The sequence below is a fragment of the Muntiacus reevesi genome, chromosome 5 (genome assembly GCF_963930625.1).
Source record: "Muntiacus reevesi chromosome 5, mMunRee1.1, whole genome shotgun sequence".
In the NCBI taxonomy this organism is placed as follows: Eukaryota; Metazoa; Chordata; class Mammalia; order Artiodactyla; family Cervidae; genus Muntiacus; species Muntiacus reevesi.
The window spans coordinates 25,677,080-25,744,024 of NC_089253.1; the positions used below are offsets into that span (position 1 = coordinate 25,677,080).

At 38.0% G+C, this 66,945-nt stretch overlaps 4 protein-coding genes across 4 annotated transcripts; 2 read left to right on the forward strand and 2 right to left on the reverse strand.

Moving 5' to 3' along the window:
* Window positions 1-9,509: 9,509 nt before the first annotated feature.
* Window positions 9,510-10,478, reverse strand: OR10S1 (olfactory receptor family 10 subfamily S member 1). Its single transcript, XM_065937029.1, has one exon. It carries the CDS (start codon window positions 10,476-10,478, stop codon window positions 9,510-9,512), a length of 969 nt encoding a protein of 322 aa, XP_065793101.1.
* Window positions 10,479-23,273: 12,795 nt separating this feature from the next.
* On the reverse strand, window positions 23,274-24,242 carry OR10G6 (olfactory receptor family 10 subfamily G member 6). Its single transcript, XM_065937030.1, has one exon. It carries the CDS (start codon window positions 24,207-24,209, stop codon window positions 23,274-23,276), a length of 936 nt encoding a protein of 311 aa, XP_065793102.1. The 5' UTR covers window positions 24,210-24,242.
* A 13,603-nt stretch (window positions 24,243-37,845) lies between these two features.
* LOC136169448 (olfactory receptor 10G9-like) lies at window positions 37,846-38,781 on the forward strand. Its single transcript, XM_065937204.1, has one exon. It carries the CDS (start codon window positions 37,846-37,848, stop codon window positions 38,779-38,781), a length of 936 nt encoding a protein of 311 aa, XP_065793276.1.
* Window positions 38,782-59,632: 20,851 nt separating this feature from the next.
* LOC136169454 (olfactory receptor 10G9-like) lies at window positions 59,633-60,568 on the forward strand. The gene has a single exon (XM_065937220.1). The coding sequence runs from the start codon at window positions 59,633-59,635 to the stop codon at window positions 60,566-60,568; it is 936 nt and encodes a 311-aa protein (XP_065793292.1).
* The last annotated feature ends 6,377 nt before the right edge of the window (window positions 60,569-66,945 follow it).

Below are 66,945 nucleotides of genomic sequence, written 5' to 3' on the forward strand. Positions count from 1 at the left end.
CCTGGGATTGAACCTCCGCCCTCTGCAGTGGAAATGCAGAGTCCTAACCACTGGACCACCAGAGAATTCCCTTCTCTTTATTTTTCCTATTGTTATTATTGACTTTTTTTTTTACTTGGAAAAAGACAAATGTTTCTGCTAATGATCAATAAAGTAACACTAGTGTGACTTTAAAAGCTACTTTCATGTTTATCTCCAATATTTCATATTTATTTTCTATATTCAAAGTAGCACATCAGATTTTCAATATATATTTATTTCATGAATACAGTACTGAATACTGAAACTCAGAGAAGTGTAATGATTTACTTAAAGTCACACAATCTCTTTCTGAAAAAATCTAGAATAAACTATTAGCCTTCTGATTTCAAATGTACTAGTCTTTCTAGTATACTTTCTGTTTACTTTATTTTATTTTTACTTTAGTAAACATAAGGTAAGGCTTCCCTGGTGGCTCAAACAGTAAAGAATCCACCTGCAATGCAGGAGACTTGGGGTCGATCCCTGGGTTGGGAAGATTCCCTCGAGGAGGACATGGCAACCCACTCCAGTATTCTTGCCTGGAGAATCCCCATGAACAGAGGAGCCTGGTGGGCTACAGTCCATGGGGTCACAAAGAGTCAGACATGACTGAGTGACTAAGCCTAGCACAGCAAACATAAGATATGAGAAAACATTTGTTTTGAAAACTGACTTTTTCTGCCAAAAAAAATTTTTTTTCAGGATCTTATAATTCAGAGAACAGGCATGGGAGTAAAACATTTCCTAGAAATGTGTCATTAGTCCATGATCTAATAAAGAAGGCCAATAAATAAGAGGTACCTCACACGCCAAGGCCAATAAATAAGAGGTCCCTCAGTAGTGAATGGACAATGAGATTTAGAAGTCACACTTTGTCCTGAATTTGTTTCCTTATCTGTAGAGTACTTTAATTATCCTCCATATTCCATAAAGTTTTTTTTTTTTTTAAAAAGCAAAAGAGTTAATTTTGAATAAAAAAATTGCAATTTGGGGCAAAAAGATTCTGGTAGCAGCCCGAACAGTGTCCCAGCTCAGGAGTAAAATCAGAGGAACAAAAGGAAAGTTGGCACTGCAATGAATTTTAATTTAAGAGTTGGAGACAGAAGCTAGTCTTGGCTAAACAGGATTGAGTACTAGCTATCACTTGTTATTGTTTAGTGGTTAAGTCGTGTCTGACTCTTGTGCGACCCCTCGAACTGTGGCCTGCCAGGATCCTCTGTCCGCGGGATTTTCCAGGCAAGAATATTGGAGTGGGCTGCCATTTCCTTCTCCTCCATAAAGCTTTTATTAAAACTTATCATACACAGTGACCACACATTAATAGTGGCTTGGGGGATGAAGACCAATGGCTATGGCCACATCTGTTGGGAACCAGGGAGAGAGAAGACAGTATCTTGAGGAGATAACATAGTGATTGGTAATCAAAACTCAAGTTAGAAAGAAAGAATAGAGAATAAAATTATGAGAAAAGAAAACTCTTTCTATGATTTTCTTCTCCTTTCTAGAAATATTATGGAGGTCACAGGATTTCTCTGGATTAACTTTTAGCTTAAGTTATTTGATGCTTATAAAATGTTGAACACACATTCCTGTTTGTTGGCTTCCACATGCTATTCTCATGTGGATTTTAAAGTACAAAATCCTCAAATTTCCGCTGTGAGAACAATGTAAGAAATATTTGGGAAATAAACTAAATGTTGAACAAGATGTCTTTTTCTTTTGAGGTATTAGGAAAAAGAAAACCACTCAAAAATCTTTACTATGATGTGTTGGGGCAATTTAAACATGTTCTAAAATAACTGTAGTAACATTTACTACTTTATTGTTTTCCAGTCTCCATTCAATATTTAGAAATTTAGCATAGCCGGACTGTTGGCTTGTTTTTAGATGTTCAGCATTGCTAAATTCTTGACTTACAGTTTTACTGACCATTCATATCCCATCCCCTGATCCAATATTAGTATGTTTGATTTTCACTTAACTAGTTCTATGTATATGAAATAATTGATCTAGGCTGAATTTTTTCATTTTGCTTTTCTTTTAGTAACTGTTCTGATAAAATTACTTCCCATATTGAAGAAAAAATATCATCTCAATAGGCAAATAGTATCTTGCTCTTTGGGAGCCTTTGTAGACATCGAAGATTGTGTTCAATATGTTATATATTTTACTAGCATTTGAGGTGACTCAAAGAGTGGGCTAAAACTGGTGGTTGATCTTTCATTTGATGAGACTCAAAATACAAATGAAACCTGTTTCAATCTCAGAAAAAAATCTTTAAAATCAGGTTTCAATAATTCAAAAAGACACATGTACCTGAATGTTTGAACTCAGGTGGCACTAGTGGTAAAGAATCCACCTGTCAATGCAAGAGATGCAAGAGACACTGATTTGATCCCTGGGTTGGGAAGATCCTCTGGAGCAGGAAATGGAAACCCACTCCAGTGTTCTTGCTGGGAAATCCATGGAGAGAGGAGCCTCATAGGCTCTAGTCCATGGGTCTCCGAGTTGGACATGACTGCATATCTAAGCACCTCAGTGATCACAGCAACACTATTCACAATAGCCAGGACATGGAGGCAACCTGAATGTTCATCGACAGAGGAATGGATAAAGAAGATGTACATATATACAATGGAATATTACTCAGCCATAAAAAGAATGAAGTTGGGTCATTTGTAGAGATGTGGATGAACCTAGAGTCTGTCATACAGAGTAAAGTAAGTCAGAAAGAGAAAAACAACTATCATATATTAGCACATATATGTGGAATCTAGAAAAATGGTACAGATAAGCCTACTTGCCGGGCAGGACTAGAGATCCAAATGTAGAGTGAACATGTGGACACAGCGGGGGATGGGGAGGGTGGGACGAATTGGGAGAGTAGCACCGGCATATGTACACCATGTATAAAACAGACAGCTAGGGGAAGGCTGCTGTCTAGCACAGGGAGCTCAGCTTGGTGCTCTGTGATGCCCAGGAGGAGTGGGGTAGGGGTGGGGTGGGATGGGGTGGGGTGGGAGGGAGGCTGGAGAAGGAGGAGACATATTAATATGTATACATATCGCTGATTCACTTCATTGTATAGCAGAAATAAACACAATATTGTAGAGTAATTATACTTCAAAAAAATTGTCTCATCCCTTCAGATTATTTTGCAAATGGTTAATCAGAAAAACAGATATACCTAAAGATTGTAAAAGTTAAGGGTGGCTAAGTTTTAATAGAGGAAATTTAATTTTTTGTTTAATGCATTTAAGTACTATATAGCTAGGTGGACTTCTTTTAACAGGGAGGGATATGTCTGAGGGAGCACATCAGTTATTTTATATACACAGAGTAGAATTTTGAAATGGGATAAAAGGGGCTATGAGGGAAAGTGTGATTCTATTGAAGTTGGTACAGCTGAGAATCAAACAGGTAAGCCATGGGATTCTCCTGTGCCTGTGTACTAGGATGGAACTGTTTCTAGGTCAGCCCAAAAGCTTTGATACTGTAGGCTTAACAAAAGTGGTCTTCCTAGTTAGGGACCAGAAAGTTCCCTGACGACATCATGAATGGGTTTAATGTGAACTCTCTCTAAGTGGGCTACTGCTGTCAGGATCAGGTTTGGAATGAGCAAGACGTGGATGCACTGTGGTTAAGAGCTAAAGAAAACCAGAAGTGAAAGTGGTTCTGACAATTCCTGAACTCCCAACTTTACTGAACCCCATTATACACTTCTCCTTATACGGCCTCCCCCCCCCCCCAACACACACAATGTCTTCAAGTCTTGTATTTTATGAGATCACTGCCTAACATCAATTCATGATACACAACCCACTTCTAATCTTTGCAAGCTCATTCAGGTAAGTGGTTCTTATCTCCAGTGCCTGAGGGGCAAGGCTGAGCAGGAACTACTTGTTGCATCTAGCAAGAGGAAATGGCTGTTGATTCATTTACCCATTTGATTATGTGACTACAACAAACAAAACACGCATTTAATATCCATTATTGGTGATATGTACAGTGAGCTGTAGGTCAGAAGTGAGAGAAAGTTGTCGAGGCTGTTTTTCTCTGTAAAATGTAGTGGAGTTGCAGGCTACCCATGGGTTGAATGTGAGATCAGTTGTCTGTATTCAAAATTCTTACAGAAATTTGATTCTGGTAAATTGATGTACATATTGAGGATAGACACAGTGTTTTCTTTTTCTTTATTTTGTTTTATAATATAAATTTATTTATTTTAATTGTAATTTAATTACAATATTGTATTGTACATATTGAGGACAGACAGTGTTCTCCCAAAGCTGGCACAATTGGTTTTTCTCTCAAGCACTGGGACATTTCCCTGTGTAGTCAGCCTGGCACCAGATGAAGTTGTTGCTTTACATGCTGGGTCTGGTGAACAAAATAAGCACCTTTAAACATTAAAGCTCACTCAGTGGAGAAGTCTTACATCATGAAGCAGAGACATCCTCTTGCTCAGTGAGTAGGAGGCTGGTGGAATCACCTGGGCTGTTTGAAGTCTCCCTGTGACATGAAGCTCAGTAGACCCACTTCACACATTAAGAGAGAGAACTTGCTGGGTGTCACGATTGCTCTTAGAGGTCGTGTTGCAGTTTTCTCTGCACTGTTGCATCTGTCAGGCTGTGTGTTCCTCAGGGAAGAACAGTGAGGGAATTAGGGAAGGGGATCCTAGTTCCCATCTCATGGATGATGAACTAAGTCTCAGAGACGTTCATGCTTATTCCAAATTGCAATTTATAAGTGGTAGAGCTGAGACTAGGACTTGGGTGTTTTGTTTTGATTCTAGATGTATAAAGTTTAAAAAATATACAGAATTTACTATATACTTTCAAAAAGCAGTGACATCAGTGAACAAAGATTTTAGTGAGTAAAATGCATCTGAACACAGATAAAGGCAAAAGTCTAAATTAAGAAAAATGTAAAATATCTTGACATTTCATTCACAGTTTATTGCCTAATTTAGAATACATGAACATATTTTACACTTCCCTGCATCCATGCATGCTACGTTGCTTCAGTCATGTCCAACTCTTTGCGATCCTATGGACTGCAGCTCACTAGGCTCCTCTGTCCATGGGATTCTCCAGCATAGTGGAGTGGGTTGCCACGCCCTCCTCCAGGGCATCTTCCCGACCCAGGGATTGAAGCTGCATCTCCTGCGTTGGCAGGCAGATTCTCTACCACTGAGCCATCAAGGAAGCCCATATGTGCGTGACATTTATTTTATAACTGGAGATTTGTACCTCTTCATCCACTTCACCTATTTTGATCAACCCTCCCACTCTTTTTCCTTCTGGCAACCACATCTCTATTTACTAGTCTGCTTTCTGTTTTTCTGTTCATTTGTTCTGTTTTTTACATTCCCCGTATAAATGAGATCATACAGCATTTGTCCTTCTCTGTGTGACTTAATTCACTTAGCATATATCTTCTAGATCCATCCATGCTGTCATGATGGCAAGATTTCATTTTTTTATAAATGACTAATATTCCATTGAATGTATATGTATATACATATCTCCTTTACCCAGTCATCTGTCAGTAGACACTTAGGTTATTTTCATATATTGAGAACTGTAAATAGTAGTGCAATAAACACAGGGGTGTGTATATATATATATATATTATTTTCATTTATTTTTGTTAGTTGGAGGCTAATTACTTTACAATATTTTAGTGGTTTTTTTTAAATCAGTTTTTGTTTTCTTTGGAAAATCTAAAGAGCTTTAAAACAGGTGCATTGGGACTTTCTTCACCAAAAATTATGTTACCTGAAGTTAAGGATAGTATAAAAGTGATAAATGGATATCCTTGTGTTATTCCCAGTAATAATGGGAAAGCTTTCAATCTTTCATCATCAAGTATAATGTTCACCGGAGTTTTCTTTGTTGTAGATATTATTTTTCAAGTCGAGGAAATTTTCCTCTATTTCCAGTTTTTGATAATTTTAAAAAAATTACAAGTTGCTGTTGGATTTAGATATTTCTTGTCTCAACTGATATGATCATATATTTTTTCTTCTTTAGCCTATTTATGTGATAGAGTACCTTTATTGATATTTTTCAAATACAGAACATCTTTGACTCCCTAAAATAAACCTTACTTGGTTGTAGCATATAATTCTGTCTATATATATATATGTGCTTTTTAAAAAATATTGCAGTATAGTTTTGATTGAGCTTTCCTGGTGGCTCAGATGGTAAAGAATCTGTGTGCAACGTGGGAGACCCAGGTTCAATCCCTGGGTTGGGAAGATTCCCTGGAGAAGGGAATGGCAACCCACTCCAGTATTCCTGCCTGGAGAATTCCATGGACAGAGGAGCCTGGCGAATTCCTTTCACTTATTTTTCATTTATTTTTTCTTATATTGTTCACTTATTTTTGCTCTTATCTTTATTATTTCTTTTCTTCTGTTTTCATTAAGCTTCTGCAAAAGGAATTTGTTTTTCTTCCTTTCTTTCTTATTTAGTCATTCAATCATTTAGTTATACCACTATGGACTCATGGTTATTTTATATTTTAAATCATAATCCAATACCACTTCATTTAATGTATTGGTGAATTTATTCTGGTTTTGACCATTGAGAACTCTTTCAGCTGGCTCCTGTTTCTGTCATAATCCTATCTTTGTGTGTGTGTGTGTGTGTGTGTGTGTGTACTTTAGGGCTTCTTTGCTTTCTAGCAAAGATGCTCCAGTCTCTTCTTAAACCTTTCTTTCTCCAGTTCCTGTCCTGGTTTCTCTTATTGGAGAACATTATTAGAAACTTCATACCTGAGCACTAGATGTACTTCTTGCTTTCAGGTCCTCTAAACTGAGAGGACAAGGAAATGTATGTATATATACATGTCTATAAATATGTTTATATGTAATCATTTTAGCTATAATAAGTTAAACATGACTGCATACTGATGACTCCATCTATAATCCGTTACCATATCCTTTCTCCCCTAACTTGTTTATCCTGCCATTCTCATGGTAGGATATCTGACTCACCATCAGCCACTGATTTACCAATTTGTTCAGTCTCAGTATGCTTGTATAGTGGTTTCAGGATTGTTAACTTCTACCCCTGTGGGAAAACACCTTGTCAACCAGAGTACAGTGCTCATGAAACTTTAATTTTTGCTTTAAACCTTTGGCTTACATTTATTCCCAAAGTTACTTAGGTCAGCATGTTTTGTCACTGTCCCCTCCTGTGGAGCTGCCAGATATATCTGTAACAGAGGTTGTTTTGTCATGTTGGGCATTCCTTCCTAGAATCTCCAGTTTCCTAAATTAATTTGTATATTTGCACACATTAAGTTTCACTCTGTACTGAAAATCACTATGGGTTTTAACAAATACAGTATCATATAGCCACCAGATTTTAGCCGGAAAGCTCATTATTTTGCCAGTAATTATGACATGAGTTTTAGTTTTCCTGTGTCTGTTCTTTATCAAGTATAGAGAGGTAGACTCTCTTAATTCCTAGTTTTCTGAGTTTTTATCATGAATCTGTTTTTTTTTTTTTGTGAATCAGTTTTAAATGTTGTTAAGTGCCCTTTTAGTGTCACTTGATATAATTATATGATTTTTCTTCTGTATCCTGTTACATTGATTTTTGCCTGTTGAACTAGTCTTGCATATCTGGAATAAATCCCACTTGATCATGGTGTATATATATACATATGTTTTTATTATGTTGGATTTGACTTCCTATATTTTGTTCAGAAGTTTTCATGCTTATATTCATGAAAGTTATTGGTTTTGTGGTTTTTCTTTTTTTTTAAATGTCTTTATCTGACTTTAGTGATTAGGATAATCCTGATCTCATTGGATTATTTAAGAAGTGGTTCCTTTGCTTCCACTTTTCTGTAAGAGACTGAAGATAATTGATGTTATTTATTCCTTAACTGTTTTGATAGAATTAATAAATAGGCCATCCAGGTATGATTTTTTGGGAGGGTTATTAGTTATTAATTCAATTTTAAAAACAGATATTGAGCTCTTCAGGTTATCCATTTGTCCTACATGAGTTTTGGTACTTTGTGTCTTTATATGAAGCAGTCCATTTCATTTACATTATCAAATATGTGGGAAAAGAGTTGTATACAATCTTCTTTTAGTATCTGTATCATCAGTCGTGACTATATCTCCTTCATTTTTGATATTGATTATTTCTGTCTTCCTTTGGTTATCCTGGTTAAAGACTGATCAGTTTTACTGATTTTTACAAAGAATCAACTTTTGATTAAAATTTTTTTCTCTGCTGTTTATAACTTCATTCATTTCTGATCTAATTTTTATTGTTTATTTTCTTGTGCTTAATTTAGGTTTCAATTACTTTTCTTTCTCTAGTTTCTTAAGTTGGAAGCTTAGTAAGATATTTTTTACTATTAATACATATACATTTAATGCTGAATATTTCACTTTGATGTTTGTATTTGCAGCACCCCCAAAATTTTGATAAGTTGCATTTTTTGTTTAGTTTAAACCTTAGCTTGTATAATAAGCATTCTTTGAGTTATTTAGTTTGCTTTGTAAGAAATGGGACCATCCATTTTGCAGCAAGCATTTAACATAAATATATTATTTAGACCACATGAAATTCTACCAAGCAGTTAATTTTCATCTTACTACATTAGAAGAAAATAGTGAAACACCAAGTTATCATAAAATATGCACAATATTTTATATCAAATGACTAGTGGAATCCGGATTGGAGTACTGGTAGGTCCACTTGACATCACTATCCATTGTCTTTCTATCACTTAGTTATAAACCACCTGGAGTGGGAAAATAAAGATAATGACATTTTCTAAGTGACCTTGGGCAAGTTGACTTTCTCCTAATAGTTGTATTTTATCATCCTAAAAACTGTGGTTTCTTCTCTTAAACTGGAAGATACATAGACAAACATTAATTGGTTGCCTATACCTACACTTTTGTTATCAGTATTTTAAAATATGTATTATATTTAATACAACTATTTCACAGTTAAGAAAAGAGACATTTGCTAAAATAAATGAGGCTGTGAATAGCATTTCACATACCTCTGAGCCATAAAATCTAGGTGGTGGAGATTTTCTGGGGATCACCCAATCCAGCCCTTTAGTTTTCTGCATGCCACGAGGCCATGGCAAGATCTCCGTTCTCCGACCAGGGACTGAACCCACACCCTTTCAGTGGAAGTGGAGTCTTAACTGCTGGACCGCCAGGGAAATCTCCCAGTCCTTTGGTGGTTTTTTTTTATTTTTTTTTTTTACGACAGAGGATGAGATGGCTGGATGGCATCACCGACTCGAGTCCTTTGGTTTTAAAGATGAAAAGTTTGTGACAGACATTGACACAGGTCAGTTGGCTGAAGGGAGGGGAAAAACGTTCTTGGCTGAGCTGAAACTCAGTTTTTCTGATTTCCACTTGAATGATGCCCCTTTCCCATTGTGACAGGGGAATAGCCGCTTGCTTGGCGGGCAAATGAAGAGAATCGCAGCGTAGGTTAGCGGAGTGGGCTGCCTGCTGGACAGTCTCTGGCGCCTTGGCCCAGAAGTCTTCGCAGAGCCTGCTTCACCTCTGCGTTCCGCAGGGTGTAAATGAAAGGGTTGAGCATGGGAGTGACTATGGTGTAGAAGACAGCAGGGGCTCCGACGCCTGCCCCGCTGGAGCGAGGCTGCAGGTAGATGCAGACGGGAGGCAGGTAGTAGAGGAGCACCACCGTGAGGTGGGAGGTGCAGGTGGAGAAGGCGCGCTTCCTGCCCGCCGCTGTGCGGATGCGCAGCACCGCCGCGGCGATGAAGGCGTAGGAGATGACGATGAGGATCAGGCAGCCTGCAGCCACAATGTCAATGCTGGCAAGCATGACAAGCTCATTGATGGTGGTGTCTGCACAGGCCAGCTTCAGCACTGGCGGGATATCACAGAAGAAGTAGGCGATGCGATGAGGCCCACAGTAGAGCAGGCGGAAGGTGAGGCCGGTATGGAGGGCGGAGTGCACAGCACCTGCGGTCCAGGTCATCCCAGCCAGCCCGGCACACCTCCGCCTGTCCATGGCCAGCGGGTAGCGCAGGGGGCGGCAGATGGCCAGGTAGCGGTCGTAGGCCATGGCTGTGTACAGGAAGCACTCGGCGCTGGCCAGGAAGTGGAAGCAGTAAAGCTGGACAGCGCAGCCCTGCAAGGAGATCGCCTTTCCATCCAGAGTCAGGAGGCCTGCCATGGCCTTGGGCGCTGTCACCGTGGACAGACAGGCGTCCAGGAGGGAGAGGTGCCCCAGGAAGTGGTACATGGGGGAGCAGAGGTGAGGGTCAGAGCCCACGGTGATGAGAATGAGCAGATTCCCCGTCACGGTGATGCTATAGATGAGGAGGAAGAGCAGAAAGAACAGGCGAGGGTGTTCAGCTGTGTACAGCAGACCCTCCAGGAGGAAGTAGTCCACCACCGTCTGGTTGGGGGCTCCTGTCTCCCTGATCATCTGCTCAGGCAGGAGACGACTGACATCAGCAGGCAGAATAAGTAGCCATTTGCCTTCCCTGAAGTGTCACTAGCCAGTTGGTCCGTGTCATGGATATGCACGTTCAATTCACTCCTTTGGCCTGTTCTGGTGTTTTCTTGCTGCCCTTTCAAAATGAGGCTTTCAATATGGGAAACACTATCTTTCTGAGGCACATAAAGAACTGTAAGGAATACTTGGAAAAAGTACACTCCCTAACAATGGCAAGATAAATACAGATTATAAATCGTACTCTCATGGAACACACACACACACACACACACACACACACACACACACATATTTTTTTTTTTGCAGAGTTTGGAACTGTGGTGCCTCTGCTCCCTTGATTTACTCTGCCATACTGCGTATGTGGATGACCAGGTTCTTATTGCTTTGGGTCATCAGGGAGTTGCATCTCATCTTCTGGGAGACTTGTTCAGAGTTTTGGAGCTATTACATCAGCCAGGAACAGGGCGGTCCCATGCATTCTTCATCCAGAGGGAGTTCTTTAGCCACCCACAATCAACTCTCAAGTGTAGGACGGTGAAGCCTTAGAGAATTGAGTTAATAATTATCAGGACAAATTGTTCAGTTTCATTTCATGCTCTTCGTGTAAACCTTTATTTCAGCCTTTTGGGAAATGTTTTCCTATTCCTTTGTTTTTAAGCCTAAAATGAAATTTAAGCTTTCTTTATTTCCTTCAATCTGTTAACTCTTAAACCTAATTAGATGTTAAATTATATGAAAATTTTCTTTAAACTGCTTATTTCTGCTGTATCTTCAACTCTTATAGGTTTTACCTAAGGCTTCCTTTGCATATTTCATACCTAAATTTACACAAAGGTGCTTTATGTCCTAACTCTCAATTCTCTAATATATCAAATGTTCTGTATTCCACTTGTCAGTTTTCTTAAAACAATATGTTTAATTTCTCTCTCCCCTTTACTGTTCTTCTTTTTCTAAGGCATAAATTAACTCTCTTTTCAATATGCAAAATTATCTGCAAACTGATTCCATTATAAGCACACAATCTTTATCTTTTTCAGTCCCAGGAAGTAGCTTCTCTTATCTAGGGTTGCTGTCTACCTCTTCTCAATTTGCCATGATCTCCCCCTGATCTCATCACAGCATTCCATCTTAGAATGAGAATGGAATTCTTTTTGTCTCTGCCTTCACTAATCTACTGTCTATGGCTAATTTTGAACATTAATTCCTCTAGTAGCCCTTTATAAATAATATTTTATCTCACACTACTTTATTCATCCTTGAAATATATAGTATTTAGGATAATTATTAATAATAATTATACAAAAGTACATGCTTATGCATTATTAATAATTATCCTAAATACTATATGTTTCATGGATGAATAAGGTGATGTGAAATAAAATATTTATAAAGGGCTTCTAGAAGAATAAATGTTCAAACTTAGCCTTCTTTGGACTTAGTGTTCCATGTGCATATGTCATGTCTTTCAAAGAGGAACATAGAGAAAATATCTTATGTCTCATCTAGTTTCTTTTTTAAAAATTTATTTTTAATTGGAGTGTAATTGCTTTACAATGTTGAGTTTAGTTTCTGCTCTATGACAACATGAATCAGCCCTAAGTGTTATATATAACCCCTCCTTCTTGAGTCTCTTTCCCCCCACCCCTCATTCCACCCCTCTAGGTTGTCGCAGAGCACTGGGCTGAACTCCCTGTGTTATATAGCACCTTATCAAGTTTTTAGTTAATGTTTTTGGTATAGAAAAGTTGAAATAGCAAGGAGCCAAGTTTATTTGTATGCTTGTAAGCTTAAGTTTAGAAGGAAATGGCAACTCACTCCAGTCTTCTTGCCTGGGAAATCCCATGGATGTAGGAGCCTGGTGGGCTAGAGTCCATGGGATTGCGAAAGTCAGACACAACTTAGCAACTGAACAGCATTTAAGGGCTTCCCAGGTGACTCAGTGGTAAAGAACTCATCTGTTAGTGCAGAAGACTCAGGTTCAGTCTCTGGGTCGGGAAGATCCCCTGGAGAAGGAAATGGCTACCCACTCCAGTATTCTTGCCTGGAGAATCCCATGGACAGAGGAGCCTGTCGGGCTGTAGTCCATGGTGTCACAAAAGAGTCAGACACAACTGAGTGACTAAACAACAATGATGATGACAAACTTAAGTCTCTGGTCAATCACTTATTAGCTGAAAGAGAACCATAATTGTGCTAAATCTTGGTTCCTCCATTCATCAAATTTTATATGGGGATATTATTATTTGTGACAGATAATAGTTTATTTAGAATAGAGTAGGACATACAGCATATGATGTTAAATTTATTCATATTCATTAATTTATTCAGTTTCCCTATAAGGCTCCTGATGAAAAATTGCATAGATTCTGCTTGAACAAATTCAGCAGTGGAGTATTCCCTATTTCACAAGAGAGCTCATTCCAGTGTTGGATAGATTGATGTATTGTAATGTCCTTTACATCAGCTGTATATATGTATGCTGGATGTTTCAACCAGTTAGGTTTAGATTTGTCCTCTTCTCACTCACTGGAATGGATATGATTTTTAAAGTATATAAACAGTAACAAATATTATTGGTTGTGGAGAAACTGAAACCTCTACACAATGGCATTCGGAATGCAAAATGGTAGAGTCCACTTGGGAAAACAGCTTGTTTTGAGAAGTTTCTTAAACATGAATTTTACTATATGATCCAGAATTTCCATTTATAGGGATACACAAGAGAAATGAAAACATGTGTATATAAACATAAATGTTTATAATGGAATTAATCATAGTAGTCAACACCTGGAAACAATCACGTTTGTTGTTTATTAACTGGTGAATAGATTTTTTTTAAAGTGTATCTGTACACTGAAATACCACTCAGCAATACAGAGAAACAAAATGCTAATGCAGATTATAAAATGGATAGTACTCAAAAACATGATGCTAAGTGCAAGAAGCCAGACACAAAAGGTCACATGTTGTATGCTTTTAAGGAAACATTCTCTTAAATCTATAAAAAGAGAAAGGTTCGTGGATACATGAGACTGGAGTGAGACTAGGGAATGAATACAGACTGCCATGAGGAATCTTTCTGAAGTGAAGAAAGTGTTCTAAAGCTGGATTGTTGTTATATTGCACAAGTTTGTAAATTTACTAACAATTTTTGAATTGTATACTTAAACAGGTGAATTTTATGGTGTACAAAAATGAGTTATTAAAAAAGGAAGAAGTAAATCAAAAGGAAGAAAGTCTGCCAAGTGACACAAAACATGATTGAAATAAATGGACAGATACTGTTTGCTAAGGATAGTATAATAAAGTATTTAAATTCCTTTTAATTTTTAAAATGCTTTTGTTTTGAAGTGTTAGATTTATAGAACATTAGAAAATAGAAAAGATCACATATATTGAGCTAAATTCTCCTAAAGTTGACAGTTTATAAGCCACTGTAAAAGTATAAGAATCAGGGAATTAGCATTAGTACCATACCATAAACTGAACTATAGACCACATTGAAATTTCACCAGTGTTTCTCCAATATCACTTTTCTTTTCCAGGACCCAAAAGAGGATCTTTGTCTCCTTTAATCTGTGACAATCCCTCATTCTTTCCTTGTAATTAACAACTTTTACCCTTTTGATGAGTACCAATTAATTATTTCATATAACATATTTCAATTTGGGTATGTATGATGTCTTTTCTTGAGTAGATTGAGATTATGCAGTTATGGCACAAACCACAGAACTGATATTGTATTTTTTTTCAGGTATACATCATTTCAGGGTGTATGTGATGTCAGTATGTCTTACTATTGGTTATGCTAAATGTCTTGCAGGGGAGATACTTTGAGACTATGCTTATGTTTTGTATCTCCTGAAATTTTCACTCAACAATTTTAGAATCATTCATTTTGTCAGGGAACATTATTACCTTGTTGTTTGTCTAATGGTGATTTTTAAAAAATTCCATCAATCCTGTACATTATTATTAATGACTGGAATGCTTCTGTATGGAAGAACAGTTTCTTCTTCTGGTTTTTTAATTTATTCAATTATTTATATCAGTAGAGATTCATGAATATGTATTTTATTCTGTGATTAAACATAATGCAGTGTAATATTTATTTTGTTATTCAAGTTGTTCTATTTTGACCATTTGGGGCTCCTTCAGTCTGTCATCAGTATCTTATTGATATGCTTCATCTTTTTCATACATGTCCTTGTTTCCCGACACAACGGGATGTTCCAGCCTGCTCTTGTATTTTCCCTTCTCCAAACCTAGATGCCACAACTTCTCTAAAGAGCCTTTCTATTGGAGAATTGCATTAAAATTTAGAAACCAAATCTGATTTCTAAGTGCACTTCTTGCTACTGAGATGTCTTTACTCCTAGGGACCCTCAACAAACAGGAAATATATGTATGAATACTAACCCATCCAAAATATGCATCTATACTTATTTCTGTATCAATTTATCACCATAATTTTAAAAGCTATTTATTTATAATGATACTTCCAAATTCCAGTCCAACACTACTTTTGCTCTTTTTATTTGTTGTTTTTCTCTCCAACAGTGAGAAACCTACTTCTCATTACCTAAATGTGTCAGTTCCATATTAGATTGTTTTCTTTAATTGCTTTTGGCGATTGAGTCATAATACAAAATTATTACCTTATATCATGGTTGAAGAATAATTCACCCATGTTTTCTTCTATTATTTGTAAGTTTTTAAATTTATATTTAGATTCCAAATCTGTTTGTAGTTTATTCTTTTCTGTGGTAGAAGAGATATGGAGGTAATTTTGTTTGGCTTGTGTATATGAAGACTTTGATTTTTGCATATTAAATCCCTTTTTATTACTGGTCTTTTAAATTGAGTTAGTTTCATTATTGATTCTCTGGGATTTTCCAGATGTCTTATGTATTATTTGTATATGGAGATACTTCTTTTTTAATGCTTATGCAGTTTTCTTTTTTATTTATATTTAAAAATTTATTGGAGTATAGTTGATTTAAAATGTTGTGCTAGTTTCTACTGTACAGTAAAGTGAATTAGTTATACATATACATATATCCACTCTTTTAAATATTCTTTTCCCATAAAGATCATTACAGAGTATTGAGAAGAGTTTTCTGTTATACAGTAGGTCCTTATTAGTTATTTATTTCATATATAGTAGTGTGTATATGTTAATCTCAGTCTTGCATATGGAGATAGTTCTAGTTATTCTTTACCCATTCTTACTCCCCTAATAGTTCTGTAATTTATTTCTCTTGCTTAATTGTATTAGCTAATTGTAGGCAGATTCTTTACCGTCTGAGCCACTAGGGGAAGCCCAACACTTCTAATATAGCATCAAATATTAGAAAAGAGAATGTGTACCATTGCTTTGATCTTGTTTTAATTGGAAATGCCTCTAGTGTTGTCCAATTAAATAAGAAACTGCCTGCATTTCTTATTATATATATAAAATATTATTATATATTATCATATTAAGTATTTCTCATGTCAATTTTCTTGAGTATTTTGATCATAATGGGCATTGAATTTTGTCAAAGACTTTGTTAAATATCTGTTAATATAGTCATATGACCTTTCCCCTCACACTTATTAATATGGAATATGATATTAATTGATTAGCTAACATTAAAACAACCTCCTCTTCCAATACATCCCACTGGGTTATGATGTATTATTTTCTTTTATGTGGTATTGGATTCTGTTTGCAAATATTTTATTTAGTGATTTTGAATTGACATTTATGAGTTTATTTCTCTACAATTTTCTTTCTTATACTGATTTTAAAAATTGAGTTTAGACTTCTGTTTTATTATTTTATTCTTTACTGTCAGGCTTACTAGTTATTTTCAGTATCTTTGATAAGGAAGCTGTGGTACATATACACCATGGAATATTACTCAGCCATTAAAAAGAATTCATTTGAATCAGTTCTAATGAGATGGATGAAACTGGAGCCCATTTTACAGAGTGAAGTAAGCCAGAAAGATAAAGAACATTACAGCATACTAACACATATATATGAAATTTAGAAAGATGGTAACGATAACCCTATACGCAAAACAGAAAAAGAGACACAGAAGTACAGAACAGACTTTTGAACTCTGTGGGAGAAGGTGAGGGTGGGATGTTTCGAAAGAACAGCATGTATATTATCTATGGTGAAACAGATCACCAGCCCAGGTGGGATGCATGAGACAAGTGCTTGGGCCTGGTGCACTGGGAAGACCCAGAGGAGTCGGGTGGAGAGGGAGGTGGGAGGGGGGATCGGGATGGGGAATACGTGTAACTTATGGCTGATTCATGTCAATGTATGACAAAACCCATTGAAATGTTGTGAAGTAATTAGCCTCCAACTTAAAAAAAAAAGTACATCTAATTGCCTGTACAACAATAAGCTCTTTAATTTCTCTCTTTCCTTTCATTTTTCTCTCATATTTCAGTTGTATTATTTCAACTTTATCACAATACATAACCTTTGTGCATGAGTTTTCCACCTTCATTCCTCCTTTGCTTCAGTCTTACGTGTACATTTATATAATTTAAATATTGACAATCCGTCTTTTTGCTGAAGTTGTCTCAATTATCTTTTGATTGGTTGATGTTCTTTCTTTAGTAGATTCCTTAGGAAGGGTTGGTGAATGCAGAACTCCTTAAGTTCTTAATGTGTTGAATGGTGTTTATTCATTGCCTTGATCTTTGAAGGAACAGTTTTGCTGCATATAAAATCATTGGTTTATACTTTCTCTCACTGAGTTTTTAAAAACATGCTGTACCATTGCTTCTTTGCTTTGCATTTTGCTTTTTAAATGTCTGATGTCTTAGTTAATTCTTTTGCTTTTGTAAATTATTTAATCATTTGGTTGAAGTCCTTGATGGTTTTATCTTCATATTTGAAATCTAGTAGTGTCTTAGATTTGCTTAGGATATCTTAGAGTTGACTTTATAAAATATAACAGAGACTAGATTTTAAAATTATATATCTATTTATAACATTAACATAACCTTGATATCAATTTCAAATAAAAACAGCAAACAAAATAAACTTATAGACTAATATCATTTATAAATATAAAATCTTCTGAATTTATTTATAGAAATTTATATGAATTTATAATTTATAAACTTAATTCATATACATTTACATGAATTTATTTATATAAATTCTTATGAATCATTTGCACTTATATTCATAAGTGCAAATAATCAAATAGAAGCAATTGCATGTCATAATAAAGTAATATTTGCATAGAGCGTAAATATATTTTAGTATCAGGAAACAATTCATTGTAGTTCACCACATTAGGAAATTTATAGGAGAAGAAAATATTACCCAATAAATGTAGGAAACAAGCCTCAATAGTCATTATGAAAAGAATATCTGAGTAAAATAATAATTTAAAACAAAATAAAGGGTACAATTATTTTTAGGGACAATCACATTTAAAGGTGATAATTTACTTGTATTCCCTCAAAGTCAGGTAAAATCAAGAACATCTCTTTTATCCTTTACTACTTAGCATTTTATAAGTATCCTTGTCAACATGATCAAAAAGGAAAAAGAGAAAAGACTGTGCCAAAGAAATAAACTTTGTTTTTAATTTAGGAACAAACAAGAGTTGTATCTGAATTCTAAAAATCAGCAGTTGCTTTGAGAAATTTCAAGAAACTTCTTTCTAAAATTAGAACTATTTTTTTTACAGAAAATATAAATACTCCATGCATTCATTGAATAATAAAAAGCAAATGGTCAGTTTAAATACATTTTTGTGTGTTTATAATGCATGTGCAATAATACATAAATATGTGACAAATTCATTATTTATTGTGAAAAAGAGAAAATTATAGGCTCTATGAATTGCATTGTTAGGGGCTAAAGGTACATTATAGGTTCTTAGTCTTATACATTATAGAACCAGTTGGCTAATAGTTATCTCTTTAGGTGAATGAAAGAAAAGTCTGAAAGATAAAATACGGTATTTAGGTTATAGGACAGGTGGTAGTTAAATTTAGTTTCAATGGAATATTGCTTTGACTTGTTTAATCTGATAAGCAAAATGTTTTGCTTGATTTCAATTTATCATGCATATCACAGCACTGTATCTGAGTGAACCAATATTCACAAGTTCAGTGAGATAGTTCTTTCCTCATATTTCATATTTTATAATTATTGTTCCTTTTAATAAAATAACACTGAGCAAAAGGAGATTTATAAATATTTCTTGCCATTTTTTTCTGTTTTATTCCAGATATGAGGTTTAAAAAGAAAATAAAAGATAACACTTAGGTTTTCTTTCATTTCATTATGGCAAATAAGATAGTTTAGCAACCATTTTTAGTATGAAACCAACAGTTCAAAAATCAAGACTATCTGTCTGCTCTGTTAATACAAAATTAACTGCTACAGGAAATGCCTTCCAACTGTAAAAGTCTCGAAAAATAGACAAAAATCTATACATTAATTCTTTTTAGACATTGGACAAAAGGCAGTATAGGAATATGATTCCTAGAATAGGGGAAACAAATGAAGTAAGTCCTGAGATTGCCTGAACTTAATGCCTGGAGACAGTTTCTGTAATTCAGAAACCCATAATACATATAGTATTGGTTAAAATCCTCAAAGGTTAGTGCCTTAGTTTGAGGGCTTATGAGATCAAGAATAAAAGCTGTTGTATACCTAGTTATAAAAAGAACCAAATGGAAATCTGAGAGGTGAAATGCATAACAACTGAAATAAAAGGACACATAGTAAGATGAATAGTAGCTTAGATATTGGGGAAGAGAAAGATCAGAGAATTTTAAGTGTTAGAAATTATCAAGATTGAATAGAAAAAAACCCAGAGACTAAAAAGAACAGAGCCTCGATCAACTGTAGGATAGTATTAAGCAATCTAATTTGCATGTAATTGGAGTCTCAGAAGAAGAGAGAAGTAAGTCGAAATAATATTTGAATAAATAATACCTGAATATTTCCAAATTTTATGAAAACAATAGACCCACAGATAAGAGAAACACAATGAGCAACAAATAGCATAAACATAAATAAAGCCACATCAAGGCACACACCTCAAACAAACTACTGAATTTGCTGCAAAAGAGAAAATGGAACAGGAAGACAGAGACAGAAAAGACTCATTATAATAAAGGAACAAAGATAGGAATGATATGAAACCTTAAAAACCTATTAAGCCAGCCAGAAGAAGAGGGAGCACCTCTAAAGCAATGAAAGAAAAAAAACCTACTATCCACCTAGAATTCCATATTCAGCTAAAATATCTTATATAATGAAGGTGAAGTAAAGATTTTTTTCAGACAGCCAAAAGCATAAATTCCATTTTCATTAGGCTACAATTATATTTGAAAAATTTAACACTCCCCCATCAGTTATTAATCAGAAATGTAACAATAAATCAGGAGAATATAGAAGACTGGAACAATGCTGTCCACCAACTTGAGCTAATTGACAATTATAGTAATAGAGGACTGCACAGATTCCTGTAAATAAAACTTCTTTAAAAGTGGGGGGGGGGTGATATGAGAGAATAACATTACCAATAGTGTATTACCATATTAAAATAGATGACCAGTGAAAATGTGATGCACGGAGCAGGGCACCCAAAGCTGGTACTCTGGGATGACCCAAAGGGATGGGGTGGGGAGGGAGGTGGAGGGGGGTTCAGAATGGTGGGACACATGTGCACCATGACTGATTCATGTCAATGTATGGCAAAACCCACCACAATATTGTAGAGCAATTACCCTCCAACTAAAATAAATAAATAAATTAAAAAAAGATAAACTGAACTTGGTGGTATAAGCGTTTGAAGGGCAGCTTATTTTTTTAAGGTTAAAATCAGATGGGTCAATTCTTTTCTCACTTTTAGAGGAAAATTGGAAATTCCTCAAGTTAAGTAAAGTGTAAGACTTAGGTGCTTATTCACGTGCAAGTGTTTACTGACGTCACGAGAGGGCGCATTTCTACAATAGCCCATACAAAGTTCTGAAACTAGAGTATCGTCTCATTTTTTAAAATTAAAAAAAAAAAGTCAAATATATTTTCATCCATTTTTAAACACCAACTTGGTAAAAAAAAAAGTGACTTACCCAAAGTAAAATTAATCACACTTTATTCAAACTCTAAACAGGACCTTGTTCTTAATTACTGTTTTCAACACTGGTTGAACATTCTGATTAACTAATTTTTCTCTTCTGCTTTATTTTTTTCTCACTTTTAAGGCTAGAGAACCTCAAAATGAACTTGAAAACGAAATTTCCTCCTAAGAGTTGAAGTTGTATAAAAAGTATATACTAACCTACATAGTTCTTTTTAAAGGAGGGTTTCAAGCTTTGGACTCAGATAGACTTAAGTTCACTTATTGGCTCTGCAGTTGTCTTAACTGTGAATAGAGGATAAAGTCCCTGGGTTGGGAAGGTCTTCTGGAGGAGGGCATGGCAACCCACTCCAGTATTCTTGTCTGGAGAATCCAATGTACAGAGGAGCCTGTTGGGCTACAGTCCACAGGGTCGCAGAGAGTCAGACATGACTAAGCGCACATGCGCGCGCACACACACACACACACACACACACACACACACACACACACACAGGATAAAGTAAAATTTGTTGCTTGCTGTTTTTATGATTTTATGTTTTTATGCTGTTTTCTTAAAGTGATGAGATATAGTTTATGTTTCTCGATTAACAGTTAAACACAAAATTAAGTTTTTAATGTAACCCTTCATTTTTGCATGATGTATCATTGGCCTTGATGAGAAAAGAGATGCCCATGTTTGCTTTAATTCAACTTTCAGGTCTCTGTTCTGACCCAGGAGGCTTATTAACTGAGTTCTGCTTCAGTTTGTGCGGTGGGATGTTGAGGTGCCTGTAGCACTGCGGTGTTTTATGTTTGTCAAATAGCGTTTGTAACTAACTGCTTTTTCCCATCCCCAGGGCCTCTCCACCCAAGATAGCTAATTAAACATCTCTAGGGGTTTCTCTTAGGATTATCCTTAGGGTTTATACTGTTCCTATCACATGAAAAATTCTATCTATTTACTCCTTTTTTTCTGAGTAGATTTTACAAGACCTGCAAACTATAGATCATCCTATACTTTCCAGGGTGCCAGCTTTATAAATTCCAGGTCCAGTTATCTTTCTCTAACTCCTTTTCCTGAACTACTGCAGTACTAATATTACACTGAATTATAAATCAATTTTAAATGTCAATTTCTAGTCATGGAATGGCATGGGTGCTCAGTAGTGTCCTGCTCTAACCCCATGGACTGTAGCCTGCCAGTCTCCTCTTTACATGGGATTTACCAGGCAAAAATACTGGAGTGGGTTGCCATTTCCTTCTCCAGGGATCTTCCAGACCCAGGAATTGAACCCACGGCTCTTGCATCTACTGCATTGGCAGGCACAGTCTTTACCATTGGTGTCACCTGGGAAGCCCTTTCTAGTCATATATTGATAGTTTATCTACATGCTCATGTATAAATGTATTTTCTGCTCATGAGATCACATAGATGCATTTAGAATAGACGACAATGTTATAATTTTGGAGTTACACTGAATATGTTTTTGTTGATTTGAATGGAATTGCCTATTCATGCATATTTTGATGTTCAATCTTACTCTCTGCTGTTAGAGCAGACAGCAAGAAAAATCACTGAACGCACACATCTAGGCTCAGAAAATGTCTGGTACACATAAATCAGTTCTTCTTTTTGCCAGCTTTTTAACAAGTAGAATTGATTTTGGAATAGAATATCATCATATTTCGTGGGCTATACTTACCCATGTATATTCAAAACATCAAAAATTCAAACATCAAAACAAAACATCTTGAGCACTCTGGGATTGGGGGGCCCTCCTTGGACCCTGGCAACATTATCACAAAAAAGGACTCATAGAGCAGACCTCATCTTCTTGCAAATAGGCATATGCCCCATCCTATTTGCATCTCCTCACTCATACTCAATTGTGGAAAATGCCAGGGTATGGTAGCATGCATTCCTCTACCATCTCATGTGGTCTGTTTAATTAATATCCAGGAAATCAACAGGGAGATCTAGTCATAAGGAAGTTTATCCTTGATACACCCATGTCATTTTTACCAAAGTAGAGTTCTGTGCAAGCTCAGAATTTCTGGCCAGAACTACTCCGGCCATGATGCAGTGCACATATCATGGCTCCCTTACTTTGCAGTGAAAGTGCCCTCTCAAGTCAGAGTCCATGGACCATTTTTTATCAAAGTAAAAGGCAGAGAGTGAGTATGGGAAAGCCACTTACTTCCTTGAACTTCAGTTTTCCAACAGTTACATGGGAATAATGCTTACCTCATATAATTGTTGTCAAGGTCAAATTATATGGTTTGCATGAAGTTTACTTGTAACCTGTAAAAAGCTATGTGGGTATCAACTCAGGGGTTAGAAGCAGTAATACACATGTAGATGGATGCCAAAGAGAGAGTTTTTATGTGGACAGTTTACTTATCTTAGGTTATTTTCTGCATGTTATCATCCTTGTTGAGTGTTTTGATTGATTTCCATTGTTATTCAAGGAGGAAACATGAAAAATCATGTTGGAAAGTAGGTTACAATGTAGAACTTTCCAAGGTTCCCACCTCCATATCTAGGAGTCTTCAACTCTCTGTATGAATTCTTCATTCTCTTTCTATCTTAAAGCTCCCCAGTTATCTGGTGTCCCATCTGATACCCTAAATTTTAGCATTTCCTGCATGTCTGTGATGCATGGAGTCAGCGAGGCTTCACGACCTTGCAACCTCCCAGCCTCCATAAGGCTGCCTTCATTTCTTTGTTGCGAAGTGTGTAGATGATAGGATTAAGCAAGGGAGTGATGACTGTGTAGAAGACAGCTACCACGCCATCCAGGGGTTCCTGAGAGCCAGGGCGCAGGTAAATGAAGGTGCAGGGCGCATAGTAGACAATGACGACAGTGAGGTGGGCGGCGCAGGTGGAGAAGGCGTTGCGGCGCCCGTCGACGGACCGGATTCGCAGGATAGCAGCCACTATGTAGCCATAGGAAGTGAGGATAAGCACAAAGCAGGTCAGGGCCAGGAATCCAATGTCCACAAAGGTGATCAGCTCGTTGATGGTGGTGTCAGCGCAGGCTAGACGCAGCATGGCCGGAATGTCACAGAAGAAGTAGTCTACCCGGTTTGGACCACAGAAAGGCAGCCGGAATATGAAGCTTGTTTGGAAAAGTGAGTGGAGGGTGCCTCCCAGCCAGGTGCCAATGGCTAGAGAGTTACAGACACTGCGGGTCATGATGGTGGCGTAATGTAAAGGCTTACAAATGGCTAGGAAGCGATCATAAGCCATGAGTGTGTACAGGAAGCATTCACTGCAGCCAAGGAAATGGAATGTGAAAAGCTGGATGACACAGCCCCCAAAGGAGATAATCCTGCTGTCCAAGAGAAAGCCAGCTAACATCTTGGGGACAATGGCAGAGGAAATGGTCATGTCCAGGAGGGAGAGGTGACATAGGAACCAGTACATGGGGCGGTGGAGCTGGGTGTCCACCAAGACCGTGAGGATGATAAGCCCATTTCCAGAGACGGTGAGGGCATAGATGACAAGGAAGGTTAGGAAGAGCGGTACCCCAAGCTGTGGTGGGTGGTGGAACCCCACTAAGATGAAGTGAGACACGGAAGTCTGATTTCCACGTTGCATCTCCTTGCTGTTCACATCTGCCAAAAGAAGCAGCAGAAGGGAAAAAGTGATGCTCTGTAAATTCTGTAGGCACGGGATATATATTCTATGTCACTGCCAAATGTGGACCGAAAAGGATCTCCAAAAGAGACAACTTCTCTAGCTCTTGTTCTTAATCATTCTTTCTCCTCAACCCCTGATTCTGAGATTCTGCCTGGTTTCAGTCAGCAACTTTTCTCTCCATGGTTAAAACCCGTGTAACAGATTATGTGTATATAGTTTAGGAGAGTGAAGGAAAGACCATACACAGAGATAGTCATGTCAGAAAGAAGAACAATCATATAATGCCTAAACCAGTCTAAGAAGAGATGACTGTTTCCTTCAGTTTGACCTCTGATCTACATACTAGAGAGGTAGGTTACAGCTTATTTATTTACTGAGAGTTGGAATTAAATTTCTTAATGTAAGTTTGCCAAATAGAAAACTGTGTATTTAAAAAAAGCACCATCTGGTTTATACATCAAACATAAAATATTCAGAATCTTTGAAATTATGTGAGGAATATCTATTTTTATAAATTCTATTTAAAAAATACACAAGCCCTTTTAAATAGTTCAGGTTAGTGAAGCAATACAAAATCTCAGCCCCAGGATACCTGTTGTCATCTCTACTCTCTGCTTCTGCCTAAGTGCCCTCCATCTTTCCATCCATCCATCTATCCACCATGCATCTGTCTGTTAATATGCCCATTCAATAATATACTCTCTACTGTATCTTAAGTCCATGGATGCTGAAGTTAGACCTGGTTTAAACATCCTAGCTCTTCCATGTTGACTCATTGGAAATCTTGGAAATCCCATGGACAGAGGAGCCTGGTGGGCTACAGTGCATGGGGTCACACAGAGTCAGACACGACTGAATGACTAAACAACGATCTTGGAAAAACCATTTCATCTTTCTTTGCCTATTTCTAGAAATGGGGACAACTGTAGTGTCTACTTTATGGGGCTCTTATAAGGATTAAACAAATTTACATGATTCACAGTAACCCTCAATAGCTTTACCTATTATGTGTCAGGCTTCTGTATTAGACAATTCAGGCACTGCATTTGTGCCTCAGGTCTGAAGTGAACCTGTAACTTTCAGTGAGTTGTCAAGTAGTAGATTTGAGTTCTCAAAATTTGCAGCAGCATCACAAAGAGGCTTTTCTCCCAGGACTACTGGTGACAGGGACCAACCACAGTGAAAGGAAGAAATCAGGAATGTGGCTAAGAGGGTGCTAGAGCTCTTTCAGACACTGAGGGGTTATGGGAAGTGTATCCTCCTTAAGTGTCCCCTTTCCCCACCAATATTAGCTCTAATAGTCTTTTACCAACTGGAAGCAAGTATCTGAAATAATGTGTTCAGTTCAGTCACTCAGTTGTGTCTGACTCTTTGTGACCCCATGAACCGCAGCACACCAGGCCTCCCTGTCCATCACCAACTCCCAGAGTCCACCCAAACCCATGTCCATTGAATCGGTGATGCCATCCAACCATCTCATCTTCTGTCGTCCCCTTCTCTTCCTGCCCTCATTCTTTCCCAGCATCAGGGTCTTTTCAAATGAGTCAGTTCTTCGAATCAGGTGGCCAAAGTATTGGAGTTTCAGCATCAATATCAGTCCCTCCAATGAACACCCAGGACTGATCTCCTTTAGGATGGACTGGTTGGATCTCTTTGCAGTCCAAGGGACCCTGAAGAGTCTCCTCCAACATCACAGTTCAAAAACATCAATTCTTCGGCGCTCAACTTTCTTTATAGTCCAACTCTCATATCCAGTGTTACCTTCTTGAGAATTCAGGGGTCACCCAGAATCACTCAGAAGGCTTTGAAAAGTGTGGAATGAAATTTGGCTTCCAGCTGGACAGCTAGCAGGCAAAAGGACCAAGATGGCAGCTGTGGCTGACCTCGTCATCTTCTCCTTCTACACCGTGAATCACTGTGTATCCATAACCTTATTCCTTTCAGTCTTCATCAGTGCCACAGGGATGACTCATCAGTGAAAATAGGTGTTTTGGGGACTGAACAATTTCCTGGGTCATGAGATTTTCCTTGTTAAACCTAAGAGAGTCCAGGGCAAACCAAGACAGGTGTGTACCTTAAGTAAGAGTCTAAACCACATAGACTCAGACAGCAAAGAATCTGCCCACAATTCAGGAGATCCAGGTTTGATCCCTGGGTCAGGAAGATCCTCTGGGGAAGGAAGGGAATGGCAACGCACTCCAGTATTCTTGCCCGGAGAATTCCATGGACAGAGGAGCCTGGTGGTCTACAGCCCATGGGGTCACAAATAGTAGAACACGACTGAGTGACTTTCACTTTCTTTCAAACCACATAGAAACTAAATAACCTCTCCACATGTAGCTACAGAATCTATTCTGAAGCAACTTCAGAGGAAATTCTTAGAGGTTTCCTGGGCATTTCCTTGACTACTAACCTTTACTGGCATCACGGTGCCCAGGCGAAAATTCAAACATACTGGCATGCCCTATGGGAACAGAGACACTCATAACCTGATGTCCACATACTTCCTTAGCCTCCTCTCTCTGTGCTCCATCCCACAAATCTGTGCTGTAGTCAAACATTCCCCCCCCCCCCATTTCCTTATACATTATTCCCTTTAATATGTACTGGCCCTGTTCCACTGATGCTTGAAAAATTTCTACTAATCTTTCAAGATCTCATTCATGTGTGATGTACTAAGTAAAGCCTTGCCTCCCTTTCCCCCCAAAGGCCTTTCATTCTTTGTAGCCGCCACAGTACTTCATTCACATTTCTATCATAGGCTTACTAAGCAAGTTGCAGTTTACCCTCTGTGTGCCTGATCTACCCCATCAGGCTGTGAATTCTACAGGGACGTTGTCTCATTTTTCTTTTCATCCCAAATTTATAGCATACCTTGCATAGAAATATTTTTATGTTTTATTGAAAACAAGGATTCCCCTCTGTCTTGTCTGGATTCCCTATTATCTAGACCCTTAATCTAGGATGACAATCAGTTATGTCTTATAATCTAAGTTCCCAAATCATAAGAATTCCAATACTGAGACTGTCACTACTTATTATATTGTTTTGAGCAAATTTCTTAATATGCCTAATGTTGGCTTCTCATTTGTATGGTGGTGGGTGGGGGGAGAGGGAGAGAGAGAGAGAGAGAGAGAGAGAGAAAGGAGGAATTTGTGCTGATTCTTACCTGAAAAGAAATAGCTATCTTTTCTATATCAGTAAAGGTTCACACTTTAAGTTTTGTTCTCACATACAGAAAATCAATTTTCCTCCTAGCCTCAATCCTCTTCTGTACTATACATTTTTCTCTTGTCTCCCAGTTGCCTTGGCATCTCAGTCCTCATTAATTTTTATAATTTATTGTTCTCTCTGCACAATACTGTATGCCACATGAAAGAACAGTGAAACAGCCTACTAGTCTCTGCATGAATCAAACACACACCCTCTCTACCAGCTCTTGCTTACAATAGCTCAGATCCTCTTCCCAACCCCACTAGATTCCCCATAATGTAGACGCATACGTGTGTGCTTAGGTTCCCCTTGTGGCTTAGCTGGTAAAGAATCTGCCTGCAATGCAGGACACCTGGGTTTGGTCTCTGGGTTGGGAAAATCCCCTGGAGAAGGGAAAGGCTACCCACTTCAGTATTCTGGCCTGGAGAATTCCATGGACCATACAGTCCATGGGGTCACAAAGAATCAGATATGACTGAGTGACTTACTTTCACTGCACAGTAATCATTTTCCCACTGGAAGGAGAGAATACCCTATTAGTGGTTTTCCTATTGAAAGCTAAAACTGCTCCAGTCCTGTGGTGTAAACAGTTTAGTCAGTACCACATTATATTATCAGCATATGTTATATTCATCTGTGTAATGGGAAAAGAAACAGTTTCCATAAGCAGGCTTGGGAAAAGGACATGAGTACCCACATACTAGCTTTATCTGGCCATTTATTCCCTGTATGAACTGGGCTAGGCTTGAAATAGGTCCTGAAGCTTACCAGGGTCTAAAAACTGAGAGGTAAGTTGGCCTTCAATGCGCAGAGTATAAGGTCCCTCCCTCCCTCACTGGTAGAGCCTAATGCTGGGAAGAGATCTCAGCTGTCTGCACTGTTTCCAAAGTCTCTAGCATACTTCTAATAAATGCGTGTCTCCCAGGGAGTTCTGTTACTAGCCCTCTATCTCCCTCCCTGGGTCTTCTCTGCTGACCGCCACTACGTGGATGTGACTCTGCCCCAGAGACACTGTGTATTGCTTGCCGCAGCTTTTTCACGCTCTTTGCTCTTCTATGTAGAGGCTCCTTTCTGAGCTCAGCAGGTTCCCTGGTTCCCTCTTGTGACATGCTCTTTCTTGGCTTTGTCACTGAGCTTGTTCGGTGCACGTTTCTTGGTTCACCGTCCTCTATTTAGCTTTTTTGAAGGCTTTGACCTCTGGAGTCTCCCTTTCTGGCAAGTAGGCTCTTCCTTCCTATATTCCCCATGGGGTGGAGAAAGGGGGCTGATGTCACTGCTGCTTCACTCTCCAGAGGCTATTAACTTGCCCAGAAATAAGCTTCAGTGGGCTTTGTTAGCCGTGAAACGTGAACTGTGGCCACTCAGGAAGTTTACTTACTTGCTTGCAGTGTCCCTGTAGCATAGAGTCCTCCTAAGAGCATGTGGATATATGTATAACTGATTCACTTTGCTGTATACTTGAAACTAATACAATATTGTAAATCAACTATACTCCAATACAAAATTTTAAAAAACAGAAAGAGTGAAAAAAGGTGAGTGGCCAAGATGGTGGAGTAGCAAGACCCAGAGCTCATCTCCTCCCATTGGCATACTGAAATTACATCTATCTACGGAGCTATTATTGATCAGAGTGACCTGACAACTAGAAGAAAAGATTTTCTGCAACTGAAGATGTAAAAAAGGAACTACAATGAAATGTGTAGGAGGGGTGTAGACACATACCCATATCCCCAGATGAACAACACATAAAAGGGAGCATAATCAAAATTGCAGAAGTTCTCCCCAAGAAGCTATAACTTCAAGCTCCACATACAGCTCTGCAGACCAGGGGTCTTGGCACCAGGAAGATGAGCTGCCAGAGCATCTGGCTTTGAAGGCCAATGGGACTTGCTTTCTGGAGAGCTAGAGGGATGTAGGAAATGGAGAGTCCACTCTTAAAGGACACACACAAAATTTCACATGCTCCAAGACCCAGGGCAGAAGCAACAACTTGAAAGGAACCTGGGTCAGATCCAAATGCTGATCTTGGAGAGCCTCCCGGAGAGGTGGGAGGCAAGTGGGACTCACCCAGCTACTGAGGACCTCCTGGTGCCAGCCATTTTGGGGAGCTCACTCTACCCTGAGGACATTGATGCTAGCAAGTATCATTTGTAGTCCTTCCTCTAGTTTATTAGTGGCTTGAACTTGACCCTTCTCTTCAGTCAGTTGATACCACTTCTGGCCAACCATCCAGTTTCATGGGGATGCAAGTCCACCACCTGCAAGTCCTCAGTAGACCCCTCTGAGCCCCCAAGCTGCCCTAGGACTTGGTTCTGTTCAACAGAAGACAAGGGACCCAGCCCTGCCAACCCCCTGGCTTACACAGTCTCTGCCCCCTAGAACCCCAGCCAACCACCTTAGGATCTAACTCCATCCACCAGTGCTGTACACTTTAAACTTACCCAGTCCTATATGCAATCATATCTCAATAAAACTGGAAGGAAAAAATAATAATAAAATCAAATGATTTATTTAAAAAATGCACACCAACAATGATTTAAAGTAAATAAAGCATACTGAAAAAGATATTTAACAATTATTTATTGATCTATTCATTACCCAGTATTATTTCAGAACTACAAATTCCTCTGTTATCATAATTAAAGGACTCCATATAATGCATTTACATAGCCTCATATGGGATTTTTACCCACTAAGTAAGCAGTATGTCCTTTCGTATTTGGAAAAGTCCATGTTTTCTACAGAAGTTGCTTTTTTTCAAGGATAAAATGGGGATGTGCTCTAGGTCACTCCTCTGAGGGCTGTCCAAGCTCTAAATATGTTTGATTTTTAAGGGACTGCCAAGTTTTTCAAATTCCATCTAGCTTAGGCTCTTCTTTGCATACTGGATGACCTAGACAGTGCTGCCTGAAATGGTGTAGCCTGTAATAGTGCAATGTCCTCCGTTCAGTTCAGTCACTCAGTCATGTCCTACTTTTTGTGACCCCAAGGACTGCAGTATTCCAGGCTTCCCTGTCCATAACCAGCTTCTGGAGCTTACTCAAACTCATGTCCATCGAGTCAGTGATGCCATCCAATCATCTCATCCCTTTTTATCCCCTTCTCCTTCTGCCTTCTGTCTTTCCCAGCATCAGGGTCTTTTCTAGTGAGTTCTAGTGAGTTCTTTCAATCAGGTGGCCAAAGTATTGGAGTTTCAGCTTCAGCATCAGCCCTTCCAGTTAATACTCAGGACTAATTTCCTTTAGGATGGACTGGTTGGATCTCCTTGCAGTCCAAGGGACTCTTAAGAGACTTCTCCAACACCACCGTTCAAAAGCATCATTTCTTTGGTGCTCAGCTTTCTTTATAGTCCATCTCTCACATCCATACATGACTCCTGGAAAAACCATAGCTTTGACTAGAGGGACCTTTGTTGGCAAAGTCATGTCTCTGCTTTTTAATATGCTGTCTAGGTTGGTCATAGCTTTTCTTCCAAAGAGCAGGCATCTTTTAATTTCATGGCTGCAGTCACCATCTGCAGTGATTTTTAAGCCCCACAAAATAAAGTCTTTCCCTGTTTCCATTATTTCCCCACATATTTGCCATGAAGTGATGGGCCAGATGCCATGATCTTAGTTTCCTGAATGTTGAGTTTTAAGCCAACTTTTTCACTCTCCTTTTTCACTTTCATCAAGAGGCTCTTTAGTTCCTCTTCACTTTCTGCCATAAGGGTGGTGTCATCTGTATATCTGAGGTTATTGATATTTCTCCTGGCAATCTTGATTCCAGCTTGTGCTTCATCCAGACTGGCATTTCGCATGATGTACTCTGCATGTAAGTTACATCAGCAGGGTGACAATATACAGCCTTGATGTACTCCTTTTCCTATTTGGAACCAGTCTGTTGTCCCATGTCCAGTTCTAACTGTTGCTTCCTGACCTGCATACAGATTTCTCAGGAGGCAGGTCAGGTGGTCTGGTATTTTCATCTCTTGAAGAATTTTCCACAGTTTGTTGTGACCGACACAGTAAAAAGTTTAGCGTAGTCAATAAAGCAGAAGTAGATTTTTTTCTGGTACTCTCTTGCTATTTTGATGATCCAGCAGATGTTGGCAATTTGATCTCTGGTTCCTCTGCCTTTTCTAAATACAGCTTGAACATCTGGAAGTTCACAGTTCACATACTATTGAAACCTGGCTTGGAGAATATTGAGCATTACTTTGCTAGCATGTGAGATGAGTGCAATTGTGCAGTAGTTTGAACATCTTTGGATTGCCTTTCTTTGAGATTGGAATGAAAACTAACCTTTCCCAGTCCTGTGGCCACTGCTGAGTTTTCCAAGTTTGCTGGCATATTGAGTGCAGTGCTGTCACAGCATCATCTTTTAGGATTTGAAATAGCTCAACTGGAATTCCATCACCTCCACTAGCTTTTTTCATAATGATGTTTCCTAAGGCCCACTTGACTTCACATTCCAGGATGTCTGTCTCTTGGTAAGTGATCTTATCATTGTGGTTATTTGGGTCATGAGATCTTTTTTGTATAGTTCTTCTGTGTATTTTTGCCACCACTATTTCAATCTGAGTTAAATTCAAAGGGCATTTTTACAATAAATAGTATGTGACATTCATGTATTAATAGCATCTTTGGCTTTAAAGTTCACTCAAATTCCAACCCTAGTACCTCTATAGGATAACTGGATATGGAAGCATTGTCTTCAAATGACAGATGATGAAATTAAAACACACAGAGATGCAAGGAGTCCTTCCTGTCTCCTGATCAAGTACACTCTCTTAGGAGGATTCTATGCTACAGGGCATTACAGAGTATTGAGAAGAGTTCCCTGTGCTACACAGTAGGTGCTTATTAATTATCCATTTTTAATATGGTAGAGTGTATGTGTTGATTCCAATCTTCCAATTTATCTCTTTACTAACTAATAATGATTTAATCATTTTAAGGCCTTTTAGGTTAGCAACTGTGAATTGCAGATCCATGTTCTTTGCTCAGTTTTCAAAGTTAAGAGGTGGCTCTCCATTTTTATTGATTTCCAGGAATAATTTATTTTGAATTTAAGTTCTTTGTCCATTATCTGTATTACAAATACTATCTCCTACCCTGCCTTTCACTTGTCTTTCACTCTCTTAATGAGACTTTGTAATAAAAGAAATGATAAATTTAAGAATGAGAGATAGTAATGGAATTTCAAAAGATAACATTCACAATATCATCGAAAAGTCAAACAATTAAAAGATATTCAGCTTCCATTTTCATCAGAAAGAGAAAAATTACAACACTTCACACACATTAAAAGGGCCAAAGGGAAAAAGACCAATGACGCCAAATGATGGTCATTTGTGAAACAACTGGAAATTTCATGCACTGATACTGGGAGGATAAACTGGTTAAACTCTGTGGCAGAATCTACTAAAATGATGATAAAAATTCCCTGTGACTCAGCAGTTCCACTCCTAGGTATATAGCTGATAGAAACACATATATATGTTTATACATTTCCAAATGTGTATCCAAAAGGAAGAGATATTATATACATAACCTACACTATATAACATATAATATTATATGTAATACATTATGGGGGCTTCTCTGGTGGATCAGCAGTAAAGAATCTGCCTGCAATGCAGGAAACCACCTGCCAAGCAGGAGATCTTCCCTGGGATGGGAAGATGCTCTGGAGAAGGAAATGGCAATCCACTCCAGTGTTCTTACCTGGGAAATCCCATGAACAGAGGAACCTAGTGGACTGCAGCCCATGGGATTGCAAGAGTTCAATATGACTTAGTGACTACTACCACCATGATACATTTTATATAGTCTTGCCAAAGAAAATTTCATATATACATACACACAAAATATATGTTCTAATTTTTAGCACTGTTTTTAATAAGCAAAATTGGAAACTATTCAAATACCTATCTACGGTTGAATTAAAAATAAATTGTAGTATATTCACACAATATACTGTAATATATCAAAGAGAATCTGTGCCCTGCAACTTCATGTATAAACAAGCTTATGCATTTATGATTTGTGTCCATTTGTTTATGTATGATTAGGTTCAAAATATTGAAACGTATATATTACCATATGTGACGTAGATGACCAGTTCAAGTTCGATGCATGAAACAGGGCATTCAAAGCAGGTGCACTGGGACGACCCAGAGGGATGGAATGGGGAGGGAGATGGTGGGGTTTGGGGTGGCAGGGGGGACACATGTACACCCGTGGCTGATTCATCCAATGTATGGCAAATCCACTACAATATTGCAAACTAATTAGCCTCCAATTAAAACAAATTAATTAAAAAAGCAAATATTTATTAAATGTCTAAGTCAGTAGCTCTCAACGGTGACTTGAAACTGTCTGCAGAAATTGTGGATTGTCTCTGGTACTTGCATCTCTGTCTGGTGGTCATGGATGCTGCTACACATCTCCGGATGCACAAGACATTTCCTCACAAGACTTGTTCTTGCCCACAATGTCCTTAGTGCTGAGGCTGAGAAAACTCGATCTGGATCTAAAAGTAAGCAAAGATGTATAAGACTACAATAATAGAAACTGCAAAACATTTTTGAGAGATCTATAAAAGTGGCTGAAAAAATGATGGATTATAAATTGCTCACGGCTCGGGGTTCCCTTGTGGCTCAGACGGTAAAGAATCTACCTGCAGTGCAGGACACCCAGGTTTGATCCCTGGGTCAGGAAGATCCCCCAGAGACAGGAATGGCAACCCACTCCAGCATTCTTGCCTGGAGAATTCTATGGCTAGAGGAGCCTGGCGGGTCCATAATGTCGCAAAGAGTTGGACATGACTGAGTGACTAACACTTTCACTTTCACAGCTTGAAAGACAAGAGTTTAAAAATTGTTTTTCTCCTCAAGGGCTCCCCAGATGGCTCAGTGTTAAAGAGTCTGCCTGCCAACGCAGGGGACATCAGAGATGTCTCCATCCCTGGGGTTTGATCCCTGGGCGGGGAAGATCTCATGGAGGAGAAAATGGCGACCCACTCCAGTATTCTCACCTGGAAAATCCAATGGACAGAGGAGCCTGGTGGGCTGCGGTCCATGGGGTCGCAAAGGGTCGGGCATAATTAAGCCACCGAGCACACACATTCTCTTCAAACTGTTACCAGATTCAATGCAGTTCTAAATATAATCTCAGCACTTTATTCTGTAGACATGTGGATGCTACCTATAGTGTATATTCAAATGGAGAGAGATCCCAACATGGCCAAGATAATCTAGAGAAGTAAAAATTAATAGATTCACAATACCGGATATCAAAAGGCACTATGTGGACTTCCTTGGGGGTTGAGTGGGTTAAGACCTTGGACTTGCATTGCAGGGGACCAGAGTTTGAACCCTGGTTAGGGGACTAAGATCCCACATGTGACTTGGCATAGTCAAAAATAAATAAATAAGTACATTAAAATATTTTTAAAAAGTCACTATGAAACTTTCCTCTATATTCTCAAGTTTTATTTATGCATTATCTTAGTGCTTTGATTTTCCCCTTTATTTAGATCTTTACTTCATCTGGGATTAATTGTATTTTAGATATGATATAAAGATATCATTATTTTATAATAATTAGAAATTATAGCTGTAGTTATCTCATTAATTGAAGTGGTATTTAGAAAATTGGTTTAAGTATCCAATTGTTTTTTTTCTCTCTTATAGTATGATTATAAAGCTCTTTAACTTTATAACATATGATCAAAGAGAATGAGCTGCAAAATTTATATTTTAAAATGCAGTGAATTTAGTTCAGAGCATTATTTTTTATGGTTGGCTTGTTTGCTTATTTTCTTCAAAATGTCTTTACCTAAACAAATGTAGTAATGACTACCACAGATATCTAAAAATAGCTGTAAAACAGTTTGGCAATTTAGTTGTTTTAAATCACCTTAAAATGTGCTGAAAGAAAGAGTGAGATATGAGATGGAGCGCAGAAATAAGAGATGATAATTTGTAGGGTCTTGGCAATTTTAAGTTGAGAATAAACCATTGTGAGTTTATCTGCATCACTGATGAGGGAATAGGGTAAAAGTCCTTCTTTCCCTTCAGGCAAAACTTCTAGCTCGAGAGACATGCGCTCTTCTCAGGAGTGTTCAGATAACAAACATATGGGGAGATATACATGTGATTTTTAAAAACTTTTAATTAGATTCTTTTTGTTGTTTTGCTGATCATCCAGGAAGCCCAAGGGTAATCCAATTCCTTGTGAAAGTAAATCAAATTAAGCTCTTGTCTCTCTAGCTATGTTAGTTTCCATTCTTTGCCCTTCAACTAGTTGGGTCCTAGGACAGAAATGAACTGCTTTTTCTCTACAAGCAACCACAGGTACACCAGCTCTTTGAGTAGTAACTTGCAAACAAGTGCCTTGATGTAGCATGTAGAAAATAAAACATTTTGGCAGGGTGGGGGGTAAACACAAATGAGTTTTATATTGTAATGAATCACATAGTGCAGGTGAGTTTTTAGGAAGGTAGATTTCTCTCATTTCCACTTGCTTTCCTTCTTAAACTTCCATTCAGTGATAAGATATTGTTAGATATCCTTCTAAATGTGGTTATCAAGTCCTGTCTGTCTGTCTTTCACTCTGTCTCTAATTTATTCTTTCTCTCTCTCTGTATGTATGTATATATACAAACTGCACACACACACACACACACACACATATATATATATACACACAACATATACGTATCTGTATATATACAGTTAGTAATGTGGACCTATGAATAGTTACTAAGTTGCTATGACATAAAAGACAAGTCAAACACTGATACCTCTCATTGATACTTCTGCCTTAGGTCTCAGGTTAACTTGCAATTCAACTGATGAAAATTTTCATACTTTAGTCTAAATGTGATTTTTCCTTTTGATGGGACCCCACTGGTACAGTAGAAATTTTAGAGAAATTTTGCATTTGTTCTGTTTTTTTGAGTTTTGATATCCACATAGGTTATTAGGGTCAGTGTCTCTGTTATTTACTCTTTCATTTGAAATACAGCTTTAATGTAGCTTAAGGGACATTGTGTGGAGACAGGATCCGTTGTGTATGGGTTTTGCTAAGAGCAGAGAACCTCATTTCTCTCATGTTAGTGAATCTTCACTTGAAATATACTAACAATCTTGACCTTGACAATATTTTGGATTAAATTAAAACCATCCTTTCTGCCTCACTTTCCATAGTACACAATTCCAATGTTTCTTGATGTTATGCTAACATAGGTCCCTTTCTCTTACAATGGTTCTGTATTTCTTGTCACAAGTAGTAGGTTTTAAATAAGAATCTAATACTTGATGGAATTGTCTTCTCTTATGAGGGCATCACCTGGACTTATGAATATGAGAAGTAGAAGGTGGGGGGAGGAACATCATCTCTAACAAAGCCAATACAAGAAAAATACTCAGATATTTAAGATAGCAATATGTGTCAATATACTGAAAGTCAGTCTCTACCCAGTGGATTGTAGTTAGGAGAACACATATGAAGTTTATATTCTTAGAGCTTCACACAAGACTATCTAAAATAAGGCAAGCATGTGGCCAGCAGTGTTATGAGGGTTGCTATTTTCTGGATCATGTGGGAGGCTGTAGGGATTCTATATGGAGTTTAGATTCTTAACCTGCTCTGAGAGTATTTCCTGTAAAAGCAGGTAGTGGTGTTAGTGAGACGCCAGTACCAATACCAGTGGTGAAATCTTCCTTAAAGTTGTAGCTTTGAGATTGAGAAGCCTCTATAGCACAATGAGAATTGACTCTCCCTCTCTACTCACCTCTCTGTCGCCATCTCTCTCTCCATATATCTATATCTATATATTTAAAAAAATAAGGCAGCAGCTTCATATAGTTTGCTTTCATTTATTGAGTACCTATTAACATAGGCACTTTTCTAAATACCTTAATTTTATTATCTTTTTTTGTACTGACATCTTCACTTAGACAGGTGATCCTGAGCTTCAGGTGAGATTAGAGAACAAGCTGAAACTTTGGTTTCAACATTGTGAAGCCTGGGGCAGAGGACCAAGCTGACATGACCCACAGAGAATACCAAATAGAAAACTTGCATTGTTTTATGGTGCTAAGTTATTGACATTTATGATTCACCAATAGAAATTTACAATGTATTTCTACCATTTTTTTTTGCATGTAACTGTGTATGCCTCTATGTCCTTGAGAATGAGAGAGAAGATGAAAACATTCTATCTCCTTTTACAAAGGAGACTTGTGATAAGCAAAGTGGAATATAACTCTAGAATTATGTATGATATGTGATGCAGACTTCATATAGAGAATGAGTTGTCACTTCTCGACTAAATGCTGGGTGCTCTTGATGTTCCCATACATATAGAGAGAGATCAAAAGCGTGGAGAGATGAGAAACATGAGCCTAGTGACAACGTTCATCCTCATGGGCCTTCCCCATGCGCCAGAGCTGGACACACTCCTCTTTGGAATCTTCCTGGTGATCTATGTCCTCACTGTGGTGGGGAACCTACTCATCATGCTGGTGATTATTGTGGATCCCCACCTGCACACCCCCATGTACTACTTCCTGAGCAACCTGTCCTTCATTGACATGTGGTACTCCACGGTCACTGTGCCCAAAATGCTGATGACCCTGGTGTCCCCAGAAGGCAGTGCTATCTCCTTTTCCAGCTGCGTGGCCCAGTTCTACTCCTTTGACTTTCTGGGCAGCACCGAGTGCTTCCTCTACACCGTCATGTCCTATGACCGCTACCTGGCCATCAGTTACCCGCTCAGGTATGCCAGCATGATGAGTGGGAGGACGTGTGCCATCCTGGCCACAACCACGTGGCTCAGTGGTTCTCTGCACTCTGCTGCCCAGACCACACCGACATTCCATTTGCCCTTCTGTGGACCCAACCAGATCCAGCATTACATCTGTGATGCACCGTCTATTCTCAAACTGGCCTGTGCAGACACATCCACCGTGGAGACGGTGATCTTTGTCAGCATTGGGGTGGTGGCCTTGGGGTGCTTTCTTCTTATTGTGCTGTCCTACGTGTCCATCGTACGTTCCATTCTGAAGATCCGCACCTCAGAGGGGCGATGGAGAGCCTTCCAGACCTGTGCCTCCCACTGCACTGTGGTCCTTTGTTTTTATCTTCCCCTTGTTTTCATCTACCTGAGACCAGGCTCCGAGGAGGTGGTGGACAGGATTGTGGCTGTTTTCTACACTGTGCTGACGCCCCTTCTGAACCCTGTGGTCTACACCCTGAGGAACAAGGAAGTGAAGAAGGCTCTGCTGAAGTTTAAAGACAAAGTCATGTATTCACAGAGCAAATGATCTCTGCAATGTAGACTTGCTCATTTAAAAAATATAGTATTAAATAGTATAATATAGCATAGAAATATAGTATAGTATAATATTGTAATATAATTTCTTCAATGTGAAATGTATTTTGTCAATAGTTCTCAATATTAAACTTTAAACAAACTACTTAGAAATATTTGTTTCACAGATTTTTTTGAGGGATTTAAAAATTGCAATTTTTAAAGTTACAGTGAACATGCTATTCACTCATTTATCTGCAACGTTTCTTTTTACTTTTTTCCCTAGTTTTGTTGACTTATAATTGATTATGACATCATTTTTACCTTTTTCAGGAGGAAATATTCAACCTGGATCTTGGATGCAGAGGAATGAATTATTTATATATACTTACATTGACAATATACTTTTTTGTTTACGTCTTATGCACACAAATTGGGGATGTAGAATTTTGGGGACACTGTTCAAGGATAGCATGAATTATCAGAGGTGACTTACTCATGGATGCAGTTGTGTACCTGTCTCCTCGATTCTTTTTGTGGTTGTGTGTGTGTGTGTTTGTGTGTATGTATGTGTGAGTTGTATGTGAAGGTCCCAAAGTAACTAGTCCTCTTCCCAGCACATTTGACCCTAGTCAGTGCTCCCACATTGAGAGTCCCACACTTCTGAGCAGCTTGCTGTCTCTCTAGGTATTTCTGCCAGGACAACCTGTGGCTCTGACAGGTTCCTTTCAGAGACTGGGAACCATCACCAGCTTCAGCAAGCCCTGAAGTTTCTCAGGTTTGGTCAGTGTGATCAGGAGGAAGCTACCATCAGACACCTCCAGCCTCCATCACTCAATCTGACCTTAAATTCCTGTATTAATGGACCAGATGCTCATATTCAGCACAACCATTCTATGCTGGGTCATTTCACTATTGATGTTGGTGATGGTCATGCTGCTCAGAGAGCGCCCACTCTCAATATTTCAGAGTCTTGGAAATTCAGATTCACCAAACCTCAACCTTCTCTAGGACAAGGACACCCTATTTAGAAAGCAGAAAATTTAAAGTGCAATTAAGTAACTTGGTAGTATGAAATTTCAACATATTTCTTTTACAAGTTAGAAAAATGAGGCCTGGTAAAGAAAAAACACCCTAAAAAACTCAATGAATAGCTACACAGCCCATACAAGTGGACTTCCATGGGTAATGGATGAAGTGCTATAACTGCATGCAGACAAAAGCAAATATTGACTCAAATAAGTTTAGAAATAATTTTATGCTCTGTATCTCTATTTCTCATCTGTGAAAGATCTTGTCTCACAATACTTTCAGGTGGATTAAATGAGTGAGTAGAAGCAAAAGTGCTTTGAGTGATACTGATTCACAATAAATTCTTAAAGTTTTAAATTTCAAAACTGGGACTACCAGCCAGATAGCATGATTTTCAGAATCATTTCTTTTATGAGTTATTTCAATGATTCCCTAGCCACTAACATAATATTTGAAAGATGCATGAATATAACTTTCTTTAAATCACTGATAATAAATTACTGTCATGATTAACACCATTACTGACAATGTAATTTTTCTAATTATTTTCATAAATTTGGCATTCACATATTTACTAGTTTTCATGTAATTCTACCATAATAAAATCCATGAAACATTAAAATTATATGGTCTTAAATTATTCCAGAATAATTCAGAGACAAAAGCATAAACATTTTTGAGCTTGGGATATACCGGACATTTTATAAGTTAACCATTATAAGAACCTTATAAAATAGGTACTGTTGATAAGATGTCAAAACTGAAGATTAGGGTGGTTACTCAGATTCTCACAGTTAGTAAGGAATTTGGTCAAGGCTTAACCCCAGATATCTGACACCAAAGCCCAATGTGTTAAATTCTACCCTGCATTGCCATCACTAAACATCAGGAAACTTTTAACTGTTTGGGGAGCAGGGCAATATCAATGAACGTCAATAACCACTGAAATAAATAAACACAGAATTTTGTACAGTTATGTGTAGTTTACATAACAAAAATAGGTTTTGAATCAACTTTCCCTCATATACTGTGAAAAATACCTTAGTTACCCTACCTCTGCCTGACTTAGATTCTAAACGCTTCGTCACACTGCTTATTTACATGCTGCACATTAAGTTGTGGACTCCTCAAGGAGAAAGACTGTCTTATCCTGTATAGTAATCCACCTTCATAAATCTTGGTCTGTTTTCTTAATGATATTCTCCCTGTTACAGGCTCTTTCCATTTCCCAGGATGTTTATACTTTCTGAGGGACCCAAGTTCTGACGCACACTCATAATATTAGATATCACTCCTAAACAGGGGCCTTCTCTTTCTCACCATGCTATTCCTGCCTTCCTTGATCAAATCCTTGTTTGTCAGGTATTTCCATTAGGAGATGAAGCTATTGCATCAAATTTCCTATGTCTGAATTTTTTCCCTCTCTTTTTCCTCATTTGGCTTGTAGGTGCTATGATTGAAGCAATAAAAGTCACCCTAAAACTCAGAGGGTCTGCCCATAATCATTCCTTGTACATTTCTAATTTATACAATTGAAAAAGGGATAAGAGAAGAGATAAATAAAGATGATAGAGTTGGGATGGAATGAAAGATCTCGGAAAACAAAGAGTAATGGATAATTAGAATACTTCAACAATCCTTTATATTATCAAATATTAACTGGAGCTACCTTATTGTATAAGCACTTCGCCATGTCATTATTAATGATAATAAAAAGGAATCAAATAATTCAGAGTGATGTTTGCTTTCCACTTAGGAAATGACGAAAGCTGAGCAAAACTTTCAACACATTATGCTGTATTTTGATGTATTCTCTTGAGTCTCTCCTTGAAATAACTGCTGTGGAGCACTGAATTTGTCCTCCAAGACTCATTATCATTGTGTCATTCCCCTGTTAACCTGAAATTTTAAAGTATTGTTTGTAGTAGCATGATATGTATGATTGATTGCTTGAAACTATATTTTCTGTGTTAATTAGTACTTGAAAAGGATCTTAAATTATAGAAGTAAATAGTTAAATTATAAAAAGTAAATAGCTAACAGGTTTTCCCTTGTGGCTTAGTGGTAAAGAATCTGTCTGCCAATGTGGGAGAAATGAGTTAGATCTCCTTGTCAGGAAGATCCTATGGAGAAGGAAACGGCAACCCACTCCAATATTCTTGCCTGGAGAATCCCCTGGACCTATAGGAGCCTGGCAGCCTATAGTCCATGGGGTTGAAAAGAGTCAGACATGACTGAAGGGACTGAGCACACACACACCCCACCGCCCCCACCCCCCAATTACATTTAAGAAACAGGAAATATGGAACAACAAGACAGTATTTGTGCTCCAAAAACTCTGGTACTGTGTACCACCAAATGTAAAACACATAAGTAAACAAGTGAGGTTTAGAATATCATAAAGTGAATATGTGGTGCCATAGTAAACCACATGGCATTTAACTGAAGTTAGGTAGCTGAGTGAGTCACAGTCTGAAAATAAAATTACATAGAAGATAAGAGATCATAATAATAACAGGTAGCACATGAATAATACAAAGTCTTTTTCAGTTTATGTGTTTGGGCATTTACCTCAAATTCACAGGGCTTCTACTCTGCAGGCCAAATCATAATGCATTCTGAGTGTTTTAGTTCCAGGGAGAAAATTTGGACACAACAGGCTAAATTCAAACCATTTCAGATCTCTGTCTTTGATAATCTCAATGCCCAGACCATGCATACATATTGCCCAGGACCTGCCTCATCCAACCACAAGAAGCCAATAGGCGCATTCCTGTCTTGTCCCTGTGGTGGGCATGTGGAAACATTAGGTGGACTGCACGAAGGTGTTAACTCAAATGTTTATAGTGTGATTCTCTTTCTCACTGTGGGTAAAATGAAGACAAAAATACATCTCTTCCTCCTTGGTAAAATGTGGGGGACATTTTCTGCAATCAAGTTTATCATCAGCAAAATATTTTCAAGGAACATTGTTCTCATATTTTGGATACCCATCCTATCAAAAGTGACTAGGGGTCATGCTTATAGTTTGAAAGAAACATTTATGGAACCCAGAAGATGCTATATGAATATCATATGTTAATTACTGTAAAATTCTCTTTGAATTTCTTTCTTTCTTTCTTTTTTAAATTGGAGTGTAATTGCTTTACAAAGTTGTGATAGTTTCTGATGTAAAACAGGGAATCAGCTATGCCTGCCTGCCTGCTAAATCATTTAAGTTGTGTCTGACTCTTTGAGACCCTATGGGCTGTAGCCTGCTGGGCTCCTCTGTCCATGGGATTCTCCAGGCAAGAATGCTGGAGCGTGTTGCCATGCCCTCCTCCAGGGGATCTTCCTGATCCAGGGATCGAACCTGTGTTTCTCATATCTCTTGCATTGGCAGACAGGTTCTTTACCACTAGTGTTGCCTGGGAAGCTTGAATCAGCTATGCATTTACTTATATTCCCCTCCTTTTGGACCTCTATCCCCCACATCCCCATCCTACCTCTCTAGGTCATCATAAAGCACCAACCTGAGCCCCCTCCGCTATACTGTAGCTTCCTACTAGCTATCTATTTTATGCACAGTAGTTGTTTTTCAGTCATTAAACTGTGTCCAACTCTTTGTGACCCCACGGACTGCATCACACCAGGCTTCCCTGCCCTTCACTATCTCCTGCAGTTTGCTCAGACTCATGTCCACTGAGTCAGTGATGCTATGCAACCATCTCATCCACTGTCATCCCTTCTCTTCCTGCCCTCAATCTTTCCCAGCATCATGGTCTTTTCCAATGAGTCAGGTCTTCACATCAGGTGGCCAAAGTGCTGGAGCTTCAGCTTCAGCATCGGTCCTTCCAATGAATATTCAGGACTGATTTCCTTTAGGATTGACGAGTTTGATGTCCTTGCTGTCCAAAGGTCTCTTGAGACTTCTTCAGCACCATAGTTCAAAAGCATCAATTCTTTTACAGTCAACCTTCTTTATGGTCCAACTCTCACATCCATACATGACTACTGGAAAAACCATAGCTTTAACTGTACACTTTTTAATACTCTGTCTAGGATTGTCATAGGTTTTATTCCAAGGAGCAAGTGTCTTTTTTTTTTTTCCTGTTGCTCCTTTTTTATTTCATTTATTTTTATTAGTTGGAGGCTAATTACTTTACAATATTGTAGTGGCTTTTGTCATACATTGACATGAATCAGCCATGGAGTTACATGTATTCCCCATCCCGATCCCCCCTCCCACCTCCCTCTCCACCTGATTCCTCTAACAGACATTTCTCCAAAGAAGACATACAGATGGCTAACAAACACATGAAAAGATGCTTAACATCACTCATTATCAGAGAAATGCAAATCAAAACCACAATGAGGTACCATTACACGCCAGTCAGGATGGCTGCTATCCAAGTCTACAAGCAATAAATGCTGGAGAGGGTGTGGAGAAAAGGGAACCCTCTTACACTGTTGGTGGGAATGCAAACTAGTACAGCCACTATGGAGAATAGTGTGGAGATTTCTTAAAAAACTGGAAATAGAACTGCCATATGACCCAGCAATCCCACTCCTGGGCATACACACCGAGGAAACCAGATCTGAAAGAGACACATGCATCCCAATGTTCATCGCAGCACTGTTTATCATAGCCAGGATATGGAGCAAGTGTCTTTTAATTTGGTGGCTGTAGTCACTGTCCGCAGTGATTTTGGTGACCAAGAAATAAAATCTGTCACTCTTTCCACTGTTTCCCCATCAATTTGCCATGAAGTGATGGGACCGGATGACATGATCTCACTTTTCTGAAAGTTGTGTGTTAAGACAACCTTTTCACTCTCCTGTTTCACCCTTATCAAGAGACTCTAGTTCATCTTTGCCATTAGAGTGGTGTCAGTCATGTACATATCTGAGGTTGTTGATATTTCTCCTGGCAATCTTGATTCTAGCTTGTGATTTACACGGCCCAGTATTTCACATGATGTACTCTACATACAAGTTAAATGAGCAGAGTGAGACAATATACAATCTTGTCCTATTCCTTTCCCAATGTTGAACCAGTCTGTTGTCCCAGGTCTGGTTCTAACTGCTGCTTCTTGACCTGCATACAGGTTGTACATACTACACATGGTGGTATGTACATGTTAATCTCTCAATCTTTCCCCCCTCTCCTTCTCCCACTATGTCCGCAAGTCTGTTTTATACATCTCCCTCTCTATTCCTGCCTTGCAAATGGATTCCTCTGTACCATTTTTCTAGATTTCACATATATGAATTAATATACGATAGTTGTTTCTCTCTTTCTGACTTACTTCACTCAATATGGCAGATTTTGGGTCCATCCACATCTCTACAATGACAAAAGAGGCAAGATTATACAGTGTAGAAAATACAGTCTTTTCAATAGGTGTCTGATTCTTTTGTGGCTCCATGGATTATAACCTACCATTCTCCTCTGTCCATGGGATTTCCCAGGAGGAAATACTGGAGTAGGTTGCCATTTCCTGCTCCAGAGGATCTCCCTGACCCAGGAATCAAACAAAAATCTCCTCATTGGCAAATAAACTCAAAGTGAAATGGCAAGGGTAAAATAGAATTTTGAAAGGGCTGACAGTGTAACAGCTATGCTTTAGGAGGTTGGTTTATGTTTGTAGTACTGGTGGGCCATCTGAGGAGCTGAGCTGCATGGAGAAAGCCATGGACCCTCACCAGTTATTCCTTTGACATTATTTTGCAAACATTCTGCCTGGCTTTCATGTTCCCTGTTCCTTAAGTTTGACTCTTTGGCTTTTTGAGATTCTTTTTACCTGGGTTTGTGCATGTGGGGGTATGTTTTAACCGATATATACCTTTGATAAGTTTGCTTTTTTCACTTATTATGTACTGTAATCATCCTTACATATCAATATCCAGTTATTTTATTTTCTGGTTTCTTTTTACATATATATGCATGTAATTATTAAGTAATTAGGTTATATTACTCATGTCATATTATTATTTCATCCTTAAAAGTATATTTGCTTGTTTTTATCATCACTACTCTTCAGCCTATAATTAATAACCTGATTTTATCTTTCTACTCCTCTCTCTATGCTCCTATAATACACACATTGTAAATTTGTTTTACAAAATGGCACAATGATAGCCACACTCCCTCCTATTAGAAAATATCATGAAAATCCTTTCAAGGTTAATTGGTGTGGTTACAAATAATTCTTTTATTAACTGCTACATATTTCATGACATAGCAGTACTATGACTTATTCAACCATTCTTTTTAGGAATTTTCACTCTTTTTCACTTGTTTTGCAGATATAAGCTATCTATTAACACATATTTGATCAAATACTTAGTACTGGTGCTTTTATTTTTATGATGTAACTTCCTGGACTGGAATTACTGGATTACATTATTTATATATATATAAATTCAATTACAATTACCAAATTCTTGTAACTATCCATATTTATACAAACAATATATAAGATAAAGCTTTTTCCTTCATCCAGGCCACCAATAGATGTTTTCACTATTTGTCTATCTAATAAGTATGAATTAGTAACTTGTTCTGTTATTTGACATTTTACTGACTAGTAATGAGTTTACTCATCTTTTCAAGGTCATTTTAATCATCAACTGTGAATTGCTGATCCATATTCTTTGCTCAGTTTTCCAATTTGAGAGGGAGGAGGCTCTCTGTTTTTTTGTTGATTTGCGAATACAATTTATTTTGGATCTAAGTTCTTTGTGAAAAATATGTATTACAGTTACTATCTCCCACTCTGCAGCTTGCCTTTCACCCTCTTAATGTGACTTGGTAATAAAAGAAATGATAAATTAAAGAATGAAAGACAGTAGTGAAATTTCAAAAAGATAACATTCAAAATATCATCCAGAAATCAAATAACTAAAAGATACTCTACTTCATTTTTCATCAAGAAGAGAAAAATTCCACCCCAATAAAATATCACTTCACACCCATTAGCTGCCAGAGTGGAGAAGACCAGTGATGCCAAATGATGGTCATTTGTGAAACAACTGGAAATTTCATGTCCTGACACTGGGAGAATAAACTGGTAAAACTCTGTGGCAGAATCTACTAAAACGGTGATTAAAATTCCCTGTGACTCAGCAATTCCATTTCTAGCTATATATCTGAGAGAAATACATGTGTGTGCTTATACAAATCTGAATGTGAACCCAAAAGGAAGACTTTTTTTGTTTAGTCGCTCAGTCGTGTCCAACTCTTTTGCAACCCCATGGACTGTAGCCCACCAGGCTCCTCTGGTCATGGGGTTTCCCAAGCAAGAATACTAGAGTGTGTTGTCATTTCCTTCTCCATCGGATCTTCCTGACACCTAAGGATCAAACCCACGTCTTCTGCACTGGCAGGCAGATTCTTTACCACTGAGCCACCAGGGAAGCCTCAAAAAGAAAACATATAACATATAACCTACAATATATAATGTATATAAGATTATATACGTTGTATGATTTGCCAAAGAAAATTTCATATGTACATACACATGAAACATATATTCTAACTTTTTGTAGCACTATTTTTAACAGGCTAAATTGGAAGCTATTCAACAGCCTATGTACTGTTGGATTAAAAACAAATTGTGGTATAGCCACACACTGGATTATAGCAAAAAGAATCTGTGCTCTATCACACATGTGAAAATGGTTTATGCACTTATAATTTGTGCACAGCTGTTTTGGTTCAAAATAAAAAGTGAATGTTTATTAAATATCTAGATCAGTGGCTCTCAACTGTGATTTGAAAATGTCTGTAGAAGTTGTCGATAGCCTCAGAGGCTGGCATCTAGTGGCTAGAGACCATGGATGCTGCTGAACATCTTACGAAGCACGTGATAGGTCCCCACAAGACTCGTCTTGCTCCAAATGTCAGTAGTGCTGAGGTTGAAAAAACCTTGATCTGGATAAAACTATAAGTAATGATGTATAAGACCACAACAATAGAAACTGAAAATGTTTTTTGAGAGATATATAAAAGTTGCTGAAGAAATGATGGATCATAAATTGCTCATGGCTTGAAAGACAAAATTTTAAAGATTCTTATTCTCCTCAAATTGCTTACAGAGTCAATGAAATTCTAGACATAATCTCATCACTTTATTCTGTAGATATGTGGACCCTATAGTGTGTTTTCAAATGGAGAGGGACTCACAAAATGGCATAGATAATCTAAAGAAGGAAAAGCTTGAAGATTTGAAAGACCAGATATCAAAATTCATTATGAAGGTTTTCCCTAGATTTTCTAGTTTTGTTATACGTTGTCTTAATGCTTTGTTTTTTCATTCTCTATTTAAATCTTTACTTCATCTGGAATTAATTTCATTTTAGATGTAGCTTACTGTCAGTATTTTCTGCAAAATAAGGAAATATAATTGTAATTATCTTATTAACTAAAATGGTATTTAGAAAACTGGCTTAAGTTTTCAACTCTTTTCTCTACCTGTAGTGTGGTTATTAAGCTCTAGCTGTATTACATAAGGTCAAAGAAAATTAGCTGCATAATTTTTATTTTATTTTTTAATTTGTTTTGTTTTTAAGTAATTCTTCAAAGATTCACTTATTTACATCACAAGTGTTCTTTCTTATGAAATATATTGACATATAACACTGTGAAAATTTAAGGTTTACAGGATGTTGACCTGTATCAGGAGTTCTGATACTTATATACTATAATTGCCATTGTATCAATAGTCAGCACCTCTATCATGTCACATCTAAATTTGTATTTTAAAATGAAATCAATCCCCCTACACACAGTGTTCTTGAGCTTAATGTATTTTTTTCTCATTAAAGTTTCAAAACCAAATAAAAGGTAATCAATATAGTTCAATGCATCATTTTTTATGGTCAGCCTTCTTTATTTTCTTTAAAATATCTTTACCTAAACAACTGTAATAAAGAATGCCATAGTTACATATAAATTCAGCTTTTAAAAATGTTTAGAAATTCAGCAGTTTTAAATCACCTTAAAATAGGGTGCAAGAGAGAGTGAGATAGAACATGGAAGTACAAAAGGAGATGATCACTTTTGGGTTCTGTGCAATTTTATGTTGAGAATAACCATTGTAATTTTATCTGCAACACTGAAGAGGGAATAGGATAACTGAATCCTTCTTTCCTCTTAGGTAAAACTGCAAGCTCCAAAAATACATGAACTTTTCTCAGGAGTGTTCAAATAATAAACACACAGGGAAATATATGTGTGACTTTTAAAAACCTTTAATTAATCCCTTTCAGTTGTTTTTCTGATCATCCAGGAAACTCAAGAGTAATCCTATTCCCTGAGAAAGTGAATCAAATTATGCTCCTGCCTGTCTAGCTGTGTGAGTTTCCATTCTCTGCCCTTCAACTAGGGGGTCCTAGAACAGAAATGAACCACTCCACAAACAACTACAGGTACACCAACTTTTTGAGTATTAACTTGCAAACAAGTGCCTCGACATAGCATGTAGAAAGTCAAACATTTTGGCAGGGTGAGGGATAAACACAAATGAGTTTTATATTGAAAGGAATGACATAGTGGTGGTGAGTTCTTAGAAAGGTAGATTTCTCTCATTTCCTCTTGATCTTGCTTTCACTCTCTCTGTCTCTCTCTCTCTCTCTATATATATATATATATAGACACACACACAGACACACACTCACGGCATACATATGTATGTATATGTTTATACACACAGATATGCATATCTGTGTATATGCAGTTAGTAATGTGCTGTGCTATGCTTAGTCACTCAGTCACATCTGACTCTTTGTGACCCCATGGACTGCAGCCTGTCAGGCTCCTCTGTCCATGGAATTCTCCAGGCAAGAATACTGGAGTGGGTTGCCATGCCCTCCTTCAGGAAATCTTCTCTAGTAATAAAGACTTACAAATAGCGACTAAGTTGCTATGGCATGAACATTCGAGTTGAACATCGAAACCTCTCACTGATACTCCTGCCTTGGGTTTCAGACTGCCTTGCAATTCACCTGATGAAAAATTTCATACTTAATATAAATGTGATTTATCGTGAAGATGGGACCCACTGGTGCAGTAGAAATTTAAGAGACATATTTGTTCCTTTTTTGAGTTCTGATATTCACATAGGTGATTAAAGTAATTGTCTTTGTTATTTACACTTTTATTTGGGCAATATACCTTTAGTCTATATTTTTAATACATTATATAATATATGCAGGGAAAGACTGAAGGCAGGAGGAGAAGGGGATGACAGAGGATGAGATGGTTGGATGCCATCACTGACGCGATGGACATGAATTTGAGTAGGCTTCAGGAGTTGGTGATGGACAGGTGTGCTGAGTCCATAGGGTTGCAGGTTGGACATGATTGAGCGACTGAACTGACTTTTAATGTAGCTTAAGGCACTTCGTGTGGCGATAGGCTCCATTGTATATGGGTTTTGCTAAGAGAAGAGAACCTCATTTCTTTCATATGGTGAGTCTTTTCTTGAAAAACAGTAAAAATCTTGAAATCAACTATATTTTGGATTAAATTAAGAACATCTACCTCACATTCCATTATATACAATTTCAACTTTTCTTGACATTCATGTAACATAGGTTCCTTTCTATGTTGGTTCTATATTTCTTGTCACAAGGAGTAGATTTTAAACAAGAATCAGATACTTGATGGAATTGTCTTCTCTTAGGAGGGCATCACTGTGTTTTATGAGTATGAGAAAAGGAAGATGGGGGAGGGATATCATCACTAACAAAGCCAGTGCTGGAAAATACTTAGATATTTAAGATAGAAATATGCATCAGTATATTAGATGCCAGCCTGTACCCCGTGGATCATGGTTGTGAGAACACATATGAAGTTTATGTTCTCAGACCCTCCTAAAGGTTAGTCTCTGGGAGACAGTGAAGGACAGGGAAGCCTGGTGTGCTGCAGTCCATGGGGTTGCAAAGAGTCGGACACGACTGAGCAACTGAACAACCACAAAGGTTAGTCTAGTCTATAAGACAAGCATGCAGCCAGCAGTGTTATGAGGGCTGATATTTTCTGGATCATTTGGGAGGTTATAGGGATTCTGTATGGAGTTTAGATTCTTAAACACTGAGAGTATTTCCTACATAAGCAGGTGGTGTGTGTTAATGAAACAGCAGAACCAACCGATACCAGTGATGAAACTTTCCCTGAAGCTGTAGCTTTGAAACTGCCAAGTCTCTACAGCACAGGATAATTTATTTATTTTGTCTCCTTCCTTCTCTTTCTTACGGTCTCTGTCTCTCCATATTATCTATACCTATATGGCTTTTTAAAGCAGGACAACAGTTTCATATAATTTGCTATCTATTATTGAGCACTTACAAAGCGTTCGGTACTTTGCTAACTACTTTACATTATTTATCTTACTTATCTATTGTGTATGAGTTGTACTAAGATCACTGAGTTAGGTGATCTTGTTCCCCATATGAGATTGCATTGATTTTCAACTTTGTGAGATCTGAAGCAGAGAACCCAGGTGATCTGACCCATAGAAAGAATCAAACAGAAAATTTGAATTATTTTATGGTGCTAAGTAATATATATATATATATATATATACACACATACACACACACACACACACACACACACACACACACACACACATATATATATATATATATATATATATATATATATATATATATATACACATATATTTGGGTGTTAGTTCTAGAAGATCTTGTAGGTCTTCATAGAACCGTTCAACTTCAGCTTGGATTACTGTGATACTGAATGGTTTACTTTGGGAACAAACAGAGATCATTCTGTCGTTTTTGAGATTTCATCCAAGTACTGCATTTTGGACTCTTTTGTTGACTAGGATGGCTACTTCATTTCTTCTAAGGGATTCTTGCCCATGGCAGTAGATATAAGGATCATCTGAGTTATATTCATCCACTCCAGTCCTTTTAGTTCACTGATTCCTAAGATGTCGATGTTCACTCTTGCCATCTCCTGTTTGACCACTTCAAATTTACATTGATTCATGGACCTAACATTCCAGGTTCCTATGCAATAGTGTTCTTTATAGCATCGTACTTTACTTCCATCACCAGTCACATTTATAACTGGGTGTTGCTTTTGCTTTTGCTCCATCTCTTCATTCTTTCTGGGTTTATTTCTCCATTGCTCTCCAGTAGCATATTGGGGACCTACCAACATTTTCATTATAGGGAACTGGAATGCAAAAGTAGAAAGTCAAGAGATAGCTGGAGTAAGAGGCAAATTTGGCCTTGGAGTACAAAATAAAGCAGGGCAAAGGCTAACAGAATTTTGAAAGAGAATGCACTGGTCATGGCAAACACCCTCTTCCAACAACACAAGAGAAGATTCTACACACGGACATCACCAGATGGTCAATACTGAAATCAGACTGATTATATTCTTTGCAGCCAAAGATGGAGAAGCTCTATACAGTCAGCAAAAATAAGACTGGGAGCTGACTGTGTCTCAGACCATGAACTCCTTATTGCCAAATTCAGACTTAAATTGTAGAAAGTAGGGAAAACCACTAAACCATTCAAGTATGACCTAAATCAAATCCCTTATGATTATACAGGGAAATGATCAAATCAGAGATTAGATCTGATAGACAGAGAGCCTGAAGAACTATGGATGGATGTTCATGACATTATACAGGAGGCAGTGATCAAGACCATCCCCAAGAAAAAGAAATGCAGAAGGCAACATGGTTGTCTGAGGAGGCCTTACAACTGACAAAAGAAGAGAAGCAAAAGGCAACGTAGAAAGTGAAAGATATACCCATTTATTTATTTATTTATTTTTAATTTTTTTATTTTTCAGTGGGTTTTGTTATACATTGATGTGAATCAGCCATAGAGTTACACGAATTCCCCATCCCGGTCTCCCATCCCACCTCCCTCTCCACCCGATTCCTCTGGATCTTCCCAGCCCAACAGGCCCGAGCACTTGACTCATGCCTCCCACCTGGGCTGGTGGTCTGTTTCACCACAGAAAATATACATGCTGTTCTTTCGAAACATCCCACCCTCCCCTTCTCCCACAGAGTTCAAAAGTCTGTTCTGTACTTCTGCGTCTCTTCTTCTGCCCTGCATATAGGGCCATTGTTACCATCTTTCTAAATTCCGTATATATGTGTTAGTATACTGTAATGTTCTTTATCTTTCTGGCTCACCTCACTCTGTATAATGGGCTCCAGTTTCATCCATCTCATTAGAACTGATTCAAATGAATTCTTTTTAACGGCTGAGTAATATTCCATGGTGTATATGTACCATAACTTCCTTATCCATTCATCTGCTGATGGGCATCTAGGTTGCTTCCATGTCCTGGCTATTATAAACAGTGCTGCGATGAACATTGGGGTGCACGTGTCTCTTTCAGATATAGATTCCTCAGTGTGTATGCCCAGAAGTGGTATTCCTGGGTCATATGGCAGTTCTATTTCCAGTTTTTTAAGAAATCTCCACACTGTTTTCCATAGTGGCTGTACTAGTTTGCATTCCCACCAACAGTGTAAGAGGGTTCCCTTTTCTCCACACCCTCTCCAGCATTTATTGCTTGTAGACTTTTGGATAGCAGCCATCCTGACTGGCGTGTAATGGTACCTCATTGTGGTTTTGATTTGCATTTCTCTGATGATGAGTGATGTGGAGCATCTTTTCATGTGTTTGTTAGCCATCTGTATGTCTTCTTTGGAGAAATGTCTGTTTAGTTCTTTGGCCCATTTTTTGATTGGGTCATTTATTTTTCTGGAATTGAGCTTCAGGAGTTGCTTGTATATTTTTGAGATTAATCCTTTGTCTGTTTCCTCATTTGTTATTATTTTCTCCCAATCTGAGGGCTGTCTTTTCACCTTACTTATAGTTTCCTTTGTTGTGCAAAAGCTTTTAATTTTCATTAGGTCCCATTTGTTTATTTTTGCTTTTATTTCCAATATTCTGGGAGGTGGGTCATAGAAGATCTTGCTGTGATTTATGTCGGAGAGTGTTTTGCCTATGTTCTCCTCTAGGAGTTTTATAGTTTCTGGTCTTACGTTTAGATCTTTAATCCATTTTGAGTTTATTTCTGTGTATGGTGTTAGAAAGTGTTCTAGTTTCATTCTTTTACAAGTGGCTGACCAGTTTTCCCAGCACCACTTGTTAAAGAGATTGTCTTTTTTCCATTGTATATCCTTGCCTCCTTTGTCAAAGATAAGGTGTCCATAGGTTCGTGGATTTATCTCTGGGCTTTCTATTCTGTTCCATTGATCTATATTTCTGTCTTTGTGCCAGTATCATACTGTCTTGATGACTGTGGCTTTGTAGTAGAGTCTGAGGTCAGGCAGGTTGATTCCTCCAGTTCCATTCTTCTTTCTCAAGATTACTTTGGCTATTCGAGGTTTTTTGTATTTCCATACAAATTGTGAAATTATTTGTTCTAGTTCTGTGAAAAATACCGTTGGTAGCTTGATAGGGATTGCATTGAATCTATAGATTGCTTTGGGTAGAATAGCCATTTTGACAATATTGATTCTTCCAATCCATGAACACGGTATGTTTCTCCATCTGTTTGTGTCCTCTTTGATTTCTTTTTTTTTTTTTTTTTAATATTATTTTATTAGTTGGAGGCCAATCACTTTACAACATTTCAGTGGGTTTTGTCATACATTGACATGAATCAGCCATATAGTTACATGTATTCCCCATCCTGATCCCCCCTCCCACCTCCCTCCCCACCCGACTCCTCAGGGTCCTCCCAGTGCACCAGGCCCGAGCACTTGACTCATGTATCCCACCTGGGCTGGTGGTCCGTTTCACCATAGATAATATACATGCTGTTCTTTCAAAACATCCCACCCTCACGTTCTCCCCCAGAGTTCAAAAGTCTGTTCTGTATTTCTGTGTCTCTTTTTCTGTTTTGCATATAGGGTTATCGCCACCATCTATCTAAATTCCGTATATATGTGTTAGTATACTGTAATGTTCTTTATCTTTCTGACTTACTTCACTCTGTATAATGGGCTCCAGTTTCATCCATCTCATTAGAACTGATTCAAATGAATTCTTTTTAACGGCTGAGTAATATTCCATGGTGTATATGTACCACAGCTTCCTTATCCATTCATCTGCTGATGGGCATCTAGGTTGCTTCCATGTCCTGGCTATTATAAACAGTGCTGCGATGAACATTGGGGTGCACGTGTCTCTTTCAGATCTGGATTCCTCAGTGTGTATGCCCAGAAGTGGTATTCCTGGGTCATATGGCAGTTCTATTTCCAGTTTTTTAAGAAATCTCCACACTGTTTTCCATAGTGGCTGTACTAGTTTGCATTCCCACCAACAGTGTAAGAGGGTTCCCTTTTCTCCACACCCTCTCCAGCATTTATTGCTTGTAGACTTTTGGATAGCAGCCATCCTGACTGGCGTGTAATGGTACCTCATTGTGGTTTTGATTTGCATTTCTCTGATGATGAGTGATGTGGAGCATCTTTTCATGTGTTTGTTAGCCATCTGTATGTCTTCTTTGGAGAAATGTCTGTTTAGTTCTTTGGCCCATTTTTTGATTGGGTCGTTTATTTTTCTGGAATTGAGCTTCAGGAGTTGCTTGTATATTTTTGAGATTAATCCTTTGTCTGTTTCCTCATTTGTTATTATTTTCTCCCAATCTGAGGGCTGTCTTTTCACCTTACTTATAGTTTCCTTTGTTGTGCAAAAGCTTTTAATTTTCATTAGGTCCCATTTGTTTATTTTTGCTTTTATTTCCAATATTCTGGGAGGTGGGTCATAGAAGATCTTGCTGTGATTTATGTCGGAGAGTGTTTTGCCTATGTTCTCCTCTAGGAGTTTTATAGTTTCTGGTCTTACATTTAGATCTTTAATCCATTTTGAGTTTATTTTTGTGTATGGTGTTAGGAAGTGTTCTAGTTTCATTCTTTTACAAGTGGTTAACCAGTTTTCCCAGCACCACTTGTTAAAGAGATTGTCTTTTTTCCATTGTATATCCTTGCCTCCTTTGTCAAAGATAAGGTGTCCATAGGTTCGTGGATTTATCTCTGGGCTTTCTATTCTGTTCCATTGATCTATATTTCTGTCTTTGTGCCAGTACCATACTGTCTTGATGACTGTGGCTTTGTAGTAGAGTCTGAAGTCAGGCAGGTTGATTCCTCCAGTTCCATTCTTCTTTCTCAAGATTACTTTGGCTATTCGAGGTTTTTTGTATTTCCATACAAATTGTGAAATTATTTGTTCTAGTTCTGTGAAAAATACCGTTGGTAGCTTGATAGGGATTGCATTGAATCTATAGATTGCTTTGGGTAGAATAGCCATTTTGACAATATTGATTCTTCCAATCCATGAACACGGTATGTTTCTCCAACTGTTTGTGTCCTCTTTGATTTCTTTCATCAATGTTTTATAGTTTTCTGTGTATAGGTCTTTTGTTTCTTTAGGTAGATATACTCCTAAGTATTTTATTCTTTTTGTTGCAATGGTGAATGGTATTGTTTCCTTAATTTCCCTTTCTGTTTTTTCATTGTTAGTATATAGGAATGCAAGGGATTTCTGTGTGTTAATTTTATATCCTGCAACTTTACTATATTCATTGATTAGCTCTAGTAATTTTCTGGAAGAGTCTTTAGGGTTTTCTATGTAGAGGATCATGTCATCTGCAAACAGCGAGAGTTTCACTTCTTCTTTTCCTATCTGGATTCCTTTTACGTCTTTTTCTGCTCTGATTGCTGTGGCCAAAACTTCCAACACTATGTTGAATAGTAGTGGTGAGAGTGGGCATCCTTGTCTTGTTCCTGATTTCAGAGGAAATGCTTTCAATTTTTCACCATTGAGGGTGATGCTTGCTGTGGGTTTGTCATATATAGCTTTTATTATGTTGAGGTATGTCCCTTCTATTCCTGCTTTCTGGAGAGTTTTAATCATAAATGAGTGTTGAATTTTGTCAAAGGCTTTCTCTGCATCTATTGAGATAATCATATGGTTTTTATCTTCCAATTTGTTAATGTGGTGTATTACGTTGATCAATTTGCGGATATTAAAGAATCCTTGCATTCCTGGGATAAAGCCCACTTGGTCATGGTGTATGATTTTTTTAATATGTTGTTGGATTCTGTTTGCTAGAATTTTGTTAAGGATTTTTGCATCTATGTTCATCAGTGATATTGGCCTGTAGTTTTCTTTTTTTGTGGCATCTTTGTCTGGTTTTGGAATTAGGGTGATGGTGGCCTCATAGAATGAGTTTGGAAGTTTACCTTCATCTGCAATTTTCTGGAAGAGTTTGAGTAAGATAGGTGTTAGCTCTTCTCTAAATTTTTGGTAGAATTCAGCTGTGAAGCCATCTGGTCCTGGGCTTTTGTTTGCTGGAAGATTTTTGATTACAGTTTCGATTTCCTTGCTTGTGATGGTTCTGTTAAGATCTTCTATTTCTTCCTGGTGATATACCCATTTAAATGAAGAGTTCCAAAGAATAGCAAGGAGAGATAAGAAAGTCTTCCTCAGTGATCAATGCAAAGGAATAGAGGAGAACAATAGAATAGGAAAGACTAGAGATCTCTTCAAGAAAATTAGGGATAACAAGGGAAACTTTCATGCAAAGATGGGCACAATAAATGACAGAAATGGTATGGACCTAACATAAGCAGAAGATATTAAGAAGAGGTGGTAAGAACACACAGAAGAACTGTACAAAAAAAATCTTCATGACCCAGATAACCACAATGGTGTGATCACTCACCTAGAGTCAGACATCCTGGAATGTGAAGTCAGGTGGGCCTTAGGAAGCATCACTATGAACAAAGCTAGTGGAGGTGATGGAATTCCAGCTGAGCTATTTCAAATCCTAAAAGATAATGCTGTGAAAGTTCTGCCCTCAATATGCCAGCAAATTTGGGAAACTCAGCAGTGGCCACAGGACTGGAAAAGGTCAGTTTTCATTCCAATCTCAAAGAACGGCAATGCCAAAGAATGCTCAAACTACCACACAGTTGCACTCATCTCACATGCTAGCAAACTGAAAGTCACTCAGTTGTGTCTGACTCTTTGCAATCCTATGGACTGTATAGTCCATGGAATTCTCCAAGCCAGAATACTGTAGTGGGTAGTCTTTCCCTTCTCCAGGGGCTCTTCCCAACCCAGGGATCGAACCCAGGTTTCCCACATTGCAGGCAGATTCTTTACCAGTTGAGCCAAATGTAAGCCCAAGAATACTGGAGTATGTAGCCTATCCCTTCTCCAGCAAATCTTCCCCACCTAGGAATCGAACCGGGGTCTCCTGCACTATAGGCGGATTCTTTACCAACGCTAGCTAAGTAATGCTCAAAATTCTCCAAGTCAGGCTTCTACAGTATGTGAACCGTGAACTTTCAGATGTTCAAGTTGGATTTAGAAAAGGCAGAGGAACCAGAGATCAAATTGCCAACATCCATTGGATCATAGAAAAAGCAAGAAAGTTCCAGAAAAACTTCTGCTTTATTGACCATGCCAAAGCCTTTGACTGTGCGGATCACAACAAACTGTGGAAAATACTTAAAGAGATGGGAACACCAGGCCATTTTACCTGCCTCCTGAGAAATCCGTGTGCAGGTCAAGAAGCAACAGTTAGAACTGGAAATGGAACAACAGAGTAGATCCAAATAGGGAAAGGAGTATGCCAAGGCATGTGTTGTCACCCTGATTATTTAACTTATATGCAGAATACATCATGTGAAATGCCGGGCTGGATGAAAAGCATAAGCTGAAATCAAGTTTTCAGGGAGAAATATTGATAACCTCAGATATGCAGATGACACCACCCTTATGGCAGAAAGTGAAGAAGAACTAAAGAGCCTCTTGATGAAAATGAAAGAGGAAAGTGAAAAAGTTGGCTTAAAACTCAACATTCAGAAAACTAAGATCATGGCATCTGGTCCCATCACTTCACGGTAAATAGACGGGGAAACAATGGAAACAGTGACAGACTATGTTTTTTGGCTCCAAAATCACTGCAGATGGTGATTGCAGTCATGAAACTAAAAGATGCTTGCTCCTTGGAAGAAAAGCTATGACCAACCTAGATAGCATATTAAAAAGCAGAGACATTATTTTGCCAGCAAAGATCTGTCTAGTTAAGGCTATGGTTGTTCCAGCAGTCACATATGGATGTGAGAGTTGGACTATAAAGAAAGCTGAGTGCTAAAGAATTGATGTTTTTCAACTGTGGTGTTGGAGAAGACTGTTGAGAGTCCCTTGGACTTCAAGAAGATCCAATCAGGCAATCCTAAAGGAAATTAGTCCTGAATATTCATTGGAAGGACTGATACTGAAGCTGAAACTCCAGTACTTTGTCCACCTGATGTGAAGAGCTGACCCATTGGAAAAGGTCCTTATCCTGGGAAAGACTGAAGGCAGGAGGAAAAGGTGACAACAGAGGATGAGATGGTTGGATGGCATCACCAATGCAAGGACATGAGTTTGAGCAAGCTCCGGGAGTTGGTGATGGACAAGGAAGCCTGACATGCTGCAGTCCATGGGTCACAAAGATTCAGACATGACTGAGCAACTGAACTGAACTAGCAATATTTATGATACAACAGTGGAAATTTAAAATTGATTTCTCTTATTTTTTTTTTACATATATTTGCATGTGTTTCTCTGTGTGTGAGAGTAAGAGAGATAAGAGAGGAAGAAGATAGAGTCATTTTATCCTTTTTTTCAAAGGTTACTTGTTATAAACAAAGTTGAATATGACCCTAGAACTATGTAGCATATATGATGCAGTTTTTGTATAAAGAATGGGTTCTCAGTTCTTGATTAAATGCTGGGTGCTGTTGATATTTCCACAGAGAGAAAGAGATTGAAAGCCTGGAGAAATGACAAATGTGAGCCTGGTGACAACGTTCATCCTCATGGGCCTTCCCCACGCACCAGAGCTGGACACATTCCTCTTTGGGATCTTCCTGGTGATCTATGTCTTCACTGTGGTGGGGAACCTACTCATCATGCTGGTGATTATTGTGGATCCCCACCTGCACACCCCCATGTACTACTTCTTGGCCAACCTGTCCTTCATTGACATGTGGTACTCCACGGTCAGTACACCCAAAATGCTGATGACCCTGGTGTCCCCAGAAGGCAGTGCTATCTCCTTTTCCAGCTGTGTGGCCCAGCTCTACTCCTTCCACTTCTTGGGCAGCACCGAGTGTTTCCTCTACACCGTCATGTCCTATGACCGCTTTCTGGCCATCAGTTACCCGCTCAGGTACGCCAGCATGATGAGTGGGAGGACGTGTGCCATCCTGGCCACAACCACGTGGCTCAGTGGTTCTCTGCACTCTGCTGTCCAGACCACACTGACGTTCCGTTTGCCCTTCTGTGGACCCAACCAGATCCAGCATTACATCTGTGATGCCCCACCCATTCTCAAACTGGCCTGTGCAGACACATCCACCGTGGAGATGGTGATCTTTGTCAGCATTGGGGTGGTGGCCTCGGGCTGCTTTCTTCTTATTGTGCTGTCCTACGTGTCCATCATCCATTCCATCCTGAAGATCCGCACCTCAGAGGGGCGATGGAGAGCCTTCCAGACCTGTGCCTCCCACTGCACTGTGGTCCTTTGCTTCTTTTGCCCTGGTGTTTTCATTTACCTGAGACCAGGCTCCAAGGAGGTTGTGGACAGGGTTGTGGCTGTTTTCTACACTGTGCTGACGCCCCTTCTGAACCCTGTGGTCTACACCCTGAGGAACAAGGAAGTGAAGAAGGCTCTGTTGAAGTTTAAAGACAAAGTCATGTACTCACAAAGCAAATAAGTTATATTACGTAGATACACATATTTTAAAAACTTAGTAATATAATTTAGTCATCAACAAGAAATGTATTACATTTATAGTTCTCAGTATGAAATTTTGTCTAAACCAGCTACTCAGGAACGTTTGTTCGACTAATTTTTCTGAGGAATTTTAAAGCTATATTAGGTTTTTTTAAACATGAGATTTCAGTTTATTGAACTTCCTTGGTGGCTCAGATGGCAAAGAGCCTGCCTACAATGCAGGAGACCTGGATTTGATCCCTGGGTTGGGAAGAACCCCTGAAGAGAAAGACTACCCACTCCAGTATTCTTGCCTGGAGAATTCCATGGACAGAGGAGTCTGTCAGGCTACAGTCTACGGGGTCAAAAAGAGTCAGATACGACAGACCAACTAACACATTAACATACTTTCACACCTTCAGTTTATTAACTTAGTGAAACCAAAGCACGTATCATATTATCTTAAACTGCATAGTTCCTTGCAATGTAATTTGGTTTGACCTTTCTATTGAATCTCATTTAAAAAATTTGTTGGAGTGTAGTTAATTTCTAATAATATGTTAATTTAAGGCATACAGCATAGCAATTCAGTTATACATATACATATATTCATTCTTTCTCAGATTCTTTTCCTATGTAGGTTATTACAGGATGCTGAGTGGAGTTCCTTGTGCTGTATCATAGGTCCTCGTTCATTATGTATTTTACATATTGTTGTATACAAATGGACTGGTTCCCAGTTGGGAAAGGAGTGGTTCCCAGTTGGGAAAGGAGTACATCAAGGCTATATATTGTCACCCTGCTTGCTTAACTTATATGCAGATTACATCATGCAAAATGCCAGGCTGGATGAAGCACAAACTGGAATCAAGATTGCCAGGAGAAATATCAATAACCTCAGACATGCACATGACACCACCCTTACGGCAGAAAGCGAATAGGAACTGAAGAGCCTCTTGATGAAATTGAAAGAGGAGAGTGAAAAAGCTGGCCTAAAGCTCAACATTCAAAAAACTAAGATCATGGCATCTGGTCCTATCACTTCACGGTAAATAGATTGGGAAACAATGGAAACAGTGACAGACTTTATTTTCTTGGGCTCCAAAATCACTGCAGATGGTGACTGCAGTCATGAAATTAAAAGACACTTGCTCCTTGGAAGAAAAGCTATGACCAACCTAGACAGCATGTTAAAAAGCAGAGACATTACTTTGCCAACAAAAGCCCATCTAGTCAAAGTGATGGTTCTTCCAATAGTCATGTACAGATGTGAGAGTTAGACCATAAAGAAAGCCGAATGCTGAAGAATTGATGCTTTTGAAGTGTGGTGTTGGAGAAGACTCTTGAGAGTCCCTTGGACTGAAAGATCAAGCCAGTCCATCCTAAAGGAAATCAGTCCTGAATATTCATTGGAAGGATTGATGCTGAAGCTGAAATTCCAATACTTTGGCTACCTGATGCAAAGAACTGACTCATTGGAAAAGACCCTGATGCTGGGAACGATTGGTGGGAGGAGAAGGGGATGACAGAGAGTGAGATGGTTGGATAGCATCACTGACCTGATGGGCGTGAGTTTTAGTAGGCTCTGGGAGTTGGTGAAGGACAGGGAAGCCTGGTGTGCTGCAGCCCATGGGGTTGCAAAGAGTCGGACATGATTGAGTGACTGAACTGAACTGATATGAATGTTAATCCTAGGCTACTAACTATTATCTCTCACTCTGCCTTGTTTCTCCTTTGGTAACTATAAGTTTGTTTTTGGAATCTGTGAGTCTATTTCTGTTTTGTAAGTACGTTTTTATATCATTATTATATATATATTATATATTTATAATATATACATTTATATATAATATATAAGTATATTATATATTATAATTATATTAATTAGTCAATTATAACAATTATTTTATATTAATTACTATATATTGATTATAATAATAATATAATTGATTATAATGATTAATTATAATTATATATAATATTATGTATATTATTATATATTTAAATGCCACTTCCTCTATCCATGCCTCTGTGGACATTTCAGTTGGTTCTATGTCTTGGCTATTCTAAAATAGTGTTGCTAGGAACATTGTAGTGCCTGTATCTTTTCAAATTATGGTTTTTCTCTGGCTATATGCACAGCAGTGGGATTACTAGATCATGTGATATTTCTATTTTTTACTATTTTAAGGAGTTCCATACTGTTCTCCACAGAGATTGTGAGAATTTGCATTCTCACCAATAGTGTACAAGGTTTCTCTCTTCTCCACACCCTCTCCAGCATTTATTGTCTGTAGATTTTTTGAGGATGGCTGTTCTGACCAGAGTGAGGTGATACTTCATTGTAGTTTCCATTTGCAATTCTCTAATTATTAGTGATGTTGAGCATCTTTTATGTGCTTTTGGCACTCTGGATGCCTTCCTTTGGACTTCCCAAGTGGCTAAGTGGAAAAGAATCTGCCTGCCAATGCAGGATATGTGAGTTCAGTCCCTGGGTGTGGAAGACCCTTGGAGGATAAAGTGGTGACCCTCTCTAGTATTCTTGCCTGGATAATCCCATGGACAGAAGAGCCTGGCAGGCTACAGTTCATGAGGCTGCAAAGAGTTGCATGCAACTGAGTGACTGAGCTTGCAGTCAGCATGCAGGCCCTCCTTTGAGAAATGTGTATTTAGATCTTTTGCCCATTTTTTGATTGGGTTGCTGTTGTTTTTTTGACATAGAGTTGCTCATATATTTTAGATATGAATCCTTTGACAATTGCTTCATTGGCAAGTATTTTCTCCCATTCTATGGGTTGTCTTTTTGTTTTGTTCATAGCTTTCTCTGCTGTGCAAATGCTTTTAAGTTAAATTAGGTCCTATTTGTTTAATTTTGCTTTTATCATCATTATTCTAGTAGGTGAATAGGAAAGCTACTTCTGCGATTTATGCCTGAGTGTTCTGCCTATATTTTTTTCTAAGAGTTTTGTAGTGTCCAGCCTTATATTTGGGTCTTTGAATAATTTTGACTTTATTTTTGTGTTAGAGAGTGTTCTAAACTAATTCTTTTACATGTAGCTTTCCAGTATTCCCAGAAGCACTTATGAAGAGACTGTCTTTACTATATATTCTTGCCTCCTTTGTCATAGATTACTTGGCCATACAAGTGTGGATTTTTTTCTGGGCTTTCTGTCTGGTTCCATTGGTCAGAATTTCAGTTTTTGTGTAGTGCTGTACTGTTTTGATTACTGTAGCTTTGTATTATAGTCTGAAGTCAGGGAGTCTGATACCTCCATCTTCATTTATCTTTGTCAGGATTGGTTTGGTTCTTCAGAGTCTTTTCTGTTTCCTTATAATTAAAAAATTTTTTTACTCTAGTTTTGTGAAAAATGTCATTGGTCATTTGATAAGGATTGCTAAGAACCTGTAGATTGCCTTTTGACATATAACATTAGTAGTGGGTATACAAAATATTTCAATATTTGTATATATTGCAAAATACCACAGTAAGTCTAGTTAACATTTGTCAAAATTCATAGTGATGAATTTTTTTCTTTTGTGAGAACTTTTAAGATCGGTTCTTTTTTTTTAAGGTCTGTTCTTTAGCAACTTTCAAATATATAATAGAATGTTATTAAGTATGATCACCATGTTGTTTGTGCTGTCCCATGACTTATTTATTTAATAACTGGAAGTTTTCAGCTTTTGACCCCCTTCATTCATTTTACTCACTCTGCATCCCCTGCCACTACCACATTAGCAATTACTATTCTGTTTTTTATATCTATAAACTGGATTATTTGTTGTTTCTGATTTCACATATATGTGTGATCATAAGATATTTATCCTTGACTTTGTTTACTTAGCTTAATGTCCTCAAGGTCTGTTCATGTTGTCACAAATAGCAGGATTGCCTTCTTTCACATTGCTAACTTATATTAAATATCCAATTATATATATGTGTGTATGTGTCTATGTGTGTGTGTATACTACAGTCATGAATGAAAGATAAGGTATTTCGTACAGTAACAACATAACAATTGTACTCTGCACATTTTTCCTAGCCTTCCTCAAATGGATCTGTGTTCTTTTCATGGAGTAACTAGTGAAGGAAAATATCACACATTTTAAATTTCTTAAATTTTGGCTTTGCTAGCTGATAAACGGGGCACTGAACAAGTCCACCTTGGAAAAACACTTTACTCTGCAATTAATTCCTCGTTCATGAATGTGGAGTAGGAATTGATATCTCAGCATCTGAGAGAATCTTCTTGTTGACTTTCTGACCCTGGAGTAAGTAGGAGTTGTTCTAGGCCATGTGGAAGCCCTGGGTCTTCCCACTTCCAGAAAGAGTCATAAAAACTTTTGGTTTTTGAGGAGACTCACAGGGATTAATACTACTATCAAAAATTAGAAAGATTCAGGATGAAAATTTTGATTACATTCCTATTTAACTCTACAGGTGCAGAATGATACAGAATCATAGATTCAATGGTGTAGTGACGAAAGTCACAGCTCCTGATCTAGATGTGGTCTGATTAGTGTCTGTTAGGACAGCCATTAGCAAGGTGATCTCCAGCTGTTAATCACTTCTAATTTGTGAAAATTTCCAAAACGAAATCTCAAGCATAAAAATTTTTCATATACATAATAGTTACATGCATAACACATATATCATAATGCTAAGATGAGATATGTGTGAACACGGTCCAGTTTGAAAACAGAATGTTACCTGAACCCCTGGATCGTCCTTTGTGGTTTTCTCCCATAGTAATCTCTTCTCTCAGTATGAGAAATAATAACTACCCTGACATTTCTGTTAGCACTCCCATTGATTTTCTTTTAGCAATAGGTTTACCAAGTATGTTTCATTCTTGTTCTGAACTCATATAAATGGAACCGCAGAGCAGCATTTTAATCTAAAAATTAAGTTTAAAATATTTGACTTTGGTGTCTGTAGTTACTTAAAATTTAAAAAAATTCTGTAGTATCTCTTTTATGAATAAAACTTTTTTCTCTGCTTTTCTCTACTTTCTCTCTCTTCTTTTCACACTGAACAACAATGTGAAAACATCAGGTAATATCTTCTGAATAATAGTTCTTTTGCCTAAAGAAGTTCTCTTGATAATTTTTGCAAGGCAGGTCTGTTGGTAACAAATTCTCTCAATCTGTTTGTCTTAAAAAGTCATTATTTTACTTTCAAGTTGAAGGATAATAGTATTGGATTTAAAAGTCCAAGGTGAAATTTTTTTTCAACACTTTAAACATTTCACTCCACTCTTTTCTTGATTGCATGATTTCTAATCATATTTCCTTTGAAATTCAGAGTGGTTTATGCATTTTGAATACTAGGTCCTTATCAAATAGATATTTTTGAGCTTATTTCTCTCATTCTATGTGCTGTTTTTTACCTTCTTCATGATGTCTTTTGGAGGATGTCTTATTTTGAGCATGTGGAAAGTTGAGGAGCCTGACACTTTCTGACAAATAAGGAAATCCTCTCTATTAAGTATAGCATCTTACTTGACTGTAAAAAAATATTTTTTTTTTTTTTTTTTTTGTATTTGGACTGTGGATATTTATTATTTAATTAGAATGTATTGTAAAATATATCTACAACATCCTTGGAATAGTTTTATTTTCCGCAAGTTTGGGGCTCTGCAATGTGACAAAGCTTGGTTCCTTATCAGTTAACATTAACACAATGGAGTGACTTGTTCTTTTCAGTGAGACTCTTCATAGACATTTATATATCAGTTTCAAATATATTAGTAATGGTATACGTACATTTTTTGCATCATGTCTTTTTGCATTAAGAGCTTGGTAAAGTCCCACTTTATTCTTTGGATCAAGGTCATTTATTTCTTTGTTTTCTCTCTGATCTCCTACTTAAGGATGAGCAGAATATTTGCTTCTTCAGACTGTCTGAGTATAGAAACAAGCATGGAGGCCTGTGGCAGTAGGAGTCCGTTTTCATCTGTTTGTTCTGAGTACATCCCAGCAGCACAATGAAGGAGTGCTTTCTCACCCTGATGCATAGGTCACCCACTGGTTTCAAAAGGATCCAAGTCACTTCAGTCACGTCCAACTCTTTGCGATCCTATGGACTGTAGCCCGCCAGCCTCCGCTGTCCATGAGCTTCTCTAGGCAAGAATCCTGGAGTGGATTGCCATGCCCTCCTTCAGGGGATCTTCCCAATCCAGGGATCGAAACTGCATCTCTTATACCTCCTACAAAAGCAGGCGAGTTCTTTACCACTAGCTACACCTGGGAAGCCCGCTTCACCAGTAGGTAGGGGAACTTATTTCTTTTTTTTTTTTTTTTTTTTTTTTTTAATATTATTTTATTAGTTGGAGGCCAATCACTTCACAACATTTCAGTGGGTTTTGTCATACATTG

What these genes read in the sequence shown, in the direction of transcription:
- OR10S1 (XM_065937029.1), bottom strand. Translation starts at nt 10,478, where the DNA reads ATGATCAGGGAGACAGGAGCCCCCAACCAGACGGTGGTGGACTACTTC.
- OR10G6 (XM_065937030.1), bottom strand. Translation starts at nt 24,209, where the DNA reads ATGCAACGTGGAAATCAGACTTCCGTGTCTCACTTCATCTTAGTGGGG.
- LOC136169448 (XM_065937204.1), top strand. Translation starts at nt 37,846, where the DNA reads ATGAGAAACATGAGCCTAGTGACAACGTTCATCCTCATGGGCCTTCCC.
- LOC136169454 (XM_065937220.1), top strand. Translation starts at nt 59,633, where the DNA reads ATGACAAATGTGAGCCTGGTGACAACGTTCATCCTCATGGGCCTTCCC.